Below are 72,089 nucleotides of genomic sequence, written 5' to 3'. Positions count from 1 at the left end.
CACTTTGCACGTGATGAGGTATATGGGGGAAATTATGCACCAGGCATCCAGGCTTCTGGGCTTTTTTGATGGCCACCCACCCCCTGTAAGACCCACGTTTCACCTCTCATCCCAGCACACATAACCCAAAGCAAAGGATCAAGAAACAACGCTTAACCTCACTGAGACCCATGCACTCTGATAATTTTTATTCTATGTCATTTTTTTTAAAAAATGCTGGTCTTCAAGCACTAAATTCATGTTGTAGGTCAGAGATCAGCAAACTTTTTAAGGAGCCACACAGTAAATATTTTAGGCTTCACTGTCCCATGGGCTCTGTCTCGACTTCTCAGATCTGCCCTGGTAGCGTGGAAGCCGCCAGAGTCAATGCAGAAACTGACAGCATGGCTACGTTTAATGAAACTTTGCTTAAAAGCCAGGCAGTGGGCCATGGTCTGCCGATGTGCCATGAGCCGTGCAGCCCAGTCCCCTTCAGAGCCAGGCGTTTCTGACCCATCTGCCGGGAGCGCTGGCACTGATGGCTCACGGCTGAGGCCAAGGCCTTCTCAGAACTTACTCCCTCATAAGGAAGCTGCCTCCAAGGTTAGATCCCTTCCTTGGGGGCAGCCCACATCTAGGGACAGTCCAGGGTGCCCGCCCATCACACCAGATTCAGGACAGCTCTAAGGGGTCATCCCAGCTCCAGGGCTCCTCCTGGGGTCATCCAAGGCCTTTGTGACCACAGCATCACAGCTTGTCTCCCCTCTGCCAGGCCTGTGCCCGCCACTAAGTTTGGGGTAATCTGTTATGCAATAACAGATAATGAATACGGACAGAAATACTCTTTTCCTCACTGCCAATCTGTAAGCAACCAGAACAGTGCCTGGTACACAATCATCATTTGAATTAATACTTGCTGAATGAACAAATGAATGAATGCATGAGTTAAACTATTGAAAATAACTAACTTGGAATATCGTATAATAATCTTCATGGTAATAGATACCACTTGTTGTGAGCCCACCACATGGCAGACGTTTACCCACAGTAGTTCATTAATTCTCACCAGCAATCCCCTGAGATTAAGAGCTACGGCCAGACCTAGTTTGCAGATGAGGCTCCCTCGCCCCTTGCCTGCAGCTCTCCCGTGCATGTGCAGCCCCTGTCCAGGCTGTGGGAGGGGCCCCAGCCATGGATCTTCATCTCCAAAGCCCTCAGCGCCCGCAACGCTGCAGAAGCATGATGGGTGTCTGCTCAACGGGATTGGAAGAGGGAGGGATGAAAGGGAGAAGCAGCACAGCAGAACGTGAGAAGTCAGCACTGCCCACGGAGACAGCGTGGCTCCAAGGGACAGTGCTGTTCAGTGGGGTCTCTCAGCCCTGGCACTGTTGACATTTGGACGGGATAATCATTTGTTCTGAGGGTCTATTCCATGGGTTGTAGGATAACTGGTGGCATCCTGCTGTCCCCCACATGCAAGCATCACATCCAAATTATAAACTGAATGTCTCCAGACATTGCCAAAAGTTCCCAGGACTTTCACCCCAGTTGGCAAAATGCCCCCAGTTGAGAACCCCTGCTTTGTCACTTACAAATATGCCATCAACGTGTTTTCAGGCCATCAACCATTCTTCTAAAATAGGGTTTTTCAATAGATGGCTAGATTGCATGTGATCAGCAGGCCATCTCTCACTAACCAAGTCTCCTCTGCTGGGTGTTCGAGCAGTTTCCAGCTTTACTCCGATTGTTTTCCAAGCCAAGTATCATCTGAGTTTTTGTCTACACTGTGGAAGATCAACTTTAGGGCTATGTTTGGTCCTAAGAAATAATTCCTTTCTTCTGCACTGCAGAAAGTTCCCGGGAAGTCTGGGTGGGCTGTGTCTTCTGGTGGGAGGAACTGCTTTCAAAGCCATGGCAGGTGTGGCCTTCACCTTGCTGAGCATTTCCTGTGGTGAGCCGAACAACAGACGCCATGCTCAGGCCTCGGTGGCATGACCTCTTCCCTCGCTGCTGGACGTCACCACAAGAAAGCTCAACTTGGCTTTTGCAGCCAAGTCATTCGGAGCTGATTCCAAACCTCTGAGGAAGCCAGTGTAGTAGAAGGCAGCCTCCAGTTCTGTCCCTGAAGAACTATAGAGGACTGTAGAGCTGGTTGGTGCATCAGGTGAAATGCCTCAAATGGGCTCCCTGGGGGTGCAGAGGAGACGAGGCTGGGCCTGGGCCAGGAAAACTGGGCTTCTGGTCCTGCTGTGCGACTCGGGCCCCTCACAGAACCTGCTTAAGCTTCAGCCCCCCCAGTGCATGTAATGAAAGTGATAAGAACTTCCCACTGGCCCAGGGACCTCAGCCTCTGAAGACGCTTTGCTCGCTGTCACCGCCGTACAGAAATGTAAACAGCTGGTAGGGTTATTACACCAAAGGGAAGGCTCTGTCAGTACAAAACTCTATCTTCAGTTAGATACCATTTCGTTCGAGATTCAGGGCAGGGAAGAGAAGCCACTCTGAAAAGCTAGGTAATCACAAGTGTCGGTGAGGACGTGAAGAAGCGGAGCCACCTGTCCTGCGGGTGGGACGGAAAATGATGCAGCTGCCAGGAACTGACGGCAGCTCCTCGGACACTTAAACCTGGAGCTGCCCCATGGTCCAGCAACTCTCCTACATGTGCACCCAAGAGGACTGAAATCATTTGTGCACACCAAAACTTGTGCACGAACACTCATGGCAGTGTATTCATGACAGCCAGACAGTGCTGCAGCCCAAACGCCCATCATCTGACAATGGACGAACACAATGTGGCCTGTCCGTGCGATGAGATGTTACTCAGCCACAGAAAGGAGTGAGGTTCTGACACACGCTGCAACACGGATGGACATCATGCTAAGTGAAAAAAGCCAGACACAAAAGGCCACATATAGCACTACATGGTTCCATTTAGTTGAAATATCCAGAATAAGCAAATCCATAGAGACATGAAGTGGATTAGTGTTTGAGTAGGGCTGGGGATGGGGGGCATAGGGAATGGCAGCAAAGGGTTGTGGGGTTTCTTTTTGAGGTGATGAAAATGCTCTAAAATTGACTTTGGTGATGGTTGCACATCTCTGTGAATAGACTGAAATCTACTAAATTGTATAATTTAAATAGGTGAATTATATTTCAGTACAGCTGTTTTTTTTTAAAAGACAGAAGTCACACTATTTTAAACAGAAAGGGATTTAGTATAAGAAACTAGGTGTTTGCAATTACTGGAAAGGCTGAGGAGCAGGCTTAGGCTAGACCCCAGTGCCAACCCACCGGGAAGCTGCCACCTGTGCCCCCATTGGGAGAAGTGGACAGCAGAGGGCAGACATGGGAGCAGTCAAGTTCACAAACACACCTCCACAGCTGCTCCTCAGGGTCGGGATGTGGTATAGGGAAGCTGCTGTCTCAATGGCCTCTTTGCAGCGGCAGAGCCAGGGACATGGTTGCAGACTGAGCTTGCCCGCAGGAGCAGCTTAAGAAGCGGAAGGTGGTCTCAGCCTCGTTCTCCTCTTCCAGATCGAACTGGTGGGGGTTCATCTAATCTTGAGCTGCAAGGGAGTCCAGAAGTATGGGTGGTAGCTTTCCTCCTTCACAGTAGGGAGGCCTCCTGGAAAGGGGCTGGAATGGGTGTGGATACCTGTTGACCATTCTTCCCAGGTACCATTTTCATGGATAAACTGAGACTGGGCGGTACAGTAGTGACTTTCTCAAGTCATCCCCAAGAGATGGGAGATTTCCCAGACCCACCGTCTACCCCATCCCCAGATCAAGCCCAGGCCCAGGAGGGTACCTGCCTGCCCCTCCAGCACTGCCACATGTGGACTGTGGTCACCTGCGTGCTCCCTATCTCCCCTCCAGGCTGATAGATCTGTGAGCCCGTCACGGCATCCACCCAGAGCCTGGACCAGAGTGGGGACTCAGGATATGGGAGACCCTGAACTATGTCTTCCCCTGAGTGGAGTCTAACCAATTCTCATACTTCCTACTGGGTGGGAAACCTCAGTGGGGGAGGGTGGGAGGGGACTGAGTCTGCACTTCTGAAAAAGTCCACTTCCTCATTCAATTATCAAAGCCAAACAAGCTATATTTTAAACCATGGTCTTTCTCACCTGTTAGACTGTAATTATATTATTAAAAGAATAATATTATTAAAAGAATTTTTAAAAATGTGGTCTCATCCATTTTGGTATGGGGCAGCCTAAGGAGTCAGATAATAAGCTCTTTGAGAATTTAGGGGAGTCAGATTCACCCAGCCGACATCAGACCCAGAAAGTTCTAGGCAGCCAGTAGGTGCTTTACTTTTCTCAATGCACAGACCATTTCTGAAGAGGCCAAGGCCACAGGCTTGACTGCGCCCTGGTTTCCATACTGGCAGGAACAACTGTACCATGCATGGGTCACTGCTGAACTTCCTCCTGTTTGCATGCTTCTGGGGATCCATTAAAATATGCACTCAGAATATTAAGCACATAAATGTCCCGCAGGGACCAAATCACAGTGAGACCACCCTCTGAGACACACTGCCAGAAAACCAGAAGACAGGGAGTGGTACAGCATTTTCTAGTCCTCTACTGGCCAAATGTGGTCCTTTTCAGGAACTTCAATTAACCTCTCTCAATCTATCTCCAGAATGGGTAGAAATGCAACCATCATGATTATGATACTAATAGGAGCAAGACTAGGACTAAGGACATTAACAGCAGCAATAACAATAAGAATTTTCACTAAGCACATATTATGTACGGGGAGTTTTCTCAATTCTCACAGCTAGCTCTCATTATGCTGCTTAAAACTGAGACAGAGAAAGTCACAAGGTCACCTAGCCCCATCTTGTCCCAGAGTTGGCATGCTTTACTGCTATTGTGCAGCTTAACCTCTCGGTGACTCGGTTTCCCCATTGGAAAACTTGACATAATTATTGTTTTTATGAAAATTAATGTGAGTTAGCATATGAAACACACATGGCAAATACTCAGTACCTGGTAGCTTTTACCATCATAATCATCATCATCATCCTTTATCCTCCTCAGTATTTCTTCATGGGATTGAATCTTAAAGTTGATTCTTAATGAAACAGCAACATGTAGCATAAAGAGCACTGGGCTTGCTGTCAGGCTGACCTGGGTCTGAAATCTGGCCCCTGCCACTCATGAGATGTTTTCCCTTGGGCAAGCTACACAAATGCTGAGTCTTACTTTCCTTCTTTGTGAAATGAAAATAACTGGCTCTGATTCCTAGAGTTGTTGTAAAGGTTAAATAAATACAGTGTGTAAAGTGTTTAGCATATAGCAGGAACAAAATAGATGGCAGCTGTGGTGATGGTGGTCATGGTGATTATGATGGGGATGGTGATGGTGGTGATGATGGTGATGGTGATGATGATGATGGCAATGATGGTGATGGTGGTGATGATGGTGGTGGTGATGGTGGTGATGATGGTGATGATGGTGGTGGTGATGGTGGTGGTGGTGGTGATGGTGATGGTGATGATGGCAATGATGGTGATGGTGGTGATGATGATGATGGTGGTGATGGTGATGATGGTGATGGTGATGATGATGGTGATGATGGTGGTGATGATGATGGTGATGATGATGGTGATGATGGTGATGGTGCTGGTGCTGGTGGTGATGGTGGTGGTGATGATGGTGGTGATGATGATGGTGGTGGTGGTGATGATGGTGATGATGGTGGTGATGGTGCTGATGGTGGTGGTGATGGTGATGGTGATGATGGTAGTGATGGTGATGATGGTGGTGATGGTGATGGTGATGATGGTGATGGTGATGATGGTGGTGGTGATGGTGATGGTGATGATGGTAGTGATGGTGATGATGGTGGTGATGGTGATGGTGATGATGGTGATGGTGATGATGGTGGTGGTGATGGTGATGGTGATGATGGTAGTGATGGTGATGATGGTGGTGATGGTGATGGTGATGATGGTGATGGTGATGATGGTGGTGGTGATGGTGATGGTGATGATGGTGGTGGTGATGATAATGTGATAACGATGGTGGTGATGATGGTAATTTCACACAGTCCAGCCACTCACTGAGCCCAAATATCTCTCTTCAGCAAGCCTGAGATAAAAATCACTCAACATTTGCCTAATATCTGCAAATGACTATACTATCATTTTGTAAAACTAAGGTATAAGACATAATAAACTTACTGCATTAATAATTGGCTGTAGTTAACATTCTTCATCTGGGGATTCTAGTAAGCATCAGCTCCTGGCCCTCCAACACTGCAGAAAGAGCAGAACAGCAGAATTGGGAGCTGGGACACTCACTCCATAGGAAACCTGATGATTCTTTTTTTTTTTTTTTGTCTTTTATCTTTTTCCGTGTCCGGCAACGGATCGCAACCCTCAGTGTTGCCCCCGTACGGGACCGGGGACCGGCAACGGGATTGCAACCCTCGGTGCTGCTCCCACGCCTCGCTCAGCCAGTGAGCGGGAACCGGTCTGTATGTGGGATCCGAACCCTCGGGCGGGAGCGCCGCCGCGCTTCCCAAGTGGCGCACCTATCCAGTGCGCCACCGGGCCGGCCCAAACCTGACGATTCTGAATCAACAAATAAGCTTAATGAATCCAACAATTTAACTACATTTGAAAAATGAAAAAAAGACTATTTTTTTAAGTTTCTGAGGGTAGTAAGCTCACGGGGCTTCCCCTTAAAGATTAAGTATTATCTTAAAAGTTTGATGTACTTTGCAAAAAAGCAGCAACCTTGAAGAAATTCTTGGGTGACATACAGAATAACATTATTTTTTATTTCTGATCTTTGGGTAAAGTAGGGATAATAATAATATATGTTTTGTACATGATTCACCTTGGTATTCCCTATGCCTAGCATGGTGAGTAACACACAGCAGGTGCTCAAAAAATAATGACTGTTAAATGAGAGAATGGACACGTGGATTCATAGAAGAAGGACATTCTTCTTCGTGTGACTGATTTAACATGACATTCACATCACCAGTTCCTTTTTTCACCAAATGTGATTCTGTATGGAAACTTGGTTTTGCCTATTTTTATCACTAATTTACCCAAAAAAGTCAATAATAAAATAATATTAATTTATATATTGTTTGTACTTATTTATTTATAAAGCATTTAGTACATGCTTAAGCACTTTGTCTCTAGTAAGACTTTAATGCACAGAACAACCTGGTCAGGTAAGTCCTGTGATTATTCCCATTTTACAAATGAGAAAATAAAACACTTAATTTGCTCCAGAGATATGATTGCATGAGACTGAAATTACATACATACAAGATTATTCATTGCAGCACTGTTTGTAATAGCAAAAGTTTGGAAACTAAATGTCCAACAAGCGGGTGCTGTTTAAGTAAATAAATTATGGTACATATTTGAATGGAATATAATTCAGTTGTTAAATGAGGCAGATATCTATATAATGATGTGGAAGTATCTCCAAGACATGCTAAGTGAAAAATAAAATAAGGCAGAGAACAGTACATATTGCATTTTATAATATATTTTCTTTTATATGTTTTGATTATACCTGGAAGGATATCCAAGAAAATAGCCATGGTGGGACCCTGTTAGAAGGGGAACCAAGAAGCTGGCTATTTTAGTCAGGAGAGGCTAGGGTACGCTACAGTAATAACCCCCAAAATCTAAGCAGCTTAAGCAACAAGAGGTTTCTTTTTCATCCACACAGATTATCATGGGACAACAGGCGTTCTCTGTTTATATTCACTCAAGAATCAAGGCTGATGGAGCATCCCACACTCAAACATTGATGATTGCCAGACCAGAGGGCAAGAAAAAGAGAGCTCTGTAGGTCTTGAGCTGACAATGAACTACTCCAGCCTACAACTAGCGTTTGCCCCTTCTGCTGACAGTCATTGGCCACCACTTGTCACAGGATCCCCTCCCCACAGGGAGCCCAGGAAATGCAAATCTATGGCTGCGTGGAAGGTAGAGAGCTGAACCTATGTGGTAAGCATCATTAATCACTCCCACCATGGGGACAGAAGTTGGAGAATTATTTTTCTCTATAAACCCTTTTAAACATTTGAATATCTTGTCTGGGCATTTATTACCTATTCACAAACTGAAATTTTTAAAAAGTAAGAAGTACCTCTACAAGAGTTAAGTAGCATATAAGCATGTTACTAGCTCCAGGTAACTTGTAGAGACCACAAATCCCACCAGGTGAGAGGACGGACAGACCACTGCAGGCCAGGGGGGTCAGGGAAAGCACAGCCCATTTAACTTTCCACGTGCATTTAAGGAGCACTACTGTGTGCCAGGGGGTGTGCTCTGCAATGGGAATGTGCATTAAATAAGAACTGGTCCCTTCCCTTGAGGAATTCATAGTCTACCAGAGGAAAGAGAATATGACTGGAAGTCAAGAGACTTGGGTTCAAATCCCATGTCTTCCTGGGTAACCTTGTTTTACCTCACCTGTAAAATGGGGCTCCAGATACGCACCATAGAAGGTCACAGGGAGGATTCGCTACAATGATGTGGCCAGGGCCTGAATGAACGTTGACTGAGCTAGAATCTGTTGGGCCCTTGAGGAACCTCCCATGTGGAGACACGATGCATCTTTCCTACCTTTCCTTGAGACGATTGCAATGTGACAAAGAGATACAGTTTTAGATGCCGCAACCTTCTCGTTTTTTCCTCCTTCCTCTTATTTCCTTTCTGCTAACGGACTGGCTCTCGGGGTTAATCAGACCACTTTTCATCCTGTTGAATTCACATTGTTTTTGATCTCCCCACTCTACAAATCCACACAAACTGTATTAGAAGTTATCTGTGGGGAATAATCTTCTTAGAATCTTATCAAAACTTTGAAAGCTGTAAGTCAGTTCAGATGGGGACATTTTAGGGCTGCAGAGGGGGAGGGGGAAAAAGAATGTCAGGATCTTGGGATTATCAAGATTTGGATTAGCGAGCAATTTCCTGAGTTCCCCGACTTCATAGATGAGGTCAGAAAGGTCCGTTCTGAATGGAACCCATTAATCTCCCCGTTGTTAGCGAGGAAGCATTGGAAAGCGCAGGTGTTAACAGTCTTGGTGTTATTTTTGGGAGAATGTGAAGTGAACACTCACAGGAAGTGTACTATTCCCTTGCCAGCATCCTGGAGAATTATTTTAGGCAGCAGAACTGAGGCTTGTGAGCAGAAGTCAGCTTTCATCACACCTTTAAGGCAAGGGGGTGCTTCACAGGCAAGAACTTTGCTGCAAAGTTTGGGAAAATTAAAATAATCAATGTGTCCTGCAACGATGTTCAAAAAGGCCACTTACAGACCACCCCAGGAAAGTAACAACAGCGCAATGGCCACGAGCCCCACCTGACTTGGAGAAATACAGTCTGTGGCCTAATCCTGCAGACTATAGGGGCTGATGCCTGTGCCACCAGCCAGTGGACAAACACAGCACACGTGAGCTTTAGCTTTCAAGTTGTCCCTTTAGACCAGGGGTCAGCAAACGTTTCTGTATAAGGCCAGCTAGGACATATTTTAGACTTTGCAAGCCATACAGTCTCTGCTGTTACTGCTCAGGTCTGCTGCTGTAGCACGAAATCCACCGTAGACAATCCACAAACAAATAGGCATGGATGCATCCCCAATAAAACTTTATCTATGGGTGCTGAAATTCAAACTTCACATCATTTTCATGTGTCATGAATTAATTCCTCTTTTCATTTGTTCAATCATTTCAAAATGCAAAAATCTATTTTTAGCTCTGGCGCTATATAAAAAAAGCTGATTTGACCACAGACTGCAGTGTGATGGCCCCTTCTCTAGATGACCTAATGTCCACACTGACACTATTTAAGGCCAATGTCCAGGTTTTCTCTGGCACTGGCCTTATGAGCAGGCTCTGAGATATGACCATGTGACAGAAAATGGGAAGGTCATCTTTTGTCCATCTCCAACCAGTCTTGTCCCCAAATGTGGGAGGAGCCCAGTGAATGAAGAACCTTCACTCCTCTGCACCACTGGAGCTTTGGCCCTGCACATTTTGGAGGGGTCACTTGCTCTGGTGGAGGCAGGGAGGGTGGGGTGGCCGATAATGCAGCAGGAGACCTGAGTCCTCTTTATGAGGTGCTGTGTTCACAAAGCCTCCTGCGAGAGGCAATGTGTGGCGAGCTGTGCATTTGTTTGTTGGGTGGATAGCTCTTGAGTGCCTCCTGCGTGCCAGGCCCTGTGCTGAGCACAAGCATGCAGCCGTGAGCAAGACAAGTTCCGTGAGTCTTACAGCCAGCATTCGTGCAAAATAAGTGAAAGGGCTGAATGTCACATCTGTGTTGACACACAATGGAACCGTGGCAGAAGGGGAGGCTCAATGCCAGGGCGGAGAAGACCCAGAGACCCTACGTACAGCCTCACGAAGGAGTTGAAAGAGTGGGCAGGAGCTGGGCTCTCCTGACGGTGGTTGGAAGTTTCCAGCCAAGTGTAACTGGATCCCTGACAGCCTGGAGGAGCGGCGGCTGACATCGGAGTCACAAGTGCATGCACACATACAAACATATGTGTGCAACACATGCATGCACAATTCTGCACACGTGAACACACGTGCCTGCACACACACGCACATGAATCACCTCATTATGTGCTCACAACCTATCTTGACCCATCTCCCACACCCCTTCACTCACCCACCTCAGCCACAGATGACACCCACCCATTCCCCATCACGACACCTACCCACCCAGGAAGGGGAGCCTGCACTTTCTGGGGCAGAGAGATCATCACTAGTCAGTGGTCTGGGAGGGACTTCTGACCAGGTGGGTCAGCAGGGAAAGGAAGGGCTGGAGGAATGGTGTGTACAGAGTAAGACACTGCGGCATCCGGGATGTGCCGGGGGCTGCATGCAGGCAGGTCTGCACAAGGGATGGAGCCGTCTGGGAGAATCCTGTATCCTCCCATGCAGGGACCCAGGCTCCAGATGTAGGAGCCAATGTTGCCATCGCTCCCCAGTGATCACCTTGGCCTTCTAGACTGTCCTTCACTCTGCAGCCACATGACCCTTCACAGTGTAAAGCTCATTTTGTCTCTCTCCTGCCTAAAACCTCTCCAGTGTTCCTCCCCCAGCTGCCTTGGGGACAAATCCAAACTTCTGGTTGGTACCCAGAGTACTGGGTGACCTGGCTCCACCCACTCCACCACCCCGACACCCCCAGATCCCCTCCCACTTCATTTTCCAGCCACACTGAGCCACCTGCCGTGCTGTTCACCTGCAGGCCCAACTCTAACCCAACCAAGGGGGAGGGGCTTCTGGCAAGCGTGGCTCCCTGCTGAGCCGGTCAACAATAGTACCTGCCAACACAGTCGGCCTCCTTGGAGGAGTCCACCTGCCTAAGGCAGTGTGAGGCCCAGGGTTCCGAGTTGGGTGGGCCAGATGGGATCAGATGGCCTGGGGGCAAGTTGTCACCCTTTGCTCAGGGAGGGTGATGTACCTCCCACTCCTCAGCTCCTTGACTGTGGAATGGGACACAATAGCCATTACCTCATAGGGTTGTTGTGGAGATTCAAATAACATATACAGAAAAAGCTCCTTGTAGCAACCTGGTAGGTGTCAATACTCACTAAAGGCCAGCTGGAATTGTGCTATTATGTGAGCACTTCATGCAGGAGGAAAGATAATGGTCCCACTTCCCAGGTGAGGACTGAGACTTAGAGAAGGGGAAGTTGCCACCTGGGTCACATGGCCAGCGTGGTGGAGCCAGCTGCTGGCTCATGTGGGCATTCTCCATCTCCCAGCCAGTGCCTCTTAAACCTTTGCTTGCGTGAAGTTTCTTGGGATAGACATTAGAACGCAGAGTCCTGGATCCCAAAGCTGCAGATGTGCTCATCTTAAAGAGGTGGCATATAACTCTGCATCATACCAAGCAGCCCAGGTGATTGGTGTGAGGGACCACTGCCCTTTGAGACGCGCAGACTTCTATTCCACCGCCTTTGATCTGCAGCTACGATTTGGATTTTCTGAAAGGGCAGACAAAAGGGACTGAGTGACTTGGCTTTGCTGAGACAGTTGGAGAAAGCAAGAAGTGGGGGTTCTGGAGTCAGGAGATGGAACTGTAGGGTGGACTCCATCACTTCCAGCCACCAATCCTCACTTGGCTTCTTCAGACCTCAGTGTCTTCATCTGTACAATGGGAGCAGTGGCTCCTGCATGGTCAGGAAACAGCACGCCACATGCCCACCACTAGCGGTCCTCATTACTAGAAAATGCACCACCTTCTCCCTGTCTACACCAGAGAAAACCTTCCCAAGGTGAGGGTGCGGGGTTTTCCATGAGGAGGATAATCCGGCATACCTGGAAACTCATCAGTCCCACCCAAGCCTGCTGGAACAACCAGCTTTCCCAATGGAAGAGGCTCTAATTACCTCGCACAAGGAGTCAAATGGAAGATACAATTACCAGCAACTCAAGTCATAAATACTTACATTCTCTTTTAACATTTTTACGATACTCCCTCTTTTCAGATGCAATAATTTACACTAATGTGTTCCTCCCACCATGCTTTCTGCTCATCTGACACCTGTTTAACCATCAGGACAGCAGGACGAGACTAAATCACATTATACTAATGATACGTATTTTCTTCTACCGTGTGCTAGATCAGCCTCACATGCAGATCCGATAGCCACAAACACCGAATGCTGCTCTTAGCGTTATCTTGATGAACTAGACATAAATCGTAACTCCAGCAAAGTGGAAAAGCACCAAAAATGCTATTGAGTTGGTCTGGTCGTTTTTTAAGGAGTTGGAATGGAGCAAATTTGTCTCCTTCCACTCACCCAGGGAGCCATGAATCAGTGTCTGGAGGACCTGCCACTGAACATTTAACACCAGAACTTTGGGAGGACCCAGGGTGAGAAATGCTGCTTATTTCCTAAGACTGCAGTGTATGGGAGAGGGCCCCAGATAAACTCTTGCTGAGATCTGAAGTCATTTAAAGAGACTTCCATTGCACAGGAAAATAAATGAATAAACGAGTAAATGGTGACTTAAACACACAAGATTTTATTCTTTAGTTTTAAGGAGGGGTAGTCCAGAGCTGGGATGGTGCTTCCATGAATATGACAGAGGCCCAGGCTCCTTTTATCTTCCCTACAATGTGGCTTATGATTCATGATGGCTGCCTGAGCTCCAGCCATCACAGCTGAGCTTCTGACAGCAGGATGAAAAAAGAAAAGAAAGGCCATGCTACTCCCTTTAAAAAAGAAAAAAGACTTTATTTTTTTAGGACAGTCTTAGATTTACAAAAAAATTGTGAATATAGTACAAAGAGTTTTCATATGCCCTATACCCATTTCCCCTATTATTAACATCTTACATTAGTACAGTTTATTGTTGTAATTAATATTGAACTAATCTTGATACATTATCATTAACTAAAATCCATACTTTATTTGGATTTTCCTAGTTTTTATCTAATGTGTTTTGTTGTTCTATAATTCCACATGACATTTAGTGGTTATGTCTCCTGAGGCTTCTCCTGGCTGTGACAATTCATCACCTGCCCTCTTAGTTTAAGGAGAATTCCCAGAGGTCACATGATACTTGTTCCTACTTCTCATTGGCCAGAGCTTAGTCACATGGCTGCACATAGCTGCAAGGGACTCTGGGAAGTGAGTATTCTGGGTCTCCATGTGCCCAGCTGAACTCTAAGGAAGAGGTGGGGAATGGTTACTGAGATATGCAACAGTCCCTCTGGCAGGAGGGTCTGGAGAGAGTCTGGTCAGCATTCTGCTTCAGGCCAACATATCCCTAATGGTGACGTTTGGTGGGGGCAAATGTAACTAGAAAATTAAGTGACTATCTCAAGATCACACAGTCTCCAGGGAGAGGGGACAGGTGTTATCTTTCCACTCCACCAGGCTCCCACGACTTTTCTCTTCCCCTTGTTTCTGAGCAGACCCCAGCTATCATCCTGCTCCCACCTCAAGCCTCAGTCCAGACATTCATCCTCCGAGAGGCTGCCCATGTTCCTGGGCTGGGTGGAGGCCCCTGTCCAGTCACTCTGGGCTGGATCAAAGCGACCAGCATATATGTTCTTCTGTGAGCGTCTGATGCATGTTTCCTCTGTGGCAGGCACTGTGCTAAGTGCTTCTGCACACTGTCTCTTGGGATTCTCAGAATAATCTTGAAGGGGGATTATTATTACTTTTCCAGCTTTATATAAGAGGAGACTGAGGCTTCCAAAAGGTGAATGGGCCCAAGGTCACAACCAGTGTGAGATAGAGCTGAGATTCCTATCAGGCCTGTCTCTAGAGCCCACACTCTTAAGCACCGTGTGACACAGCTGCTGAGCTTTGAGAGCACATCTTGTTCATGTGGGGACACTGGGAGTCTTCGTGTCTTAGTGGTGGCTCTCGCAGTTCTGGAGGCCCAAAGTCCAAAATCAAGGAATCAGCAAGGCAGGTCCCTTTTTGGGAACTTAGAGGGAGAGCCTGTGCCTTGCCTCTCTCCTGGCTGCTGGTTGTTGCTGGTAATTCTCAGTGTTCTTGGGCCTGTAGACACATCTCTCTAATCTCTGTCTCCATCCTCATTTGGGATTATTGCCTGAGCGTTTCTGTCCAAATTTCCTCCTTATAAGGACACCAGTCATTGGTCAGAGCCCACCCTAATCTAGTACAACCTCATCTTCACTTGATTACATCTGCTGTAATTGAGGACACCTTTTTTCCAAATAAAGTCACTTCTACAGGTATTGGGGGTTAGGATTTGAACACTTCTTTTTGGGGGACACAATCCAACCACAACAGAGACCTGGAAGGACAGCTTGCCCCTAAGCGTGGTGACTCGCAGTCTGCAGGCTTGCTCATTTGTTCACTTATTTTTACCTACTGTGTCACTTGCGGCACCAGCAAGAAACCCGTGGCCCTCTTAAATGGAGACTTGAAAAGAGTTTAATATGAGGGCGATTCACAAAGGACACTAGCAAGGGGTGGCTTGCCACCCCCCCAAACCACGTGAGCAGCAGGGAGTGGAGACCACCACTGGGACTGAGGGCCTTACCAGAACCCCAGACACTGAGAAGCCGAGGTTGGGGGAGCACCTGCCTGGCAGGAACTGTGGCCTTTCTCAGAGGGATGCAGCCGCCCTATGGGCTTGTGGCAAGGAGAGTAAACACCCCAACCTCTCCCCTCCGGCCTCCCATGCTTGTTGCATCTTTCACTGGCTAAACTCAACCAGCAGTGAGGGGGAAGGATTAGCAGGCCGCGGTCCCACGGGTCACAGCCTCTGGGGCACCACGGAAGAGGGAGGGGAGGCAGACACGAAGGCCGTCAGGGGTGCGTGGTGCATTGCCCCGTGCGAACCCCCCCACCAGCAGGGTGCAGACAGGGGTGCGAGCTCAGCCGGTCACCTGCGTGCGCCCAGGCAGTTCTGTCTCAGCTCCCAGGTCCAGGAAGCTGGGAGAAAGGAGGATCGTCTCTGGAGGTGGCAGCTCCACCCCGCCATACTCCCCAGGCCACCAGCGGCAGCAGTGGTGGGTGCTGGGGTTCACGGGTAGCCTCCAAGCAAGACTCTGGGGGTGCCAGCTGAGCCCCCCAGACTGATTTCCCAGACTCTTATTCCTGGGGTGTACAGCCTTCTGGAAATTCTGGAAGCCTTCTAACATCCCCTTCTGAACTCCTTTGCTGCTGGAAGCCATGGCCTGTCTCTGAGAGGGCCGGGGAGCCTGGGAGAGCCCCAGAACCGTAGCAGAGAGGGACAGGGCCAGTAGCAGGAGGAAATGCCCCAACGTCTCTCTCCTGCCACCCGCCAACCTCCTGTAGGCAGTAACCTCCTGTCAGCTGAACCCAACAGGAAGTCAGAGAGAGGACAAGGGAGCCAGGTGATACCATCTCTAGATGCCAGAGCTGGACAGAGAAGCCTGGAGATGGATCTGGCAGCAAAATGAAGAATGACCAGGCCACCAGGGAGGGCATGGGTGTGGATGGAGGGGCTGCTGGGGGGGCTGTGCACTGTCCAGATACTTTTCCTACACGACTTTATTGAATCTTGACCGTGGCCCTGTTGGGCAGCCTGTGGGTGCACTGATGGCTGTGACCCACGGCCTGACTCCGAGCAGCTACTGCATTAGAGCTCACAATGACCCTGGTCACACACAAGGTATGTGTGTTGTTGCCATTTCAAGAAGGAGAAAACAGGCTCAAAGAGATGAAGCTTATGTCTGTAGTGTGCATCAGTCAGCCCAGGCCAGCTGCTGGAACAAACAGCCCTGGAATTTCAGGAGCAGAACATGCTGCACGGTCCTGTCTCATGGAACAATCCAGTGCAGGACGGTGAGGTGGGTGGTGGGCACCACATAGTCATCCTGGAACCCAGGACCCGTCTCTCTGGTCTTGGAGTCTCCTGTGGATCTCAGTGTGTAGCTGTGCACAGAGAAGAGAGATCCTGGAAGATGGCGGGAGAGATTTCGGGGGCAGACAGCCCTCCTTCCCATCTTTGCGGCCAGAACTCAGCCCCAGCCCGCCTGACTGCTGGGCAGCAAGTGAAGGCAGCCGTGTGCGGGGAGGACATGGAGGCATGGCTGTGGGGAGCAGGCACCTCTGCAGGGCGCCCCCAAGTGGACCTGGACAGGAGACAGACAGAACCGCGCGGGCACGGGTCAGGGATGCTAGTGCAGCAGGGAGGGGGCAGGGGCCAATCCTGCTGACCTCGTAAGCCTTGACCAGGGTTTTGGAAGCCACTGAAGGAAATGATGTGTGCTGATGAATCGACTTGCCCAGCGTCACTTAGCTGTGGCCCCCAAGTGGACCCATTTAGATCCCAGAGTCATGCTGTCCCTCGCACCCCATGATCATGACAGCATTCTCAGCATGGCTGCACCCTCCCTTACCTTCCAGGCTTTGCATCTGCCTTCCCCTGAGCTGGGGAGGATGTTTTGAGACTCTGGGATTCAGAGGGCTCTGGGCTGGGGTCAGCAGAGCTGTCTACCACCCTGCGTGAGTCTAGCGCCCGGTTTCTATGAGACGCCTGGGAACATACCGCAGGCAAGTCGCCACAGAGCTGGCTGTGAGACAGGCAGCCTTACAAATTGCTGTGTTAAACCTAAAAGCTTCAGCAATCCCAGGGATTATGAGCAGCCCCAGCAAGCCTTGTTAGAACGGGCGTCCGGGGGACGCGCAGGGTATTTACATTTGTTGAAGGGCTCATTCTGGTGAAGGATGACAGGGCCTCGGCCTCGGAGGATCGTGTGTGCTCGGCTTTTTACTTCCAGCAAACACTCAGACTCTGCAGAGGTCAGATACAGTGCAAGGCAGAAATCATGCTCTGCTCCAGCAACGATGTTGCTGGAAGCTCATCAGGTGCTGGGCACCAAGTTGTCTCCAATTTTGGTTTCTGGGAGCTAGGCAAAAACGACACCTGTGTCAGACACCTTTTCTGTGCTACTCACATCCTCTTGGTCTCACCTGTCCTCAGGGTCTTTGGTCCTTGTTCAGACACCACCATTGCAGCCAGCACTTCATGGTTCCAGTGGAAGCCTGTAGGTGCCTTGCCAGGTGTCCATGCCATGCCTGGTCCACCTTCCACTCTGGGGATTTCCTGTGGCCTTGGGGGCCACAGATGCTGTAGGACTCGCCCTGTGTGCGTCTGTGCACAACGGGAAAGAGGTCATGCATCTTGGGATGAGGAGCGGGAGCTGGTGGATAAATTTCCCTCCTTTTTCAACTTGGATGGACTGGACTGAGAAGCAATTTGTTTATATGGGCTTTTGGAAGAGTCCCTTAAAATCGAGCAATCGATTTCTCTTAATACCAAGTGGTGGCCAGTTCAGTATGGGACCCTTCTACTGTCCCTCCTGTCCCCCACGTCTGCTCCCTGGACTGCACCCCATAGTACAGAGGCAGCTTATTAGCTTTTGCAGGTTCTGCTTTCTGGAGCATGCACCTTTAAACACACACACACACACACACATATTGAAATGGTGATTGTTTGATCCTTTCTAAAACCTAAGTTGAGGGATCTCCCTTTACTTTCCACAAAATGACCAGCAGCAGCAGCTTCATTTTCATAGCTGTGACCACCCTTGGTGGAGCTCAACTGTTCCTGATGTCATTTCTCTTTTCCTCCAGGGTACACTTTCAAGCCTCTCTAGTAGTCGGGGCAACCAAGTGACTGAGTTGTGGCCAATAGAAGGTGACAAAAGTGATGCAGACCACTTCCAGGCCTGATCCATCATACCCTTCCCCATCACCTGCTGAGTGAAGAGGTCTCCAAGCACCTAGGAGGAGGAGAGCCCCCCAGGAGAACCACCCAACCAGGAAAATCAGTGCTGGACTGTGTGTGAGCAAGAAATACGTTCCCATGTGTCGAGTCTCTAAAGCATGGCTCATGACCGCCCTCATGAATATGACCTATCAGCCTTCGCATTAAGTGCATTTCTATGCACTACCCCATTTTCATTTCTACAGAGAAAGCACAGTTATTACTGCAACTGAACTGGTGCAGAAATTAAGGCTCAAAGAGATAAGAGCACTTAAAAGTTCACCCAGTTAGCAAATGGGGGTGGGGGTGGCTCTCTAGAATTTTAGAGCTAACAAAAACTCTTGCCATCATGAAGCATAAAGCATGCCCACCTCTACCTGAGAGACAAAGAGACTGAGGTTCAGAGAGGACCAGTGACTAATTGAGGTATCACTCTGTTCACTAGAGTTCTGGTGGGCAGCTCTCCAATCTCCTGTGCCCTTCCTAAGGCATCATGGACTGACAGGTGTCTTCATAGTCCTAGGCTGTTTATTCCAGAGGGAAGCAAATGATCCATTCAATGAAAGCAGTGATCAAAGAGGTAAATCAGTCATTGCCAGTTATTTGCTGTTGAGTCTAAGGGACATCGGGCACAGAAGCAATAATGTTGCAGCAAAGGGGATAGCCAGAGTTGGAACCAGCTCCTCTACTAACTGGCTTTGTAACTTGGGTCAAGTTACTTAACCTCTCTGTGCCTCAAGGCCCTCATTTGTAAAATGAGGCTAGCAATGTAACCCACCCAATAAAATTGTTGGGTAGATTCTAACAAAATTGTTGCATGAGCTACCCCATGTAGCCAACACATGGTAAGCACTTAAATGCTGGCTATTATTTTTGTTTGAATTCACTGTGTGGCCAGTTGCAACGCTACCAGAATTTACCAGTTCACCCTATCCCTATTCAGTCTCTTTTTCTTTGTCCCTCCAGAGTATTTATCTCACTTCCCAGCTTCAAAAACCCATGACCACACACTGACTCCCCACCTCCTCATTAAACCAGGCTTTCAGGAAAAGATCTAATATCAGTCAGATAATGTAAACCACCAAGACGCCTTGCCCAGGGTGATGTGCCTGTTCAGCTGGAGCTTTCTGTGTAGGTGCAAGCAACACGGCTTCCTGGGACGGGGATTTGGGGTCTGAGCTGACAGGCAGGAGGCAGATGCAAGGGCAGAGAACTTCTCCTGAAATGTCCAGGTAGACATCCTCTTCCTCTCTCTGTCTGGATGCCCTGCACGATGATCCTATCAGGCACTTGGGTCTGAGTCACCAGACAGCAGGGGCAGCTCAGCCTTCTCTCTGAGCAAAACTGAAAGCCCACAGCACCCACCCCAGCTTAGCTCTGTGGCTTTCTGTTTTGCTCATTCCCAAAACAAGGTTCTCAGGAAGATGGAGGCCTGGTGCACTGTTATTCCTGGGAAGGGTGGGGTGAGAGCATTTATCTTTGAAGCACCAGAGAAACTTTTCCAGAGAAGGATGTGGAATGTAAGAAGCGGGGGAGAGTGCAAAACATTTTACCTAAAAGTGCAGCAGGCCTCCAGGGTGAGCATGACTGTGGGGCCTAGGAGCCTTCCACCTCCTCCACAGCAGCCTTCCGCCTACCCATAGCCCATCATTCTTCCGTCTGTCCTTCCTCCTGTCCTTCTGTCCACCCATCCATCCATATGTGCATACATACATGTATACATCCTTCCTTCCTTCTAGCCATCCTTTCATCCATCCATCCACCCACCCACCCATCCATCCATCCATCCTTCCTTCCTTCCTCACACCCATCCATCCTTCCTTCCATTCATCCATTCATCCACCCATCTACTCATTATTGACTACATAATTACTAAAGGATTAACTACGGGCCAAGCACTGTGCTAAGCACTGGGAACATGGTATTGAGCAGGACAGACATTGATAGCCTCCCTATGCCTTCAAGCTCATTGCCTAATGGAGAGTATTTACAAGGATAATGATTCAGCTGCTATCTTGGTCTAGGCTCCCTCAAAAGCAGACCCTGAGGCAAGGAATGCAAACAGGGTACTTGGAAGAGGATCCCAGGAAACCCCCATAGGGGGTCAGAGAAGTGAGACAGGGAAGGGAAGGCAGCCAATAAAAGTGCATTATTAGGGCTGGCAGGTCAGCTCAGCTGGTTGGAGCAAGGTGTGGATAACACCAGGGCCCAGGGTTCCATTCTTGTACCAGCCACCCACCCCCTCCACAAAAAAGGTGCATTATGGAGCAGTTTGCACCGTTGTGGGTAACTGGGCTTCACCCTGCTGGAAACCTCTAGGAGGCTTGTAGAACATGCCTCAGAGTCATCCCAACCGAAGGATGGGAGAGGTCGAGTAGCTATCCTCTGACTCTGGTCTGCCAATGGCTGAGGTCTGCTTCGGTGGTACCTGAGCATCCCTGGGGTCCAGGGGAGCAGAACCAGCCCCCTACTCAAATGAGCTGCACATGGGATGGGGTAGGGGCAACACACAGGAGAAAAAGAGTGAGTGAGCATCCTGACATATTACACACCTATCTACACCTGTTTACGTCTGTGTAAGTGTAAAAGTATTCTGACAGGGTGAGTGAACACTGACAATAAAGGACAGCGAGGTTACTCTGTGGGAGCTCAACAGCATCCTCAGTGCCAGCCGAAAGCAGCGGGGAGACCCACCAGAGCACAGGACAAAACGACATGCCCTCCCAGTAACGAGAAAGCGTCTGGGAATTACCCTGAGAAAGAACGTGCAGAGCTTTTATGGACAAACCGAACACTTGATTAAGAGGTGAAAGAAGGCCTGGACAAACAAAAGCGGTCCTGCTGGTGGGTGGGACACTGCACGGCCACAGCTGCTGCCACCTTCAGTCACCTGCACATTCCAGGCAGCGGCAGCCTGATCCCCAGCAGAGCCGTGAAGACCACAGGAGGCTGACCTGCTAATGTCCATGAGGACGAAAAACTTCTACAAGCAGCTCAGACAATTCTGGAAAAGTGCAAAGTGGAATCGTTACCTTCTAGTCCATTAGGGTGTTCTACACTGTCATCCGATACACATCCATTTTACACACTTTTCTGTATGTTTTTATGTAAACATCTAGATCTTAATGTAATAGTTCAAAGCCTCAAATAGTTCATCAAGTTGTGTTCACTCAATTTCCCGAACACTTCCCATTGCTTGACATTTCAATTGTTTCCAGTTTTTTATCATATTTTTTTAAAAACCCCATGGGAGAAATATCTTGCTATCAGAAACAGCTGTCATCCTCTGAGTACTGGCTTTGCTTTTATTTTATGGGCACTGTCAATTTCAGTATCATCTTATGTCCCTCCAGCGCTGGGGGATGAGAGAACTCAGAGCCAAATCTGTGCCCACTCCAGGACCCTGAGCCAGGCATGTCTTATCGCGGTTTCACTGCAGGTACTTTTATTTCTCTGCCCTCATCTATTGACCGTAGCTTAATTTTAACCAAATGGAATAATAGTGAGGAGGTTTGCATGGGGGCTGAGAACTTTGCACCACTCCCATCACCCTCACTGCAAGCCCGGAGGTGGCTAATGGTGTCACCCTTGCTTCATACAGACAAAAAAATCAAAGCTCAGAGAGGTTGAGACCCCCTGAAGTCACACAGTGAGCATGTGACAGCTGGGCTTTGAACCCAGTCTGTGTGACTCCAAATACGTGCCCTTTCTTGCACACACCAAGTGCAGTGCCCAAACCTTTGCAAGCCAGCCTGCACGCCTTTGGAAGTGGGAGAAGCAAAGCCCGCGCAAACCACAGCGTCAGCCCTGCACGACTGATGCCATGACGGGCTCCCTGGCACAGGATTCTAACTTGGCAGCATCCCTGAGGGGAGGAATCGCTAGGTCAAAAATGTCCAGTGCCACTTTCCTTTTGCCCCATCTGTGATCCCAAGTCAGTGTAAAGAAGGTATCATGGTTGCATCCTCTAGGAGGGCAGAGACAAGAGGCTAGAGATGACATGGCTGCAGAAGGCATGGTGGCCCAGGGCTGTGACCATCCCACCCTGGTGTGGTGGAGCACATCCTCCATTCACTGCCTTTCTGCAAGGAGGAGGCAGCTGACCCAAGTGCAGCAGCAACACCTGACCTAGGTGTGCTACCTGGAGGACTCCCTGAGCCCCTGAGGTGCACTGCCGTGTGCCTCTTCATTCGAAAATATGCCCAATATGCCCCGTGCCTCTTTATGTGCTGGGCACTGTTCCAGGAAGAGCTGTAAACGGAGGGGCCCAGATCCCTTCTAGTGGAGAGACAGACAACAAGCAAAACAAAGAAGTAAAATACAACGTATGGTGGATGTTGGTAAGGGACTTAGGGAAAATGTAAAACAGGCAAAGGGAGCAGAGAGTTGGGGATAGAGAGAGGCAGGCACACGATTTTTAAATAAGAACATCAGGAATGCCTTGCTGAGAAGGTCTCGTTTGAGGTAAAAGTTGGAGGAGATGACGGGGGAAGCCAAGTGGATGAGGAAGTGTGTTCCAGGCAGGCACAGCGCAGGTGCAAAGGTGGCTCCTGAGGCAGGAGCATGGTGGGAGGTTTGGAAGTACTGCAAGGAGGTCAGGTAGCTGGAGAGGAGCCCGCATGGGAGGAGGAGGATGAGGAGAGAGGCAGAGAGACAGCAGGAGACGAGATGGGAGACGGCCTTGGTGGCCATTGTTCCGAGGGAGGCCCCTAGCCCGGGAGGGAGAGTGTGTTTCACAGGGTCTCTTCAGCTGTTGGGGGAGAACAGACTCAGGGAGGAGGGGGGGAGGGGAGGCCAGGGTGGGCCCAGGAGACCTCTTAGGAGGCTGTGATGACAATCCAGGCGAGAGATGATAGTGGCATGGGCCAGGGCGGGTATGATGGGCTGCACGGTGCCTCCCCCCACACCAAATTCATATGTTGAAGCCCTAACCCTCACTAAGAATATGACCATATTTGGAGATAGGGCCTTTAAAGAGGTAATTAAAGTAAAATGAGGTCATGTATGTGGGCCCTAATCCAGTAAGACCAGTGTCTTTGTAAGAGGAGGAGATTAGGACACAGACACACAGAGACAAGACCATGTGAGAACAGAAGAAGACGGCCTTCTGCAAGCCAAGGAGAGAGGCCTGGGGAGAAACCTACCCTGCCCACACCTGGATCTCGGACTTCCAGCCTCCAGAACTGGGAGAAAATACACTTCTGTTGTTTAACAGACTTGTGACGGCAGCCCTGGTGGATTCATACAGAGGGAGATGGGAGGAGGTGAGATGTGAATGTATTTTGAAGGTGGCCCCAACAGGATTTGGTATTGGACTGGATTTGGGGTATTGGGTGAATATTCTAGAAAAGCCCTAATGCTCAGATTATGTGGACACATGTTGTCCAGCAATACAATGACCCCACCCCTGGGTTTTCACCCCAAGAACATAATCCAGAAGTGGGAGTATGCAGAAGGGTACTTCCTGCAGTGAGGTTGCAGCAAGAGAAAATGGTGGGCCCCAAATGCCCGGCACAGGGACGGCGAGGAAATCCTGATGCTCCACCCGCAGGCGGTCACACCAGGATTAAATGCTGTGATCGATAAGACCAAGTGGGTAGTTGTAAAAGAGCCACCTGACCCATCAAAGGGAAAACTGGGCTCATAAATATCTACAGGACAGTGGAAACCACATGTAAACGTGGACATGGTCTCTTCACAGCAGAAACAGTGAAAACGTGCATGCCAAAGATTCGGGTGCACTTTTTCCAGAGTCTCTTGATCTGCTCTTTTTACTTAAAGACAACACACACTTGCTGCCCACCTCCCACATGGTAGAATGCTTGGCAGTTGCGTGTTCTCTCCACACTGTTAGGAGCCCTCTTCTCTCTACCAAAATCGGTCTACCTTCTGCAATTACAAAGGCTTTCCTTCCTCTTCCACTGGGAGAGTGCATCGGAATCAACTGCTAAGAAATTTGCTCAGAAGAGGGTCTGTTGCTGGGCTCAGCTCTCGGCTTCCATAGCAGACAATAAGCCAGATCAATCCCCACAAATGATAGATTCTGTCAAGGCCCCCAGGAGGCCCCAGGTTCATCCCGGAATTCTGCTTCTTAAAAAGAATCCTGGGGCCAGTGTGGGCTGGCTTGAGCTCTGGCAGGGGAGCTGGCGGTCTGGGGTGTGTCCCAGCCCAGCCACCCACACACTGTGTGACGTCGGGGAACTAATTTTCCTGCCTGGGACTAAGCTTACGTGGCCACTGGATGAGGAGGCTTGACACAGATGAAGTCTCAGTCTCCCTGAACCTCCCTGAATGCAGTCAATGGGTTTTTCTACCTCAGCAACACTGACATGTCAGATGGGCTCATTCTTTGTTATGGAGAATGTCCTATATGTCGTAGGAAGTTGAGCAGCATCCCTGGCCTTTACCCACCAGATGCCAGTTGCACACAAGTTGTGACAATCAACAATGTCTCCAGGTGTTGCTGAATCCAGACAGCACCCCTAGTGGTGCTCCTGGAAGGTGGGCTCAGCAGAGCCTGGAGAGTGCCAGACACTGAGAGCAAAAACCAGCTGCCAGCCGGGGCTTGCTGTGCTCTCGTCACCAGAGGCCTGCCTGGGCTGGTAGAGCAGGTTGCCGACTGTGCAAACGATGAGTGCTTGACCCATGCACCGATTGAGGCCCCACAGACAGGAGAAGGCATGTGCCCATTTGCAGAGGAGCCATCTGGGCATTCCTGGATGGAGGTAACTGGGAACTCGTCCTTCTGAATGCAGTGGCACTAAGGCAGGTCTGGTAGGGCACAGAGAGGGGAGCAAAGGTGCGACCCTGAAGGAGCTTGGGAGGCCAGCCAGCTTGTGCAGGGCTGCTGGGCTCCCGCGGGCAGGGTGGGCGCATTCCCTTCCATCTGTCACTTTGAGCTCTTCTCAGTGGAGCTTTGAGTGTGACTTGTCTGGGTATGATTTTCTTCCGAGGGGCCTCCGAGGGCCTGTGTCAGGATTTCACAGCCATCGCCCAGGGCTGCAGGCCTAACCCCATGGCTGAGATGATTCAAGGCCCAGCAACCCCCTTATCACTAGTCAGGGGTAGGGCAGGAGGCTGCTGAGAGGCTGGGAGGACCAGCTCAGCCACAGCAGGGCCAGCCTTGCAAACGCGAGGCTTGCCCGGCTAAAGCCACTAGAAGTCACAGGGTTCCCACAACAGACCCTGATCTTGATCCAGGCAGCTCACAGTCCTTTGAAAACCGCCAACTTTTACCTGGGAAACAAGCTACTTCTCAGAATACATCTTCCAGTTGGGTGAAAGCCCCTTAGAATCCAGCAACCACTTCCCCTCCCCCCCAAATGGTGAGAACACACCACCAGGAGACCTGAAACCATCTGAATTAAGGCTGAGCCTGTTGTAAACAAATCCACATTGAGACAGAAATGGCCCAGATCAGCCACTGCCACGCCCAGCCGAGCCCAGAGCAGTCTGATTCAGAGCCACAAAAAGATGAGGCTCACTTTCAAACCCCTTTCTTTGGGTCGAAAAGTTAGTGATGGGATTTTTTTAGTGAGTAACACATCCCTACCAAGTCAACGCATGGTGGAATTTAAGGTTACAAGCATACTTAATTGTTTGCTTTGGAGCTTAAAAAAGAAACAAGTAATTTATTCATTGAACAATATTGTTTGTTGAGTGCACACCTGTGATCCAGGCCGGCTCCGGGGAAGAGAGCTGCTGGCCTGGGGAAGGACGTTCAGGGTTGGATGGACAAAGGACATGTGAGCAGATGAATGTGTGGATGTGGCAGATGACCAGAACACTGAGAGAAAGATGACACTGGGTGGGCAGGGAAGGCCCAAGGTGACATCTGAGCAAGGCCCAAAAGCAGGACAGAGGGGCAGGAACACAGAGGTGGGAAACAGTGTCTGGGGAACAGGACAGAACCTGGGGTGGCTGGTGACACAGGAGCAAGGGGAGAATGATGCCCCCAAGGTCAAGGAAGTAGCTGGGAGAAGGGGCACCCAGGCACACTCAGAGCTGCACGCTTGCTCACACTAACATTCCCACACACTCGTACTCACACACGTACACACACGCTTGCATGCCTGCACAAGCACGCACATGTACTTGCACACTCACACACATCTGCACAGTCTCACACCACACACCCGTACTCGCACACTCACAGGCATATTTGCACACTCACAAACTTGTACTCACTCACAGACACACTTACACACCTCACACCCACGCACTTGTATTCACACACTCACAGACACACATCTGCACACATTGCTCCCACACACTCATGCTCACAGACTCACAGACACACTCGCACACCCTCACAATCATATGCTTGTACCTGCACACTCACAGCCGCATGCTTGCACACTCTCACAACCCCACACTTGTACTTGCACACTCACACACACACTTGGTCATATTCACACACATTTGCACTCACTTTCATGTACTCACATGCTCATGTGCTCGCACACATTCACATACACACATTCATGTGCACTGTCTCACCTGCACACACCTTCCACACACACACACACACACACACCTTCTCTGGGAGCATATTTTCAACTCATTTTCCATCCTTCTGGTCCAGAGATTCAGGTTTGACCTAGGTATACAGTAGGTGCTCAGTGGACAACAGCGTTGGCATCTCCATCCACTCTTCCCTGGCATGAGAAGTGACGGGTATGGGACACCCACGCAGGTGGACTTGCCAAGGCACAGGGAGGTGGTTCCTTCCCAGGACACGGCAGCCTTGGCCCCTGCCCTTGTTGCTGGGACAATAAGTGCCCCGTAGACATGGGCACGTGCGGGCCAGCACCGTCCACACAGACTGGACGTGCGGGGAGGGGCCAGAGGTCCATAGACCACAGGGGCTCCTGGCAGAGGAGGGAAGCTGGGAAAGTGGGAATGGAAAGGGGACAGTGGCTGGGCGGACACCTGGCCCGGTGCAGGACAGAGCAGATCCCGTCCTGCCAGCGCCTTTGAGAATGAGAGAACATAACGGAGTCCCTTCAGGCCTCATTTACTGAATGGTCCTCCCAGGGCTGTAGAACTACGGAGACGAACGAGATACGATTCTTCCACCCCAAAAGCTAACGATCACTGGGGACCTGCTTGCCGGGATGGGCTGCTGACCTTGGGGTCCTCGTTCTTTAGCAGATGGAAGTGATACCACCCTGTCCCCAGCAGAATCCCGGACGGCTTATCTCAGGGCTCCTAACGGGAAAGGGAGGTATTTACGAGGGCAAAGTCCAGCTGTTGGCTGCCAGCCAGCTCACATCCTTTGCAGAAGGCGAGGAGATTTTTTCAGACTTCCACGTTCTATTGAGCTGCAGAAATGCATTTCTGACACAGGAAAAAAAAAAAAAACAAGTAAAAATAATTATTTTAATAATTAGGTTAGTATGGTTTAAATTAGAAGATGTGGACATCGTCTCACTTGAACTCCTCACAGAAGCAAAACAAATTATTTTTCCTGGACAGATATGAGTCTGACCATACAGATTTGTGGGCCTTTTACACCTGTTAAATCAGCAGCTGTTTCAGACAACAAAATACCCAGATCTGGCAACGTCATGGTGAATCTGGTAGGCTGCCACATCGCCAGTGTGGGGGGCATAAATTCTTACAGTCCTTTGGGAAATGACTTAAAATATATATTAAAAACCACTTTAAAAAAGTCACATACCTTGATTTGGTAAAATCTTGCTCCTAGAAATATACCAGAAGGAAATGAACAAACGGGGAAAAAGTTCTATGCATGAAAATGTTCACACTGATGGTTTTAGAATAGAGGAAAAAGAGAAGCCTAAAACCAGCAGCAGAAGAAGCTATGTCCTGGACTTGATGAAATATTATCATTTGCCTTTAAAATAGAAAATAAAAGAACCATGCCATGCATATAATTTAGTAAGTGGCAAAAGCATATTTCACTAGAACAGTAAAAAATTCTCAGGACAGGCACAAAGAATGTAAGGAGATGTAGAAAAGTTCCGTGTAAGAGGTTGTCAGTAGAGGTACACAGCTGTGAGTCAACTATCACTTTCAAATTCAGTGGCTATGAACGGAGTGTAAGGTCATTTAAGTGATTTAAGACAATGAATGAATTAAAGCTAACTAGCAGGGTCAAGTGGATGGGTAGAGGATGGTTGTACGAATGGCCCCCTCAGCCTCCAGGTGCCCACAAGCTTGCTGAGTCCAATAGACCAGCAGGAATTCGCTCCCTGAGCGCTTGCTGCACATTCAGCATCAGGTTTGCCCGAGCACTGCTGCAGCATCTACGTGCATGGCTCGGTAGTCAGACCATGGCTCTGAACTTGGGTAGGCTTGCACTCAGCCCAGCTCAGCCACTTCCTAGCTAACGATCAAGAAAGGAGGTACCCATCTTGGCTAGCTTCCATCTCCTTGCCTGGCACCTCTCTCTCCTGGGTACATGTGTCCAGAACAGATAAAGTTCCTGTTGAGTGACAGCTAATTCCATGACCCAAATGCACATCACGTATGACTTGAGACCTTCCCAGTAAAGGACAGTTATCAACTTCCAACCTTAACACTTTACTGTACTTTTGGGGAAACAAACAAACATTAAAAAAAGCCCTTTGGGGGGGGAGAGGAAGATATAACAACTACAATTTTTTTGAAGTTCTTACAACAAGCAAATGGAAAGGACATGCTTGGGTGGGAGGGGGGAGAGGGAGGAGGGAGGGAGGTTTCGGTGATGGGACATAATAATCAACTACATTGTATATTGACAAAATAAAAATTAAAAAGAAAAAAAAAAAGCCCTTTCACTTTGGATGGCGGGTATCACTTGCCTGAAAGCAGGGGGCTGGCTGTCAGGACCCCTCAAGTCTCCTAAAAGTCCACAGTCCTACAGTCACTGCTCTTTGCTCCCACGGAGGCTCTGCCTGGTGGGGGGATGCTCCTGATTTCCAGGCTGAGTTGACTTTAGCTTTTTCATCAATGTGAGATGCCTTTAACATCGATTCCATTGTATGTCTCCCTCGAATGCAAAGGCGTGTGGCCTTTCTTCTTCTTTTTTAACAATTCACACACATTGTTTGGCTTTCAATCCTCCATTCCCCCAAATCTCATGTTGGGTGCCCATAAAAATGCATAGGCACTAACCTTCCTGCCTTTCCGGCACTGGCTCACTCAGGAAATGCATCACTGTGTGGCTTTTGCTCCTGTTCCCAGGCACGCAGTGGAAGCTCACGTTGTTTCTGAGTTTGTGGCCCCCAGCTCACTGCTGCCCAGACCTTTATTCTCTGGGGATGGGCTTTGAACTGTAGGGCTGTCCAGGGAATTATCAGAGCCTAATGGTAGCTAATCATCCATTACCAGGAGAAAGTGCACATGTTCTGCAAGAGGCTGGATGTGCACGGGGCAACTGTGCTCTTCCAGCCCCTGCAACGAATTCTCATGCTCCCAACACCCTGTGTGAAAACCTGCAACAAATAGAGTAGTTTCCATGTCATGCAGTTAATCCAGACTGACCTGCCACAGTTGAGGTCCCTTGTCTGTTGTGTAGTGCTACTCTAGTCATTCAACTACTCACCTCTGCCACTGCAGTGCAAAAGCAGTTGTAGACCATATGTAAATGAATGGGCATAACTGTGTTTCAATAAATCTTTATTTACAGAAACAGGGGGTGGGCCGGATTTGGCCCGGGAGCCAGAGTTTGCCAGTCCTGGTCTAGACTGAAGTTTGCTCTGGTCAGAATTTGCATCAGCTTCCACAACTCACTCTGTGTGACTCTGAACATGATTCAACCTCTCAGAAGCTGTTTCCTCTTCTGCAAAATACTTTAGGTGTAGTGAGCTATACCATGTCTGTCACAACTACTCCTTCTCTGCTATTGTGGAGTTGGAATAACAACCCTCTTTATCACCAGGATGGGAGAAGATGCGAGCAAAAAGGTGATGCAGGCTGAAAACTGGGCAGGACGAGGATTTAGAGATTCAGATGTTGCTATAAAAATCCCGGAATGCACATTCGAGTTGTCACCTCCAGCGACTCATCCCGGATCCTCAGGCCCCTCATTTAAAACAGGAATAATATTGACCACACGGTGCTGCGGCAAGGGTTGAGTGAGAATGCACAGCACCGGGTTAGTGGGGTCGATTCCCTAAGACCACCCACTCAGATCGCTGCAGATGCCCTGTTCCGAGGAGCAGCTGAGCAACTGGAAAATCCAATGGGAACGTGCAGCCGCCAACTTGCTAAGTGGGGTCAGGGGTGGGCTTGGACTCTCTGGGCAGCCCCTGCAGGCAGATCTAGAATCTTTGAGGACTCAGCCTCCCTCGATCTCATTTCCTCAGGTCTAGGATGCGTACTGATCACTTTAACATGTTTGGGATTCTAGTGCCTCTTCCCATCAGCACAAGCATTTAATGCAATTGTGTTTCTCTCCTCCACTGTGAAAGTAGTTGTCGCACCGATGGAAGAATAATCCCAAATCTGCACAGGGACATCATGCTCCAGGTGGCCTCGCGTGGGGGCCACAGCCCCTCTGCGCTGCCCTCTCAGTGGTCACACTGAGGGCTGGGGCCACGGCAGGGCTGAGTGACCAGCAGTATGGGGCCTCACACCCAGGCCACTTCCTTCATGGGGCGGGCGCTTCCTTGCTGTGAGCACCGACGTGCCCCTCCCAGGGTGAGGAAGACGGGGTGCCAACCCCCGCGTGGACAATGTCACATTCCTTTAAAACAAGCCAGTTGTTTTACGGCCCTGCTTTGGAGGACTTCAAAAACATAAAGGCTCCAAAATCAAAGGTTTCCTGTTATAAATTCACTTCTACACCACAGGTACTCAGTGGGTGGGGGAGGGAAAAAACTAAGATTCATTGAAAATAGGTTGAAAATGCTCTAAAAATATTCTGCTTGTGGGAGAAGAACTGGCCAGTCCTGGAGGGAGAACTGTTTGCCTAAGATTTTTTTAACGCATTTTACACATCCAGATGCTAATATTTTTGTTGTTCTAAAATCTTTGGTTACTTAAAACAATATATATATATTTTTTTTATTTGAGGATTTGTTGAGAACTCAGTTCATGAAAAGGAATTTAAAGCTTAGACTGCATCTTCCTAATCAGATCTCCTCATCTTAAGGAGAGTAGACCGAGGCCTGAGGTGCTGGAGGGCTGGCCACAGTCACCAGCTGGGAACAGACAAAACCAGGCAAGCTCAGATCCTCCCTGAAGGTTCCAGAAAGCGAAGACAGACTCATGGTCACACAGGACAGCCCTGACTACAGAAGTGATGCATGTTCACTTGAGAAAATTTGGAAAAGTCCTAAGAGCCCCAAAAAGAAAACTGAAACTGCCTGGGACCCTAACATCCACAGACCACCCTTTGGGGTTGGGTTTCCAGTGTTTTCTGGGACTGGATTGGCCTAGAGAATGATATGGAACTGGATACAGAGGTCATAGAAGCTGCTTAAGCCCCACCCAGCTCAGGCCCTGAATCTCTCTGCTTCTCCCTAAGGGCTCTCTCCTCATCAGGGGAGGCTGCTCGGTCCATGAGCAGCACAGCCCAGAAGAGGCAGAGATCACACGCCCCTGGAGGTGGGGGCAGCCCTCATTCTGTGGGCGAGGAACACCTGCAGCAATTCCTGCCAACCGCCCCCCACAAATCCTCTTGCCCTCACCTCTTCTGGGAACCCCGGACCACTCTCCAAGTTCAGCGCCTGCCTGCCGTGGCCCGTGGGCTTTCTCTGCCACCCAGCCCATCATGCCCACCCGTGTGCCATACCCGAAGGAGTGGGGGACTAACCTCCAGCAGCAGCCCTCAAACACTGATCGATGGGACCCCAATTTCCCCCACAGGTGGGACAACTCAGAGGTGCATATTCTAATAGGCTTCCGGAATTTCCCAGCAGGATCAAATCCCAGGTGCCACAGATGTCTTGCTTGTGACAGACCCTGTGTGGCTGCCAGCTCCACCCTGTCTCACACTCCAGCCCCAGACCAGCATTTTCTGGACCGTCTCCTAAATACTCCCCTTGCATCTCAGGGCTGGCTTCCAGGGTTACCCCAAACTAAGACAACTAACACCCTCAGTGAGGCAAGGCCAACGCCCATGCCCCGGAGTCCCCCCTACTGAGTCCCAGGTGGAGCTCAGTCCCAGGTGCCCACCCTCTCTGTAGCTCTCCTGATGCAGCTTGTTCCCTGCTCCTGCCTCACTTTCTCCTTTGGGTCTCCTGGGATTGCCCCCCAATAACTCCCTGCACCGTGTCCTTGTTGTGGGATCACTTTGGGGGAAACCCAGACTCAGAAGGATGCGGGTATAAATAGAACTAGGTGAATATAGATATGAATATAGATACAGATATCGATGGATATAGGTATAGATATAGGTACAAGGGCACTTCAAGAGATTCATGGAAAAATGGAATTGAAAGATAAAACAAATCTCTCCATGAACTTTTTGAAATGCCCTCGTACAGATATATGTATACACACAGACAGACGGATGTGACTATAGGTACAGGGATAGCAGGATCATATAGCCAGCGATGGAGATGCAGATGTGGATTTGGATAGGGGCAAAGAGAGCTGGTCGGTTAGCTCAGTGGGTTAGAGCTCAGCCTTGTGACACCAAGGTCAAGGGTTCACATCCCCATACCGGCCAGCTGCCAAAAAAGAAAAAGAAAAGAAAATGGATAGGGATCGCAACACAGACCTTGCGGTACCTGCTGGTGTGGTGGTGACAATTGTTTTTAGCTGATGTTCATCCTAATGGGTCCATTCCACACCTGTTGCTAAATACTTTTAATCGCACCCTGGGATGTGTGTATCAAGAGATACATAGATGAGAACTGTCGGTGTCTGGAGCCCCGGTGTCTAGGAAGGACCCCAGCCCTCTACTTCCAGGCTGTGTGACCTCAAGAGTCTCTCAGTCTCTCTTCCTCAGCATATACCCCGTAAAATGGCTTGAGGACCTCACAGGGCCTTCTTGTGGATTTAAGGACTTAATACACGCAAAAACTTGGGGCCTGATTGATAGCAAGCACTCAATAAAACTATTATTATTATTGCCATTATTATTATTGTTATTACTATGTAATTGTGATAAATGCAGTCCTCACCGGCTTAGTGAACAAACCAGCCAACTCCAAGAACAAACAAAAGTAAGAAGTCTCCTCTGGAATATGGAAGAAATGCCCGTTTTACAGATAGAGCTCCTGAGACCCTGTGAGGGACGCAGCACACCCAGAATCCGAGGACAAGAGCCCATCTTGGCGGGGTGAGGGCTTCACGCCGCACTGCATCCTGCTCCCTGACGGACTTGCGCAGTGGTGGACCCTCTTCCTGCCTCTCAGCCTCTATCCCCATTCTATTGCTGGCTCCTGCAACTCAGCCACAGCCAGGACTGCTTGGATGTCTCCTGGGCAAAGGACACAGCTCAGCTGGGACCTCTATATTGAGTGTGCCCAGAGGCAGCTGGACTGGTGAACTTATGGCCTGGTGGTTCTGTGGAAAGAGAATGCGTCTCAGCAGCAACCATGCCTGATTTGCCCCTGTGGTGGTTTTAAAATGTGATTCCATAATTCTTTGACACCCCTCCCACTGAGATTCAGAGTCTGTGCCACTCCCCATCAGTCTGGGTGGGCTTGCAACTGCTTCACCCAATAGAATGCAGCGGAAGTTGTGCTGTGTGACTTCTAAGCCATGCAGCTTCCACCTGGTCCCCTGGGGAAGCCAGATGCCCCATGAGGTGACCGACCACCCCGAGACCACCAGGCAGCAAGGCCACGTTGGGTGCTCTGGTAGAAATTCCCGCTCATCCCCAGCAGGCACCAGCTGCACAAGTGAAGCCAGCCTGGACCCTCCAGCCCAGCCCATCTGCCCCCTGAGTACCTCTGAGTGACCTCAGTAGATGCCACAAGGAATAGAAGAACCACCAGCTGAGCTCTGCCCAAATTCTTGACCACAGAAACCATGAACAGAATAAAATGGTGGCTGCTTCATGTGGTGGTTTGTGATGCAGCACTGGTAATTGGAGCACTCCTTTATCTGCCCCTACCAAAATGCCCTAAGAAGGGGCAACCTCAGTTGCCAGGGAAATCTCATTACATCATCTCCCTGCTCACAACCCCCCCACTGCCCTCAGCGGAAGGTCTAGGCGCCACACTAGGGCCTAAAAGGCTCTGAGTGACCTGGGCCCCGCCTGTCTGCTGGCCTGAGCTATTGCAATGTGCCTCTGACATGCAGTGCTGCACTCATCCACTCCTCTAGTGTCCACCAAATGCCTGCTACGTGCCAGCCACTCTGTGTCACCCTGGGATACGATCCAAGGAGACCAGGCTCTGTCCCTGCCTCCGTGGAGCTCAAGCTCTAGCAAGGGAGAAGGACACTGGTCCAAACAACTCCACAAGGTGATGCAGCACTGCAGCAGGGAGCAGAGGTGCATGATGCTATGAGGATGTGTGACTGGAGGTGCTGGCCCTGCCTGGCAGGCCAGGGAAGGCTTTACAGAGGAGCTGATGCCTGAAGGAAGAGGAGGAGTGAAGTAAGAGGCAAAGGCAGAAAGAACACAGTAGGCAGGTCAAGGAGCCTGCTTGTGCAAAGTGGGAAGCAGAGGCCGAGCAAGCAGCACACGTGTGAAGAGGGAAGACAGTCAATGTGTCTGAGTGTAGAGAGGGAGAGGAGAAGTGGAGAATAAGGTGGCAAGGGTGGAAGTTCCAGTTTGCCCAGGGCATGTTTATATTTGCTCCCCATAATAGGAAGTCTGGGAACAGATGGCTGCTGGCGTTGGTCCAGTGGCTTGGTGGTGTCAGAATCCACATGTTGAACATTTTTCTGCCTTTCCCTCATGGTTGCAAAATGGCTGCCACTGCTCCAGACAGAACTTCTGCATTCCAGAAAGGGCAAAAAGGACAGCACCCAGCAATCAGTCTGTCTGTCTCTCTCTTTCTCTCTCATTATAAAAATGGAAGCTTTTCTACAACTCTCCCTAGAATACACCTCTTTGGTCTCAATGGCGAGAACTCAGAGCTAGGGTATGTGGCCCTTCTAGATACAGGAATGCTGGGAGAGTGAACTAACCCTTCCAGCCTTGAGAGTGGAGGTAGCACAGAGGACAGGTCTTGGGAGTGAGAGATGGGTTAGGAGGCCAGCAACGTATCCCGGACCATTACTTAGAAGGATGGCAAAGCCTCGGTTTGGTTTCCAAAAAAAATCTCTGAACTGTGAGCAGCTCCCTGGTACAGCCAGGATTTCTGTCCCCCCAGTCTTGGCCCAGGCTGTTCTCTACCCTGGAATATTCTTCCCCTCCATTCATGTTTGGCTAACGTCTTCAAGTCTCAGCTCACACAAGCTCTCTTGGGAAGCTTCCGCACTCGATAGTCTGGCCAGGTGCTTTCTGTGCCCCTCTTTGCCCTGTGTGTCATCTCCGTAATGGCCCTGGTCACCCTGAATTGTGACTGCCTAGTGACCATGTGTCCCTTGGTTCCTACATCCTTGCCAACACTTAGTATACTTGATAAGATTTTTTATTGCAGCCATCCTGGCACGTGTGCACTAGTATCTCATTGTGGTCTTAATTTGCATTTCTCAACATGAGGCAGGCTTTTTGTCTTGGTTACTCCCATATTCAACTCACAATGACATAGGCACAAGAAAAACATCAGGTGAGCTCTTGGCTGCAGCACGAATCTCTTAAAGAGCTCTTCTTTCCCATCCTCGGTGCTCAGCAACTGAGATTTTGCTCTGATGAACATGGTTTGAGTAGAGTGTATACAATTTCAAGGAATATTACATCAATAATCAGTTGAATTTACCTACCAGGGTGTTAGCCTGTGTTTACCTGATGCCAAAATCCAGATTAAACCTGAACATTTCCATCAACCCTCTTCTTTTCCAAAGGGCCAGATGTTTGGCATCAGGTAGCCAAAACATCTGCTTGCTGAGCTGAATTTTTCGGTTGTCATGCTCAGGTTTCATGTCATGGGGACTTGAGCTTGGGGTGGACATGTCACACCTCACACTTGCACAGGGAAAAGCTGTCCCCATGGGAGCATCAATCCCACTCGATCATCAAACATCGATTAGTCTAGAAAACACAGCAGACGGCAACAAGTCTCAAACAAGAACCTCCACAGTCACATCAAACAACCTTTCATATATCTTTTAGGGATTGTGAACGATTACAGAATTAAACTAACAGTCTGACACATGATCAAAGTAAGCAACATACAAAGGGAGCCCCGACCACAGCCAGACCAGCAGGCAGCGTGTGCATGTGGTTTCATTACACAGTCGGAGCTGCAGCAAATACATGGAGTTTTGGAATGATTCGCTTTACAGCTCCCTTAAGTAACATTATCTTGTTAAAGACGTTAACCTCAGGCCTTCGCTGTTACATATTTGCTTTTATTGTTCTCATCCTGGGGAGCGACCTGTAGGAGAGACACTCCTCAGTGAAAAAGGGGTCAAGGGTCATGAAAACATTGATTTTCAAGGTGGCTGAATGGCCGTCTGGGGAGCACGCTCCAATTATGGAAAACAGGCATCACTTTGCAGGGCCTCCTTCTTAATTAAAAAAAATTAGGAAATCCCAAACATTAATAACCATTTTATAGTTTCGCTCAGCGTGATAACAGCCTCAAGGAAATGCCTCCTCTGGTTGCTTTCCTTGGAAGAAAACTGCAGTTAGATGTTCTCTTCCAGTGAGGCTGTCTGGGCAGCATGTCCTGGGGGTCTGATCCGCAGAGCTGCTGGTCTCTCACCCTGCCTCCTGCACCCCACGCCCCCACTTCCCAGGCAAAGGCTGCGTTCCCTGATGCCAAAATCAGTTTGAAAGTGAATTTCCATTTTCTTATATGATTTTTTGGGGGAGGGGGGTTTCTCCCCAGACAAAGCATGGGTTTAGGGTTTTAGCAGGTCCCCATTTAGAATTTTCTCATCTGTAAAGTGAGTGATTCCAGGAGATTGGGGAGAAGATTCTAGATCACAGAGTGAAGAGGCCATCATCTTCACCTATAGCCAATATTTTGGCTCCTCTAATTGGGGACCTCATTTGTTCTGGATTTCATTCATTCCTTTCTTGATTTTATGATAAAAATTAGCACTGGGTATCATTTATGAGGGCCCCAGGCCCCTTGCACCCAATTTACTCTCATCTTCACAGCCCTGCTGGTAGGTGCCATGACCCCCATAAGGAAATTGAGAGGTTAGGCGGCTTATCCAGAGTCCCTGAGTTGGCAAGACGCAGAGATGGAACTTGTTGGTTGTCTGCCCCATCCCAAACCCACGTTCTTTCCACACACCACACTGCTCTCCACTTGCTTATTCCAATGAGCTCTTTGCAAACCCTCTTTATTTTGTGCTCAAGTTGTCAGCAAGCCTCTGGGGACCACATATGAATGATCCGGCGAGGCATGGTTGGTGATAGGACCAGGGCCCATGATGCTATGGGGTCTTGGCCAAATGGGGCAGATATGCTTTGCCTGCCCTGTTCTAATTAAGTGGGACATTTTGTGAGTTCATGTCCAGTCACTTCTATGCTCTTCCATGAAATCACCTTTAAAGCATTAAGACAGACTGTTTAGTGCTCTCGGATATAACTAATTCCAAACAGTGACAGGGTAAATCCTCTCCCTTTCTCATAAATGCTAGCCTCATGCACGAACAATTTGAGAGAACAAATATGCGCAAATTAATCCTAGGGAAGAGTCTTTCTCAAGAAGTCTTTGCAGAATCGAGCTCCCTCATCCTTCTTCCCCTCCCTCCTCCTTCCTTCCTTTCCAGGCATCCGGATTGCTGGCTCGGCTTCCCAGGTAATTGGAGTATTCCGCCTTGGAACATCGTCGGGGTCTTATTGGCCAAAAAAGCCTCTAAGGCACCAAAACCCTAGTTATGAAAGATTTTTCAAAACCCCGTCGATCCTGCTCAGATCCTGTGAGTGTAAATTTGTTCAGCTTTTCTGGAAGTCGATTTAGCAATATCTACCCAAATTGCAAGTATGAATAAACAGGGACTTGGCTTCTCTGCTGGTAGGGATTTACAGAAAGGAAATAATTAAGGATGTGTGCAAAGAGGTTTAACTCTAAGATGTTTGCTGCGGTGATGTTTATCTAGATACCCAACACTAAAGGACTGAGTAAATATGGCCCTAGCTCCTAGGCAGGACCGAAAATGCAGGGGGGATTCCATGTAATGAAATGGAAACACATTCCTGCTCTATTATTACATTAAACATTACCAAAGCTACAGTCAGCTTCCCCTCTTTGTCAGTATGCATGTGTGTGCATGTGTGTGGGTCTAAGGGTAAGAATACAGATTCTTCAGTCAGCCTAGCTGAGTTCAAATCCCAGCTCTAATCAAACACAAGGACCATAAGATCATCTCTATAGACACTGAAAAAGCATGTGACAAAACTCAACACTCATTCATGATAAAGACTCTCTACAAGTTAGGTATAGACAGAAGGTATCGCAACATAATTAAAGCTATATATGATAAACCCACTGCCAATATCATCCTGAATGGGGAAGAGCTGAAAGCTTTTCCCTTAAGAACAGGAACTAGACAAGGATGCCCACTGTCACCACTCCTATTCAACATAGTGATGGAAGTACTAGCCAGAGCAATCAGAGAAGATAAGGAAATAAAGGGCATCCAGATTGGAAAAGATGAAGTCAAACTGTACCTGTCTGCACATGACATGATCCTATATATTGAACAGCCTAAACCCTCTACAAAAAAACTTTTGGAGTTGATAAATGATTTCAGCAAAGTTGTAGGATACAAAATCAACGCACAAGAATCAGTAGCATTTCTATTCTCTGATAGTTAACATGCAGAAAGGGAAATCGAGAAAGCTTGCCCATTTACAATAGCCACCAAAAAATAAAATACTTAGGAATAGAGTTAAGCAAGTATGTGAAAAATCTCTATAATGGGAACTACAAACCACTGTTGAGAGAAATTAAAGAGGACATAAGAAGATGGGAAGATATCCCATGCCCTTGGATTGAAAGAATCAACATTGTGAAACTGTCCATACTATCCAAAGTGATATACAAATTCAATGCAATTACCATCAAAATTCCAATGACATTTTTCTCAGAAATGGAAAAAACTATCCAGACATTTACATGGAATAACAAAAGACCACACATAGCCAAAGCAACCCTGAGCAAAAAAAATATAAAGCTGGAGGCATAACACTACCTGACTTTAAACTATACTACAAAGCTATAATAACCAAAACAGCATGGTACTGGCATAAAAACAGACACACTGATCAATGGAATAGAATAGAGAATCCGGAAATCAACCCACACACCTACAGCCATCTGATCTTTGATAAAGGTACCAAGCCTATACACTGGGGAAGAAACTGCCCCTTCAGCAAATAGTGCTGGGATAACTGGATATCCATATTCAGGAGTATGAAACTAACCCCATACCTCTCACCATATACCAAAATCAATTCAAAATGGATTAAAGAATTAAATATACATCCTGAAACAATAAAACTTCTTAAAGAAAACAGGAGAAACACTCCAGGAAGTGGGACTGGCACAGACTTCATGAATATGACCCGCAAATCACAGGCAACCAAAGGAAAAATAAACAAATGGGATTATATCAAACTAAAAAGCTTCTGCACAGCAAAAGAAACAATTAACAGAGTGAAAAGACAACCAACAGAGTGGGAGAAAATATTTGCAAAATACACATCTGACAAAGGATTAATATCCAGAATATACAAGGAACTGAAACAACTTTACAAGAAAAAAACAAGTAACCCAATTAAAAAATGGGCAAAGGAGCTAAACAGGCATTTCTCAAAGGAAGATATACGAATGGCCAACAGACACATGAAAAAATGCTCAACATCATTCAGCATTCAGGAAATGCAAATCAAAACCACACTGAGATACCATCTCACCCCAGTTAGGATGGCTAATATCTAAAAGTCTGTGAACGATACATGCTGGCGAGGTTGCAGAGAAAAAGGAACTCTCATACACTGTTGGTGGGACTGCAAAATGGTGCAGCCTCTATGGAAAATGGTATGGAGGCTCCTCAAACAATTGCAGATAGATCTGCCATATGACTCAGCTATCCCACTGCTGGGAATATACCCAGAGGAACGGAAATCATCAAGTCGAAGGCATACCTGTTCCCCTATGTTCATCGCAGCACTCTTTACAATAGCTAAGAGTTGGAACCAGCCCAAAATGTCCATCATTGGATGAGTGGATACGGAAAATGTGGTATATCTACACAATGGAATACTACTCTGCTATAAAAAAGAATGAAATACTGCCATTTGCAATGACATGGATGGACCTAGAGAAAATTATGTTAAGTGAAACGAGTCAGGCACAGAAAGAGAAATACCACATGTTCACATTTATTTGAGGGAGCTAAAAATAAATAAATAAACACAATTAAACTGGGAGGGGGAGAGAGAAGAAGACACAACAATCACAATTCCTTGAAGTTGTTATGACAAGCAAACAGATATGAGGTTGTTGGGAGGGAGGGGGAGAGGGAGGGGGGGAGGAGGTTTCGGTAATGGACCACAATAATCAACCACATTGTATATTAATAAAATAAAAAATAAATAAATTCTTTCTTACATTAAAAAAAAAATCCCAGCTCTACCCCTTAAGAACTATGTAACTTTGAACAAATGTAACTATTTTACTTCAGCTCAGTTCAATAAAATGGGGATTAAAATACTGCAAACCTGATAGAATTGTGTAAGGATAAAATGAGATAATATATGTGATGCTCTAAGGAGAGTAAAAACTTAAAAAATGCATCAAAGAATGTTTTTAAAGACACATCAAATGAAGAACATTTGGGCATCCGTAAAGGTATCTCTGAATGGTGGGATTTCCCACAACCTGCTTTTCTTTTTGCTTATCCAATTTTGCTCATTTGTCCACTGTGAACACACAACATAGATGTAGATGAACACGAAAACATTCATACTAGATAACAAGAGAATAAACACTCATATCCCTCTGACACATCCAGCTCCATGAGTGGAGTTACTAAGCTCAACCAGCCAGGATGAGAATGTGGCTGTCAGTCCAGGCTGAGGCCAGCAGGAGGTGCGGACGGCAGGTGTAAAGGCAGGCACCTCGTGCAGCAGGGGAGACAGCGGAGTGGCACCAGCTTGCTGAGCCTTGGGGTTAGCGCCAGGCTAGAGCAGAAAGCAGGGCAGGCAAGAAGTGAAGGGGGCATGTGGGCAGCCTCTTTTGCGGGCTGGGCATTTTCCTGGTCCATCCGAGCCCAGCAGTGCCTTGAATGTGATGTCAGAGTAAAGTCACCTGCCCAGGGCCCCATGCTGGTAAGTAGCAGAGCCAGGGTCAAGCCCAATGGTATGAATCTGCATCCTCTATCCTAGTAGCCCCTATGCTGCACTGCCAGCCAATAAAACACAAGAGCTCAGAGCATGGGTTCTGGATTCTGAGGTGTCCCAGTGTGGGTCAGACTCTGCCACTTTCCAGTTATGTGACACTGGGCAAGTGTTCTAACCTCTCTGAGCCTTTGCTTCCTCATCTGAAAAATGGGGGGAAATAGTAACAGCAACCTCACAGAGTTGATGTGCGGATGAAATAAATAAATGAGGCTGAGCAACAGAGAAAAATGCCAAGAGCCCCTGCCCCACAGGGCGTAGCATGCCAGACCAGTGGTAATCACAGGCTCACCTAAATCAATGTGACATTCAAACTGTCATCTGCTTAACAAATACTCATGTTTAACAAATCATCATTCCTGGTGCTAGGTATACAGCTGCAAATAAGAGAATCAAAAACCCCTGCCTCAGTGCTGATGGTTCATGAAGTTTTCTGTTTGTAGGTTCTACATCCATAAAGTTTACTTAAAAAAAAAAATCCTCTGTGCCTTTCAAAATGTTGACACTTGGTACTTCTGCATGAAGAGTACGTGAGTACTCACAGCACTACACTTTCAGCTGCAGGTTTGGAACTTTTCAAAACAAGACAGGGAGGGTATAGAGTCCCTGCCCTCGTGAAACCTTAATTCTAGCGGGGGACAGGCAGTGAAAGAAAGAGGAAAGTGAGATAGGATGTCGGTTGCTGGGAACTACAATTAGGTCAGGAAGGAAGACAGCAGGTGCCAGAGAGGTGGTTAATCTACACAGGGTTGTGGGTTGGTGACAGCCTCACAGAGAAGGTGGCATCTGAGCGAGGACTGTGGTGTTCTTTCCTGGCTCCCCCAGCCCAGTGCCCCATGAGGCAGCACCCTGTGGACTGTGTGCAGGCCCCCGCCCCAGCCTTCCTGGGGGACTCAGCCAGTGGAATTGGAGTGGACAGGTAGCTGGGAAGCCGTGTGTCTCTGGAGGTGACTGTGCCACCATGAGTTCTGGTTCTTAGGACCACAGCCTCCTCCCCTCTCCCCAACAGCCTCAGAGGTGGAAGCAGCTCCCCACTGTTGCTAGTCCCCAAGGGTCCCACTGTCCATTACTCTCGTTCCCCTCTCTTCATTCAAATATCAAGAGTGAATTCCATCTCCATCTGGGACCCTGACTGAAAAAGACTTGAAGGAGGGAAGGGAGCCACCCCACAGATGTGTGGAGGAAGAGCATTCTGGGCACCTGGTAGCACGTGAAAAGGCCCTGGGGCAGGCAAGTGCGCATGTGTTTGAGGAACAGCATGGAGGCTGGTGCAGGGGAGTGGCTCCACCCAGACAGTAGGGAGCCAGGGAGGGGTTTCATGTAGAGCAGTGACAGGACAGAAGGGGAGTTAGAGAGAGATGGCAGTCTGGGGCAGGAAGATGTTAGCAGCAATAATGCCCACTTACCGCCATTGGCCAAACTCATCAGGGAGAAGAGCCAGAAGAATGGGAGGGAAGGGCCAGATCCACAGCACTGTGTGCAGGGAAAGCTGCGCAAATGTGCTAGTGCATGTGAAGATGCAAAGCAGACTGCGCCATAGGTCAGCAGAGCCTGGGGCTTGGGGAGACAGCCTGGGCTTGAATCTTGGCTCTGCCTGCTGGTAGCTGTGTGATGGTGGGTTGAGTACTTCCTGGGGCTGCTGTAACAAAGTGCCACAGACTTGGGGGCTTAAAACAACAGGAAGTTACTCTCTCCCGGCTCTGGAGGCTGGAAGTCTGAAATCCAGGTGTCAACAGGGCTGGTTCCTGCTGGAGGCTCTGAGGGAGAGCCTGATCCTTGCTCTCTCCAGCTTCTGGTGCTGCCCGTGTGTTGGTGTTCCGGCTTGCAGACACATCACTCCAGGCTCTGCCTTCTGTCACATGGCGTTTTCTGTGCCTCTTCACAGGCCTTGTTATAAGGACTCCAGGCATTGCATGAGGGTCGACCCTAACCCAGTGTGACCTCATCCTAACTAATCGCATCTGCAGGGACCCTATTCCTAAATAAGGTCACACCCACAGGATTAGGACCTCGACCTAAACTTTGGGGGGAACACAATGGTCTCCTAATAACTCCCAAGTAACCAGCATGCTCCAACCCTTGTCTCAGGATCTAGTGCTGCAGGACCTAAACTAAAACATTACTCCTCCTTTTCACATTAGAAGCACCAACTGTTTATGTACAAAAAACCGGGAGAAGCACAAAAGAGCTGCATGTTGATATTAAAACCCACCCACATGGTGGCTTCGGAGTCTGCACAAAGTGCATCCTTCCCCTCAGGCACCGGGAAGGCTCTTGAGGTCCCCACCGGGGTGCAGAGCTCTCCCATGCAAACTCTAAGCCGAGCCCGTCGCGACACACCACCACTGCTCCCGCGGCCTGCACAGCCTGCTTCCAATGCAGAACATGCTGCAGGCGAGCGCCGCAGAGCCGAGCGCCGCAGAGCCGAGCGCCGAGCAGGGCACACTGGAGCAGACCGCTGCTGTAATCACAGGTGGAAAGCATCGCTAACACAGCTTTTCAAAGACGTCAAATATACACCAATCAGGCAAAAACAACAGCAACAGAAATCACACACACAACGAGATTTGCCCTCACAAGCTAGCAAAGGCTGCCCTGCCGACGTCCTGGAGAAGAGCTGCTCAGTGGAACGACATTTGCTGCTCACCCTTGGCAGAGACCTACTTCTCGGTGTCTTCCTGAGCAGACCAGAGTGAACCTCATGCACTTGCAAAGGCGAGGGGCAAACACATTTTTGCTCCTCTGAGAAATGGTGTGTACCTGATCATTGTTTCCTGGGTTAGGGACAGATTGACTTTACTGTGAGCCTGAAAAATAGCACTGCCACATCACTGGGAAGAATGATATTGGAGTTAACACCACTGCCAACAACAGAAACTGAAGACCAGCAGCCCGTGCTTTCCGCAGACATGAAGCAGAGCACAGGTTTCTCAGCACCGAGAGCTTCGTCACTGACAGAGCTCAGAATGGAAGGAAAGATGCCTTTCCAGCAGAGTCTCCATGGGGAGGGGAAACAAAGCCCCCTCAGCTAATGGGTAATAAGCACCTACTCTGTGCTAAGGGGCTTTGGGAAATGCAAAAAGCAAGTTGCACATAGCTCCTACGCCTATAAGAGTAGGTGTTTAATGTCTATTAATGATTTACTTATATGAATAAGTATACAAACAGATAAATGATTTGTTTATATTTACTTAGTGGTATTAAACATATAGATGTTTATACGATATTTCTTGAATACATTAATCGATGGATGGAATGAGAGAGCTATGCTTTACATACTGATGTCCCACGCCTCGCTGCTCAGAGTGTGTGCACACACAGGAGCACTGCCTGGAAGCCTGTCAGACGTGTACATCCATGGGCCCCACCCCAGACCATCTGTGGGCAGTGAAAGATAGCCACAAGTTCTTTGATGCTTCTGCCATGAAGAGGTGGAGATTGTATCCCCGTTCCTGAAATCTGGACAGACTCTCTGACCCCTTGATCAACAGACATTCTATTGGAAGTGACACATGCCAGATTTCAGGGCAGCTCCACCTCCTGTCTACTGGAACACTTGCTCTTGGAACCCAGCTGCCATGCTGGGAGGAAGTCCAAGCAGCCTTGTGGAGAGGCCACATGAAAAGAAATGGACAGCTCCTGTTGACAGCTCCTGCTCAGTTTCCCACACACAGCCAGCTCCAACCAGCCCCTCGGTGGCTGTGCCATCTTTGAAGTGGATCCTCCAGCCCCAGTGCAGCTCCTCCAGCTGACACCACATGGGGCAGAGAGGAGCCTTCCCCACCAAACCTGCACGAATTGCAAATGTATACAAAACAAATGACTGATGTAATCTTCAGCCACTAAAATTTTGAGTGGTTTGTCACACAGCGACAGAAAACTGGCATGCTTACTGAAACCAAATCTCTGGTGGCAGATGCCGAGAAATTGCATTTTTAACAAGCTCTTCAGGCGACTCTGTTGCCCACCAAAGTCTGAGAAGTCATGCCTTGGAGAATCTCCTAATATATAGAAGTCTGTGCATGTGAGTTCCTGGTGGGAAGGAAATGTACCACGTTCACCATGTGCTGGTGTGGATCAACCACCAGGAGACACTGGTAAGCAAGCAAGGTGCAGAACAGCGTTCATGATGCACTCCTGCTGCTGCACAGAGTGAGTGCATGCTTGCTTGTACATTCATCAAATGTTTCTAGAGAGCCAAGAAACGGTAACGGTGATTGCTCAGGGGAGAGTGACCCACAGGATCTCCGAGGGGAGGGAGCCACATAAACTTTCATACTCTTGGAAAAACCATGCACATATACTTTTTTCCAGTTTATCTTTAATTGTTTAAGGGTGGGGGAAGCTCTGAGGTTTGTACCCCTGGGCTCTGGTCCTGGATGTCCTGATTAGGGAGTGACTCACAGCCATCACTTCAGCTGGCCAAACTTCAGTTTCCTCATCCGTCAGATGAGCATAAAGATCACCTACCTCACTGGGCAGTTGCAAAGATTAGGTGAGCTAAGGCAGGAAAAATGCTCAGAACAGTGCCCAACTTTAGGAAAGCCTGGGATGAAGGACTGCTGGTGACCGCACCAGGCTCTCTGTGCTCTGAGATGTCTCAGTGAGTGCTGGCCCACATCGTGCGCCATTTTCCTCTACTTGAGATAGGCTGACACTGCGATCTGAACCTGCACCCAGCTCAGTGCCTCAGCCTGGCTCAGCCACCCTCCCCTTCCCTCTCATCTCTACCTCCCAGCTGTAGAAAAGGGAGGGAAGGAGGACAGCACCCCCCTCCCCGTGTGCCCAGAGGAACTGCAGGATGGCAGGGGAGATGACCACAGACACGAAGCCTTTTCCAGCCCAGACTCAGGGGCTGCAGTGTCTGGTGACACATTGGGGAGCCAGCTCCCGGGGGCTGGCCGGAGAAGCTTGTTACACGTGTCATGTTGGGTTGATGGGGAAGGGCACTGCATTCCAAACATGTGGCTCCAAGTGAACTTCTAGATCCTGCACATCATGACGAAGCAGGCTCCAGCAGCCCTGGCTCCAGCCCAGCAGACAGAGGCCCACAGTTTGGAGTTGGGTCGGACATTAGAGCTTATGGAGCTGGCACTTGGTGGGTAGGGAGACTCAAAGAGGAGGGAAGGTGCCCAGAAGCTCGGCAGTGCAGTCGTTAGGAGCCCTCTCAGCCCCACCTGTACAGCAGCTCCTCTGTAACCTGAGAAGAACAGTCATCCCTTCCTTAGAGGGTGGGCATGAGGCTTACAGATCGAGGGCTTTCTACAACAGTTGTTGGCCATAGAAGTTCTCCATAAATGTGAGTTATTACTATTTCCTCCAGGTTACCGGGAAAGATGGAACTAGCACCCAGCTCTCTGCACTTTCTGCACAGTGCTCTTGCTCCCACAGGCCGTGCCTGAGATACCAGGCCAGGTCTTCACTGCAGCCGGGGGTAGTGGCGGGGCTGGTTCCTGGGATCTAACTGTCCTAGGAGAAGGCCCTCATTCTTGCTTCATCAGCACTTATGACACGTTCCTTGTGTCCTGTGTGCCTCATGGAGGCTGGGGACATGAGAGAGAACAGCCCATCCTAGCCAGCGCTTCCAGTGGGGCCACTGTCCAGCAATAAGAACTACTGGGGCAACTCTACTGGGGTTGAACAGCAGAAACATGGTGGAGCAAGCCAGGAAGGCTTCCTGGAGGAAGGGACATCTGAGCCCAAGCCCTTAAGGAGCCTGGGAGTCAGCTGGAGAAACACGAGGCCTCACAATCCCAGGAGAACAAAAAGTAATCCCCGACGCTTCACTCTGACATGTTTTGCCCATCATGTTGAATACGCTCTGGTATGGGGAGGAGGACATTCTCCAGCTGGAGCCTCTCCTTGTGCCCTGGTGAGTCAAGGATCCCCAGAACTGGCTCTGGGTGGTGATTCATCAGTCTCGTAACAAACAGCTCCAGGGAGGTGCTGACAAAAGGAGCTGCCCCAAATGACCAAAAGTTAGTGGCGTTCCAAGCCAGCTACCAAAGTGTCAGGGTGGGGGTGAGGATGGGGTGGGGGTGGGAAGTGATGCAGATGAAGTGGCAGGGATGCTGGGAGAGGCAATGGGGTTTGACGACACAGCTGGGTTTGGGTCTTACTTCCTCTCACTGAGCAGCCTTGGGCAACAGACTTAATTTCTCTGAGCCTCTGATTCTCCCATTAAAATGAAGACAAGATTAGTAACCAGCGTGATGGCAAGAACCAAGGAAAACATTGATAGTAGAAGTAGTGTGCATGACAGAAAACCCCAACGATAGTAGTCTGAGCGATGTAGAAGCATCTCTCTCCCATAATAACTTGGAGATGGGCGGTTCAGGGCTGGCCGATCCTCTGCTCCACGGAGCCCTCAGGGATCCAGGCTCCTTCCCACTGACCACTCTGTGTACTCTGCTCTCCAGGATGGCAGCCTGGTCTCCAGCCACCCTGTGAACACCAGGGTAACAGGAAGAAGGAAGAGACTGACAGGCAGAGTCCTCAGAAAGCAGACTCTGAGACAGAATTGCTTATGGAAGTTGGTGAAGGAGGACATGGGGCCAGGCAGAGGGAAGAGACGGGCTGATGCCACCACAACAGAGACCTCAGCCCATCCTTGGGGAGCTCTGGAGTTGGGACAGCCCGTGGGGTTGTCCTGAGCTGTGGCCAAGAGACCATCCAGTGGATGGATTAGTTGTTCTACATGGCTGCCCTTGGGAAGGGGGCACATCCTCGATGGAGGTAGGTCCCTCCAGCTCTGCGATATCCACAGAGGAACTCAGCAGTGAGCCCTCGCCCACCACTGCCCCAGCCCCCGGAGAGGAATGCCTCATCCTCAAGGAAGCCCCTGCCAGCCCCCTCAGGACTCTGTCACAGGGACATAACTAGCTGCCAAGGAAGCCGGATAAAGTTGTCTTTATTCTCAGCAATCATGTGCCAGCTAGACCTAGGGACAGGAAGAGGGTTCTACTGCAGTGAAAGACAGAATGGATGCGGGGTGACCAGCAGACTGCCCATGACATGTGGCTTGAGCAGGCTCTGCCAATGCCAATGCTGGCAAGCAGCTCAAGGGTGGTGCAATTAGTGGAAGAAACAGTTGAAAAGCACTCAATCCACAAGGCTCCTGCGAGAGGCCCGCCCCGCAGATGGGAAATCACAGGGACGGCAATAAATGGACCCTGGGGCAGGCTAGAATCTGGAGTGTTCCCCCAAAGTTCGTGATCCAGGGTCTTCTGCAAGTCTGGAGCTCTGTGAGATGGTGCATTTCCAGCACCAGGAGAAACTTTGAAGAACGGTTGGCCTGTGAACCCTGTCTTGTTGGATGAACAGTTTTCTATGGTGGGAGGCATTCCAGGCTGAGGGCACAGCAGAAGCAAGGGTTGGCAGGGGGCCTGAGTGAGGTCCTGGTGACAGGGGTCACCAGGTGTGTGGCTGGATTGCTGGGTAAATGGTGACACCTTGGGGAACACTGGAAAGGCCAGTGGGAGTTTACAACCCTCAGGTTGCTAACCTTGCAGGGTGGAGCAAGACACCCACTGGCTTTGGAGTTGGACACTGTGGGTTATGGATCCAGCTCCTTCACTTCCTAGCCATGCGCTCCTGGTAAGTGGCTCACCCTCTGAGTCTCAGCTTCCTCCTGTAAAAAAGGGGACAAGAACAGCACCAGCCCCTTCAGATGGTAAAGAGGCGTAAATGAGACTGTGTTTGCAAAGCTTGCGTGACTGTGACTGGCAGGTGGAGAGCTCTCCCTGAATAACAGCAAGCACTATGTTTACCCCTTCATTTGAAAGTCCTATATGAATGTGTAATAAACCACCCCAAAACGTAGTATTTTAAAACAGCAATCATTTTTTAGCTCACTAATCTGTATTTGGGGCAGGGCTCAGCAAGAAGGCTCATCTCTACTCTGATAGGGTCAGCTGGGGTAGCATGACCTGGAGAAAGAGGTCCACTCCCACGACAGTGCAGGGCACAGCTGGCCAGCTGGTGCAGGCCGTCAGCTGGTAGTGCAGCCCAGGGGAAGGTGGGAGCCATGGTTCCTCTCCACATGGGTCTCTCCATGTGGGTTCCAAGAATGAGTGTCTCAGGAGGCTCAGGCAGGAGCTGCGTGTCCTCTTAGGACCAGCTCTGGGAAGTTGCACAGTATCACTTTTGCTGTGTTCACAGGCCCACTGAGATTCAAGCAGAGAGGAACACAGAGTCCCTCCTCTGGACAAGATGCTGTCAGAACAGCCTGTGGGTTGAGAGATCTTGTCACAGCTGTTTTAGAAAGTACGATCTGCCAAATACTAATACAGAATCTGAAAATGAGACGCTGAAAATGAGAGAGGGATGTCTGGACAAACCATGCTGTCCTTCCTTCTTTCTGGCCTGGCACCCTGTAAGCCAGAGGTTAAGATCATCCTCAAACTCCCAAGCCCATGCCCCAATCTGGTGAATGTAGAGGACAGAATACCACCCCAAGTGAGGTTAAGCCACACGTACCAAATTGTTAGTGGGCACAGGTTGCCAACCAGCCTAGACCTTCTGCAAATAATTCCACAGATCATCTGAACACATGGGTTGCCCCCCTTACATTTCCAAAATGGCTTATCTTATAAGCCAAATACACCAAAACCCAAAGAAGGAAGACCAGCTTTTTAAAATACACATTCCTGGATGCAAAATTGCCCTAAAGGTCATTAAGGGCAGCATACAGCAGGAAGACAAGTACTAACAAGGGGTGAATTGCTCTTAAACATTTTTTTCTGGATGGATCTCCTGCTTTCCTATTTACCATAATCAGAAATACATGCAGGCCCCTTAAGTTGAGTGTGGGACACTCATGGGCCTGTCACCCATGCCAAATGCAGACTTTTAAAGAGAGAGGACACTGAGAGTAATTTCAAAATAGCCACGAGGGCCAGGCAGCCACCTCGGGGGCCCAGGGTCATGTGCTTGTTTTGACTGGTGCAGGGGACAGGGTGCCCTCCCTCCCACGTGGCCTGGTCTGCTACACCCCAGGAAGTGTTCGCTAGTCTTCCTGCTTCATAAAAGCCCTGTCATCGTGAACTTGATCATGAGTCAACCAAGGGCTCCATTCCTCCTGCGCTCCCTCCATGCGGCCCCCTGAGCAGGTGTTCGCTGAGCCTGAGGTCGCTTTGCTTACATAACCCTTGTTCCATTTGGACGGATGAAAAATCTCCCTAGGGTTTATTGTAAACAGGCTTATGTTCACCCAAACACAGAGACGAAAGGTCAACGAATTATTCATGCACCTCTTTCCACCCACCTTCGCTCTCTCCATCCCCCACCAGCTGCAGACACATACCCCCATCCCGGCAACTGGGCGGTGGCCAGAGCTTGTGTCCAACCTCTCTACCAGGCGACTGGGGGTGCAGGGCCTGGTGGCGGGGGTCCAGGACCAACTTGGCAGCCCTGCTGCTGTTACGTGCCTTGCTCTGGCAACCATTCCCACTGGGTCTCAAAGAGGAGGCGAGAGGGGTGGGGGTGGGGAGCAGAAGAAATTTCTTGACAAGCCGCCATGAGTAGAAGCTTGCTCATGGAAAGACCATCTTTTATGATGACAGAAATGCAGCCAGGAACTCATGGTGAGGGGCCCATGTGTTTCAGGCAAAGGAGGGAGGGCCCATTCGGCTGAGATCCCGATAACAATGTCCCTGCCTCCTTGAGGATGCCTGCGTGTGCAGGGCATTTTACACATATTATCCGACTTGAGATGGCATCATCAGGCCCATTTTATAGACGACAGGCTGAGAGCGGGCTCAGCAACGTAGACTAGTCTCGTTCCACTGGCGGTCAGCTGGGGCAGCTGGACCGGAAGCTGGAGCACTCCCTTCCAAGATGGTGTGGCACCTGCCTGGTGTGCTGGTGCTGGCTGTCAGCTGGGAGCCCCACCTAGGTGAAAACTGGGATCCCTGGTTAGGTTCTCAGCCAGGGCCTCCTGTGGCTCCCCATATGTAAATGTGGAGGGGTGGGAGTTTGTTTGAGTGGGGGCCCCTACTTAGATACACTATATACCTGTATGCATAGTGAATCTATGCCTGGTCCCAAACACCATTAGAAAGACTGGTGGGTAACCACTAGCAGGGTGGCTCTCAGGGTCTGGACCCCAGACCTACAGCAACAGAGTCACCTGGGAACTTGTTAGAAAATCAAATTCTCAGACAACTCCCCAGACCTCATGCAATTCCAAGGGTGAGGGGCAGGGTAGGGTGTGGGCAGGCCCAGACTTCTGTGTCTTAACATGTCCTCTGAAGCTGCCAATGTGGCCTCAAGTTTGAGGTCCGCTGCCCTAGGCCAATATCTGTCAGCTCCTACCCTGCAGATGCAGGGGCCAGAAGCATCAATTCACTGAGGATTGGGCCACTTTTCCCACAAAGCGGCTCCGGGTAACAACCAAGGGACTGGAGGGGTGAGCTCACTACCTCCTCCTTCCTTCATCATGTGGGTCTTTGGAATTTAGTTTGGTTTCTGCCCAGATCCAGAAAGAAGTCAGGCCATGTTCTAAGGCTTCTTATGGGCTTTGGCTAAACCGAGAGGAAAGTGTGGATGGGGCTCATGTGTGGGCCCTGAAGGCATAGGGCTGACTGGGGCTAATGCTTGGACAGCCAGCCCTGGTGGGAGCAGCCACAGTGGCTACAGTGGGCAAGTCCAGACCAATAAGGACAGCTTAGGGGGCTTAGAGGAGGCAGAGGTACATTCTCAGGAGGACTGCAAACTCTGCTTACCACTGGGCAGCTTTGGACAACTTAAATGTCCCTAAGCCACGGTGTCCCCACCTATGAAATGGGTGACCCAGCTTTTGTTAGACACGGAGAGCACTTTATGCAGAACACATTTGCAATAAATGTATCTATTGTGTGTTATTTATCTTTATTTTATTGCCTTTTGGTGTGCAGACCCCCTGACCTCCCACTGGCTTTGGAGACAGGGCCTGGTGAAGCCCTGCCTGCATGGTGAAGACATGGAGAATGTGGGGACAGGAGGAGGCAGCAGCTATTTTGGGGGCATATCTCAGGGGCCAGAGGTGTGCCCTGCATTCCCTCATCTAGCCCTCATCATTAGTTACCCGTTTTATAGTGCAGGTGGCCATATACCTGGGACTTGTCTTAGATGGGGCTGGACCCCAACTCACACAAGGTGTCCTGCCTCTTTGTCCCTACAAACACTGTAATTCAGGGACCCAGAGTTCACTGGCACAGACCAACCTGGGCCAGCCCTGCTTACAGAAGCGAGAAGAAGGGGTGCCAGCCACTGACACAGGCTAAAGAGGGTAGAGAGATGAGAAACCACCCAGGGAATGAACAAGCTCCACCTCTTGCCATCTACTTAGACAGGAACCAGACAGGCCACACCCTCTCCTCAGCCTCAGTTTCCCCACCTGTTGATGGAATTCATGAGCTGTGTCTGTCGAACCCTAGCATGTAACCCAGTGGCTGAGTTGTTTGGATTCAGACAGCACTTGGTTAGTCCAGGCTCCACCCCTCACCAGCTCTGTGACTTGGGAAAAGTTACTCAAGTCTGTGAGCCTCCATTTTCCTTGTCCATGTGGTGGGAATAGTGGTATCGCTCCCTTGGAGAGAGAGGAACTGTGCCACATGCATGGCCCTAAAAAGTTACTCCAACAACAGTGGCAGCTAATTTTTCACAATGATGATGATGATGGTCATAATGATGATGATAGTGATGGTGACGTTGCTGGTGGCAGTGATGGTGGTGATGATGGTGATGGTGCTGATGGCAGTGGTGATGGCAATGGTGGTGGTGATAGTGATGATTATGGGGTGATGATGATGGTGATGCAGATGGTGGTGATAGTGATGATGGTGATGGTGGTGATGGTGATGATGGTGATGGTGATGGTGGTGATGGTGATGGTGGTGACGGTGATGGTGGTGATGGTGATGGTGGTGATGGTGATGATGGTGATGGTGGTGACGGTGATGGTGGTGATGGTGATGATGGTGATGGTGATGACTGTAATAGTGATGATGGTGATGTAGATGGTGGTGATAGTGATGATGATGTTGGTGGTAATGGTGGTGATAGCTGTGATGGCAATGATGATAATGATGATGGTGGTGATGGCAATGATGGTGGTGATAGTGATGACAGTGATGATTATAGGGGTTATGATGATAGTGATGATGGTGATGGTGGTGATGTTGATGGTAGTGATGATGGTTGTGATGGTGATGGTGATGGTGGTGATGGTGATGGTGGTGATGATGGTGGTGGTGATGGTGACAATAATGGTGATGGTGATGATGATGGTGATGATGGTGATGGTGGTGATGATGGTGGTGGTGATGGTGACAATAATGGTGATGGTGATGATGATGGTGATGATGGTGATGGTGGTGATGATGGTGATGATGGTGATGGTGATGATGGTGATGGTGATGGTAGTGATGATGGTTATGATGGTGATAGTGATGGTGATGGTGATGGTGGTGATGGTGATGGTGGTGGTGATGGTGACAATAATGGTGATGGTGATGATGATGGTGATGATGGTGATGGTGGTGATGATGGTGATGATGGTGATGGTGATGGTGGTGATGGTGATGGTGGTGGTGATGGTGACAATAATGGTGATGGTGATGATGATGGTGATGATGGTGATGGTGATGGTAATGATGGTGATGATGGTGATGTTGATGGTGGTGATGGTGGTGATGGTGGTTGGCCTCACTCCCATCATGGAATGTACAGGCCCTGAGAAGCTGGACTCCCACCTTGCACTCAGTCTCATCACAGGGTGAACCTCCCTCCTTACCTGCCTATCAAAGTGAAGGGTAGCAATACTTTTTATCTCTCTCCCATCGTCTTAGATGCCCAGTCACACCAGGTCCCAAGAGCTTCTCTGACCTGGCTCCCACCCCAGCACTTTTACTCCATACTCTCCTCCTCTACCCCAACTTACTTCCTGGGATGGCTGGTCACTTGGAATGTGCCTGAGCTGGGGTGACCTGGGTCTTTTCTCAACCTACATAACAGCTTCAGTAAACACAGGAAATGTGGTTTTGTTTCCAGTCATGACTGCACAAGACTCTGACAGATGGGACATGCTGCTTCCAGATAAATGCCCCGATCCAGTCTCAAAGCTGACTTCCCTGAATTTTACATGCAGATGGGACCCCTGAGGCCATCCCAGGTCCAAATCCCAGCTCCCCAGGAGGAAATCTCACACTCTTGGTGGGGGGTGGGGGTGGGAATCATGTCACACTCTGAGGTCACAGATGTCACACAAATGATGGTGGCATCACCCATTTCCATTTTTAACCTTTTGGAAGTGCCAGATTGCTATGAGGGGGACAGCCCCAGACACTGGAAAATCCTAGCACTGCTGGTTGAAGCTGCATGGCCTTGAATGAGTTGCTGTGCCTCACCTTCCTCACCTGCCCAGAGAACATCATCATAGTACTTGTCTAGGAGAGTTGTTGTGGAAATCAAATGAGGAGCATATGGTGACTTCTGAAGAGGATACACTGGGTAAATGCTTTTCTCACAGATGGAGGCATGAATGGGTGGGTGGGTGGGTAGAGGGATGAGTGGGTGGGTGAGTGGAGGGATGGAGGGATAGATGTGTGGGTGGGTGGATGAAGGGATGGGTAGGTGGGTGGGTGGATAAGTGGGTGAGTGGAGGGAGGGAGGGATAGATGTGTGGGTGGGTGGATGAAGGGATGGGTAGGTGGGTGGGTGGATAAGTGGGTGAGTGGATGGAGGGAGGGATAGGTGCGTGGGTGGGTGAAGGGAGGGATAGTTGGGTAGGTAGGTGGGTGGAGGGATGGATGGAGGGATGGATAGCTAGGTGGGTGTGCAGGTAGATGGAGGGATGGGTAGGTGGGTTGGTGATTCAGCCTTTGCTCTTAACAAGTTCAGACTTTTGTGGAAACAGGCATTGGGCCCCAGAGATGAAGCCTGATGTCTGTAAAAAATAGTAATAATAATAAAATAAAAAATAAAAGAACAAACATAGATTGAGGGGTGGACAGAGAGATGGAAACTTGGACAGATACCTGATAAAGGGCACACACTGCTGCAGGACTGCTCTACATGGCTAAATTCACTTTATATTTAAGACAACTCTAGGCAGCACTATGGCTATCATTCCCATTTAACAGATGGGGAAACTGAGGCATGTTGAAAGTTTTTTTTTTTCTTTTAAGTAATTTGTCCAGGGATGCTCAGCAGGTCTGCGAGAGCTTGGATTTGAACCTAGGCAGTCTTCCTCATCCTCCATGTGCTGAGTTTTGCCCAGTATTTGAGGTGACCTCAATTCCCTCACTTCCCCAGCTACAGCTGAGCAGTGCATGCTGTCTGGCCAGCGCCTTGCCCAGGTTCAGTCAGAAGCAGCACCCCGAGTGACCACAGCCCACTCCAGAGCATGAGTATCCCACACTCTGGCCCCAGACTCACCATGAAACTGACCCGCATGCCCCACCCAGAAAGCTGAGCCCCCAGAAGACGATGCAGAGGCTGCCCTCCAAGTGGCCTGAGCCCAGAGGCAAGGGCCCAGCAGGCCAGAGAGCTGCAACCGCCCTGACGAACCTCATGGCAGCACAGACGTCAAAGAGGTTTCCTTTGCAGGCCACGAGGGGAACACATGAATGTGGGAGGTGAGTCACCCTGAGAAACCCATAACAATAATAATAATGCCAGGCATGAACTCTGGGCTCTGCCAAGCCAAACAAACAGCTGGTGGTGGTGTGTGTGTGGGGGGCTGTTATTTCATTTATGGGTCTCTTAGGCAGTTTATGAGGCTGCGTGGTCTGCATCGTAAGTGGGCAGTATGGCCAATTCTATTATATCTGGGCCCATTCCAGGCCTCAGTGGTTTGGAGGAAAAACCAACCATACTGAATAATGGTGCCTCGCCCTGTGTCCCCAGATACAACTTTCTTCGATGACTCTAAATCTACCCACTTTTGACATGGCTGTCTGCCCAAAGGCTGTTGCTTGGCTATTGCCAACCATCCTTCCCTTCACTCATCCTTGGTAAGCTCAACTCAGTTCATCTTCTCTGCATGGATGGGTAGGGGTGGTGGATCATTGCTCAGCAAAAACCCTCCAGCTCAAACTCCCTTAATCCCAGCTGCACATCAGAATATCCGGAAGCTCCAAGAGCTACAGATACCCAACGTTGCCCCAGAAATTCAGATTCAGTGGCCCTGGGGTGGGTGCCCTAGAATTGGTATCTTAAAATAACCCCCCTCCCAGGTGTTAGTAAAAGGAGCCAGGGGTGAGACAGGTGGCTGGTTCTAATCTGCGGGCATCAGAATCACCTGGTGGCGGTGGCCACTGAACATTCCTAGCTGTGGGTGCTTCTGATTCAGTAGGTCTGGGAGGGGTCCTGAGAGTGTGTGATTTTTAAGAGCAGCTTCTTATGCAGGTGGCAAGGAGCAGCATTTGGGAAACACTGCTTGACCAGGGTGTCCCTCGCCCCAGCAGTGCAAATGTCCTCTGCAAAGGAGGGGACACAGTCTGGTACCAGCCTCCCTTGCTCTCACCCTAGGCTTCCCTCTCCGCAACCATCCTTAGAAGAGCATTCCCAAAGTGAGGTCCCCGGCCCGCAGCATCTGCAACACCTGGGAATTTGTTAGAAATGCACATTCTTGGGCCCCACCTAGACCTACCAATCAGAAACTTTGGGAGTAGACCCAGCAGTCTGTTTTAACAAGCCCTCTAGCATAGCCAGATGTCTGGGTCCAGGTGAGAACCACTAACTCAGAAGAAGGAGGTAGACCAAGACTGGGAATTTTCTGAAGACTCATCCTCCCCTCAGCTGTGTGATCTTGGATAAGACACTTAGCATCTCCAACCTCATTTCTGTTAACAGAACATCTGTCCTTCTGTGTACAGCCCATTAGAACTGGGCATTTTCACCAGTTTGACTTCAGATTTAAGAAGCTCAAATCCAAGGACGTAGGCAGGACAAGTTTCACCACTTACCCAGAAACCGAGGAAACTGAGGCTCAAGGAGCAGAAGGTGGCTGGCCTGGCCCAGAGGACTGACACTGGGCAGGCCATGGTCTGCTGCCCACCAGGTCTAGGACACCCTTCCCCACTCCGCAGGGTCAACCGCGGTCATTCCCAAGTGCACTGCTGGCCTCCCAGGACCTCCGCCGGCCGCACAGCACGACTCCCAAGGCCCCGGGTTTCATGCAGAGATGTTCGTGGTCCCCTAAATCCCACAGCCAGCGCCCTGTAGCCGGAGCGGGGGCGTATGCCTGGGAGGCAGGGGGCGTGGCCTTCACGGTTTTCTCTCTAAAAGGTTCACAGAGTCAAAAGGGGGACAGGTGGCCTTTGGAATGCGGCCCAGGTTCTCTTTGCGAGCGCGTGTGCCCTTTGGTCCGCGGCGGGGGCTTTCTAACCTGGGCTGGGTGCGCGGTGGTGGGTCCCTACACCGGCCCCTGGAGCGGGATTCGGAGCAAGGTCACCGCGGGAGGAGGGAGGGGCCGTGGCGGAGAGGCCACCAACCCAGCCCCGCAGGCACGCACGGAAGCTCTTTCTTCTAACCTGCACTAGAGGCCCCAGCTCGTGCAGCCGGGCAGGGCAGGGAACGGAGGAGTCTCCACGTGGCTCCGAGCGTGGGGTGTCTCCGGGTAACAACCGACGAGCTTGACGGGGATGGGCATGCATTACCCCAAACTTCTCCCCTGCCCTGGCTGGGACTAGGGTGAGGAAAGAGAGGCATTTGCCTTGGGCACAAAATTTAAAAGGACACCCAAAAACTCAGTCTTCAAGATAAGATCTTAATGATGTGATAGTTTTTAAAAATCAATCAAAACTGGGCTGGCCAATTAGCTCACTGGGTTGGAGCCTGGTACTGATCACACCAAGATCAAGGGTTCAGATCCCTGTACCAGCCAGTCACCAAAAAAAAAAAAAAAAAAAAAGCTTAATACAAAGAAATTCATGATGAACAAAATATCAAAACTTTAAATAAGGGCAGGGTCTGACCCTGGCCATGTGTAAACCTGCCTCCTTGGCCAGTCCCTAGTACTGGCCCTGGTTGCAATAAAACTTTATTTACAAAAACGGGCTGACCAGCAGCAGGCACTAGTCTGCCAGGGTTTTTTTTTTTTTTAACATTATACTAAAATATTAATATAAAAATAATATTTTTAACATACTAAAATATTAGCTCTAAAGTATTAGTAAAAATAATATTTTATTATGAAGACTTATCAAGATTTTTGGCACTATGTTAAAATTTGGACCTAGTCCTGTATGTCCCACACACTTCAATGAACTTGCCTTGGCCTGAAACATCCCACAGTGAGATGAGCCCCCCTGGACTAGGTCCCCAGGCGCTGGGTCAGCAGCACAGGGAGTCCTGCTGCCCATGCGGCTCCCATGGGTTCACCCTCACTCAGTGAGGCTGTGTATTTGCAGAGAACATTCTTCAGTCCATTGCTGCTGACAGGGCAGAGCCTTTGCCAGGGGTATTTGCATCAAAGTCTTTTCAACTTTAATGGTGTATGACATTTTTGAGACAAAATACGGTTCGGCTAATCATATTTTAATAGCTCTACCTTTATAAGCAGCCTGAGTCTGAGTATATACAGTAATATTTTAATTTCTTAGCTCTGATGAGCATCATTCCAACCAGGTATTCAATTTCTCCATTTATAAATTTCGCTCCCAGATGTTGGATGCCAGGGAACTCTACAGAACAACTATACAAATATAATATTTAATATTGGATGTCAGTTTGGGTGTTCCACTCAATTTCCTGGAGAGAGATTGAAACTTCTCTTATTTGGGCAGAATATCCAATCAGTTCCTGGCCTGGATTGCCATATAATACCACATAACTAAGTTCTCTAATTTCTGAAATGCAAATTTGGAGCAGATGTAGGAAAAGTGTGTCATTTATTTCCAAATGCAACAGTTATCAGGCCAAGAAACCAGGAGGGATAATTAGCAAGAGGCTAAGTTCATGAGCCTGCCCCCCCTAAAACAGGAGACTTGCTGGGGGACCCACCCTGTCCCTGAAAGAGAAGGGCGGTGGGCTTGGTGTCTTGTACCAGCTACTGCTGGGAGAGGCTAAATCGGACATGTGGGCCTGGAGCAGCTTTTGCATGCGACTTAGAATTTAAAAAATGTTAATATCAGGATGTTACAGCAGGAAGGTGGACAGCATGCAGTCCCACTTCTCATTTTAAACACGAAGCTCAGAGAATGTCTGCAGTCACTGGTCATCACTCATCCCGCTGCAACCCAGGGTTATTCATTTCCTCAGTCCAGCTGTCTCTCTGTTTTGGGAGGTCACTTGGTTCAAAGGAATTTCTGTTCTTTGTGATGCCTTCTTGGTGACTTTAATGCCTGCAGTTAGCTGAGGAAGAGCCCCCAGGGCACAGAGCCCAGCACAAACAATGCCACAGGGAGCCGATGCCTCTGGGGACCAGGACCAGCCTCCACGTGGGCTGAGGTTGAGATGTTCCAGGGCTAGAGGGCATCTTTTCCAAAATGTCACTCATCAACTTGTTGGTATTGCAGCTTCTCCATCCTGCAGAGGAGTGAGTGATCCGTGGGAGGGCCTTCGGAGGAGTCCCTCTGCTGCTATAAGGAGAGTGAAGGAGATAATAAAACAAGGTTCCTGGAGCCTCCCAACAGCAAAGGGGTAAAGTTCCAATGTCCCATACTGTATACTGTTCTTGGTCCCGGCACGACTGAGGCAAGAGAACCACTTGTGCAAAGCAGGCCCCCTAAGGGGACATGACAAGGGAATCAGTGACATGGAAATCAGGAGGTCTTGGGTCTAGTCCCAGGTTTTCTGGGAGCTTGGGCAACTCATGCCCCTTCTGAACCTCAGTTTCCAATCTGACAAAGGCAGAGGTTGGACATAGGAGCTCCAAGTCCCTTCCAGCTCCCAGGAGCTTTCTCTCCCCACCACCCCAGCTGAGGATGGAGCATGGAGCAAGGGCCCCTCATCATTTTCTTGCCAGGAAAGAAAGGAACATGAGTCCTTAGCGTGTCGAGGCCCCAAGTACAGCTTAAGGAGCCGCAGCTGCAATGCCATATGGGAGAAGTGTGTGGGTGGCTCCCGCCCTTCCTGCCTCCCTCACTCTCGGTCTGGCCAAGTTCAGGAGCATCCTCCCTCTCCCCCTGCAAGGGTATCGGGTCTCCTGCCTCTCTTCTCCCGTTGTCCCTTTCTTCCCGTCTTTCCAGATACCAAGCAGCTTAACCTCCGCGCCCACGGGCCTTGCAGTAGGAAGCAAACCGCCTGAAGTCTCCCCGATGTCTGGGGGGTCTGCTGCTAATTGGATTGTAAAAGATGATCCTGCCGCACAGCTGTCTGCAAAGCCAGGCCCCAGTGACACGGGGTAAATGAAATGCAGACTGCTGACACTCTGGGCAAGGCCCAGACTGCAGTAGTCAGAGAGGGCAACAGGACACGTGCATGGGAAAGGCAAGGACCAGATAGGGGCAGTGATCACCTGGAGTCCCCATTTGCTACCGAGCTAATCCCTTTTCCCCCCCACCCCCCGTAGGCCTCCTCAAGCCCCCTGATGCTGGGCTTCCCTGAAATCAAGGCTGCCGGAGCCCTCCCTTCCCCACTCCAATGGGGATGCAGCTCCCGGGGTGCTCAGCAGCTAAGCCGGCATCCACAAGGCCCACTGAGCTCAGCCCCATGTCTGAATCCCTCTGACTGCCCATCCATTCATTCATTCACTTATTTACTGCAAATCTCTAATGATTCGGGCACTGTGCCAGCACTGGGGATTTCAGATGGTCTGTCTGCTATGCCCTGCATGGGAATAGAGCCCCATGTTTAGGTGGGTATGTAGCCACCCAGAATTAAAACTGCATTTCCCAGCCTCCCTTGCTGATAGCTGTGGTCATGTGATCACATTCTGGCTAAAAAAATTAATCAGAATGTAGTTGACCCTTCCTTTAAAAAATCAACCCACCTACCAATCCACCAACCACACTGCTGCCCCAAGCCGCCTGCCCTTTCCACTCAACGATCCTCCCTCCTGCTGGTTAGAATATAGATGTGATGGCTGATGCTGAAGTGTCTACCATGAACCAAGGTGCATTGGGGCAGAGGTGCATGTGATGGAGCCGTGAGAGAGAAGAAGCTGTCTCCAAGGACATGGGGAGGGGAGGCGCCACACCCCCAGCCCACCTTCTTCCAGACTTTGGTGTGAAAGAGAAAGAAAAAAATCTACCTTCTGTAAGCTGGTTTCCGTTGTTTCCAGATGGAGATAATCAAGACCTACACAACACGTAATGACACTACACCCTCGTGCAGGAGGTGCTGGCTGCACAGAGACCCAAGCCCGGTCTCGGGGTGGTCACAGGAGGCTTTCCGAGGGGGTTGTGTCTTGGCTGCAACCTGCAGGGTGTGTAGTCCAAGGGAAGGCAGGAGGCGGGTGCATTTCAGGGAGAGCTCGTGCAAAGGGTGGGAGGAAGTTCGCTATGCTGGAGACACACTGGACTCTTCAGGGTGTGCGGGGGACTCCTGCTCTGCAACTATAAAATACAAGTCAGACCTTAGCAGATGCTGTCTGTGATTCAAAGGAGAGGCTAATGACATATCAAAACTCAAGGTCGGGGCCAGCCCGGTGGCGCACTGGATAAGTGCGCCGCTTGGGAAGTGCGGCGGCGCCCGAGGGTTCGGATCCCACATGCAGACCGGTTCCCGCTCACTGGCTGAGCGAGGCGCGGGAGCAGCACCGAGGGTTGCAGTCCCGTTGCCGGTCCCCGGTCCCGTACGGGGGCAACACTGAGGGTTGTGATCCGTTGCCAGGACACGGAAAAAGACAAAAGACAAAAAAAAAAAACCTCAAGGTCATTTTGCTATCAGGCTGCAAAGATACACTTCTGATTTTAAAGACTAGTAAAACCCAGGTTATAGGCTCCTTGCAAATCTGCACATGCAGAAATTTACAATTGTTATGTTAGCCTGGGGAAGAGGCTTCTCAGCTCAGTTCCGGGCTTGTTGACTCTGTCCTATCTCCCTAACCTGGTGATTTACTTGTTCCTCAGCCGAATGGTCAAGCCCCCTCCTCTCCTTAGATTCCTCTCCTTAGATTTTCCTTCTCTCCTGAATACCAGCAAGTCCTCAAAGCACTGGGGAAAGCACGGGGCCAGAATGGAGCCATCCCAGTGACGTCCAGGTCATGCTCACCAGGGAAGTCCTGGCCAGACACCAAAGGAGCTCCAGCAACTTCTCATTCTCATTTTGTGCCTGGCTCTGGGGAATCATTTTATCAGATTAGCGTGGATACAAATAAATGAATCAATTGCATCGGGGGTCCCATTTTTCACCCTGAATCAACACATCTCTGTTTTTATTTCTGTGTAAACAACATATGTTTCCAGAACTGCTGGAGTTTGTAGTCATAAATGCATCCATCAAGAGCTTACGTTTCTAACTTATTATTCCCATGTAGTCCTTCATTTGGCGAGATCAAGCTGTCTTTTGATTGCTCGCTCTCTCTTCCAAGGCAACTGTACCTCAGGCAAGGCTGAGTCAGTGAAAATGATTACATCTGGGGCGTGAGGGGCAACTATGACCTGCTGATGTTTCTTGATCAGTGTGCTGGTTACAGAGCTGTGTCCAGTGGGTGACCGTCAATAAAGCTGTTTCTTTATATTTGTGCACTTTTCCATTTGAGTGTTGTATTCCAATAAAGACTTTATTACATTAAAACAATGAGATACCAGTACACACCTCCTGGATGGCTAAAATCCAAAACACTGACAATACCAAGTGTTGACGAGAACGTGGAGCAACAGGAACTCTCATCTGTTGCTGGTGGAAATACAAAATGGTACAGCCAGTTTGGAAGACAGTTTGGCAGTTTCTTATAAAACTAAACATACTCTTACCATATGATCCAGTAATCTTGCTCGTTGGTATTTACCCAAATGAGCTGAAAACTCACATCTAGACAGAAACTTGCACATGATGTTTATAGCAACTTTGTACATAATTGCCAAAACTTGGAAGCACCAAAGATGCCCTTCATTAGGTGAATGGATATACTGTAGGACATCCAGACAGTGGAATATTATTCTGTGATAAAAAGAAATGAGATACCCCCCCAAAAAATTAATGTAATTTTAAAAATTGGAAAAGGACCTGAATAAACATTCCCCCCCCCAAAAAAAAAGAAATACAAATGCTCAACATCTCTAATCATCAGGGAAAAGCAAATCAAAACCACAAGGAGGTATCATTTCATCCCAGTTTAATGGCTATTATTAAAAATACAAAAAAATAACAAATGCTGGCAAGAATGAGGAGAAAAAGGAACTCTTATACACTGTTGGTTTACTGTCATTATGGAAAATAGTATGCGGTTCCTCAAAAATCTAAAAATAGAACTACCATGTGGTCCAGCAATCCCACTGCTGGGTATTTATTCAAAGGAAAGAAAATGGTATAATGAGGAGATATCTGCACTCCCATATTTATTGCAGCACTATTCACCATAGCCAAGATATGGAATCAACCCAGGTGTCCACCAGCAGACAAACAGATAAAGAAAATATGGTATGTATATACACAGTGAAATACTATTCAGCCATAAAAAAGAATGAAATCCTGTCACTGAAAGCAATATGAATGAGCCTAGAAATCATGATGTTAAGTGAAATAAGTCAGGCACAGAAAAATAAATACCACATATTCTTATTCATATATGGAAGCTAAAAAAATTGATCTCATAGAAGTAGAGACTAGAATAGTGGTTACTAGAGGCTGGGAAGGGGGAATGGGAAGAAGTGAGAGGGGTTGGCTAATGGATACAATCTTATAGCTAGACAGGAAGAATAAGTTCTAGTGTTCTATAGTACTGCTAGGTGTCTATATATGTTTTTAAATTTATTTATTGAATCAAAATTGATTATACATATTTTGGGGGTTGAACATTGAGGTGTGTTGATCAAATCAATATTACTAGCATATATATTGTTACAAATCGTAATTATTCTTTATGCCCCTTGTCCAATCTCTCCCCATCACCCCTCTAATTACCCTAGATTTCTTCTCTTCCTCAGAAAGAATAATGGTTACTCTGTTGATTTGTTGCCTAGATGATCTGTCCAATGCTGAGAGGTGTGATCAGGTCCCCCAATATTATCATAGAGCAGATGTTTCTTCTGTCACTCTGAAATGGGCTTTGTGGAAAGACACATCCTCTTCTTTTCTTTGTCTCTGCTGGTGACTCTCCTTGTGCCAATGCACTCCAGTGGCTGGCAGACCATCTGCGTGGTGGTTGTGGCATCTAGCCACTTTCACAGCAGCCATGGTTATTGTAGTGGCTGTGGTGGGCCACCAAAAGGAGGTGATGCTTTTGACCTGCTCCTTGGTGCTGGCAGTGTGTCTGGTTGTGGGTTATGTCTGGTCCCCTTCGCCATGCCTCTGGTCCCTGGGTGGGCCCTGAGGTGCTGGCTCCATGTGCCTGGTTGTGGGAGGAGGGTCTAATCCCCTTCTCCATGTCTCGGGTCACCGGGCAGGCCTCAAGGTGCTGGCATGGTGTGCCTGGTTGCAGGAGGGTGGTCTGGACCCTTTCTCCATACCCCAGGTCCCTAGGTGGGCCCCAAGGAACTGGCATGGCATGCCTGGTTGTGGGAGGAGGGTCCGGTCCCCTTCTCCATGTCTCAGGTCCCAGGGCCTACCCTGAGGTACTGACACAGCATGCCTGGTTATGGGATGGTGGTCCAGTCCCCGTCTCCATGTCCCAGGTCCCAGGGCATGCCCTGAGGTGCTGGCACAGCATGCCTGGTTGAGGGAGGGCGGTCCGGTCCCCTTCTCCCTGCCTCTGGACCTTGGGCACTCCCCGAGGCACTGACACAGTGTGCCTGGTTGTTGAAGGATGGTCCGGTCCCCTTCTCCATGTCCTGGGTTCCAGGGCAGGGCCTGAGGTGCTGATGTGGCATGCCTGCTTGTGGGAGGAGGGTCTAGTCCCCTTATCCATGCCTCAGGTCCCCGGGTGGGCCCTGAGATGCTGGCGTGGTGTGCCTGATTGTGGGAAGAGAGTCTGGTCCCCAGTTCCATGCCTTGGGTCCCTGGGTGGGCCCTGAGGCACTGGCGTGGTGTGTCTGGTTATGGGAGGGGTGTCTGGTCCCCTTCTCCATGCCTAGGGTCCCTGGGCAGGCCCCAAGGTGCTGGCACAGTTTGCATGAAAGTGGGAGTGGGGTCCAGTCCCCTGCTCCATGCCTCCAGTTCCCAGGCAGGACCCAAGGTGCTGGTGGTGTGCCTGGGCCAGAACTATTTTTTTGTCCTTTGCTTACTTCTAACACAGGGGAACTTCCTGTGGGAACTAGTACTTGAGCTGTGTTGTTGAGCTAAATTGCTGCTTTGCTGCTATTTCCCTAGGGAAGACTTTTTGTACAGCTCAGGGTTTAATAGTTGACCTTACAGGTACTTCCAGCTCTCCGGAGATCTGGTGGATCTGTGTTCTGTAGAATCTCTGATCTGGGCTTGAGTTTTTTCATCAAACTGCACCCCATGCAATTCTGCATTCCTGACCAGTCTCCTCTGAGTGGTCCTGTGCTGACTAGGGGGCAGATTGGCTGTCCTTGCTGTATCCCAGTGTTCCACTGGTGGGTACGTCTCCCCCACCACCTGTGCTTCAAACACTTCCCATGGGACGGGCCCTGTGCTGGTCCCTTGTGGTGACTCACCGGCCTCTGAGTGGCCCCCTTTTTTCATTAGTTCTGGCTCCTAGCTCCTGCATGGGTCCATAGGAACCCTATTAGTGGTGTGGCTGTCCTGGGGGCCACCAAGACCCTCTTCTCTCCTGCTGCCTCCAAGCAACTCCATCTGAAGGGCACAACTGCAGCTTCTGTCAGCTCCTGCTCAATGTGCTCAGCAGCTCCAGCCTTAAAGCAGCCATGGCCTGAAATGCTCAGAGCAGTTTTTTCTTTCTCTCATCATGGTTTCTCCCGCCTTCATGAACTCCATAGGTCGCTCCTCCTCTTCCCCTGAGCTCCAGCGGCCCCAGCTTGGCTGTTGTTACATTTTTATAGTTGTAAGTTGGTTGATTTGTGGGAGAGAGTGACACTGGGAACCATCTATTCTGCCATCTTGACTGGACTCTAGGTGTCTATAATTAACCATAATGTATTATATAATTTCAACTGGCTAGAAGAGAGAAGTTCAAATGTTCTCAACACAATGAGAAATGTTTGTGATGATAGGTATTCTAATTACTCCAATTTGAACATCACACATTGTACACATGTATAAAAATATTACTCTGTACCCCATGAATATGTACAGTAAAGTAATAAGTAAATAAACAAACAAAAAGAAATGAGCTATCGAGCCATGAAAAGACATGGAGGGCCACCCAGAAGCAGACAGGACAGCATGCCCGGGGTCCTAGGCAATGAGCTGAGGGCAGTACCTCCTGCTCAAAAGAAGACAAGAGAGCATGCCAAAAACACCCCTTCCATGTGGGTTGCCCACCACAGCCATGGCTGCCAAAAAATCAGCTTGATGTCACAGCAGCAGACACAGCCACTGTGCAGGCAGCCCACCAGACACTTGACTACATTGACATAGGAATGTCACCAGCAGAGACCAGAAAAAGAAGAGGATGTCTCTCTTCTTAAAGCCCACTCCAGAGTAATAGAAGAAGCAACTGCTCTACCAGATGACCAGATATCAACATAGAGATATTAGAAAAACAAAAACACAAGAAAATATGACACCACCAAAAGAATACAGTAATTCTCAAATACCAGACTCTATAGAGCAGGGAACCCTTGAAATGACTGAAAAGGAATTCCAAGAAATGATCTGGAGGAAACTCACTGAGATACAAGAAGACTCAGTTAGACAACATAATGAAACAAGAAAAATATATCCAGGATATGAAGGAGAAAATTTACAAAGAGATTAATACCTTTAAAAGGAATGTAGCAGAATTCATGGAACTGAAAGATTCATTCAATGAAATAAAAAAACATAACTGATAGCCTAAGCAGCAGGCTAGAACAAGCAGAAGAAAGAATTTTTGATCTTGAAGATAGTCTTTTTGAAATAACCCAGGAAGACAAAGAAAAGGCAAAAGAATATGTGGAAAATCTAAGAGAACTAGCAAATAACCTTCAGCACACAAACATTCAAATCATGGGTGTTCCAGAAGGGGAGGAGAAAGGAAAAGGCATAGAAACTTATTCAATAAAATAACAACAGAAAACTTCCTGGTTATAGGGAGAGACATGGACCTTCAGATCCAGGAGGCTAAAAGAACCCCAAACTGATTCAACCCAAGAGATCCTCTCCAAGACACATTATAGTCAAACTTTTAAAGCTCAGTGACAAAGAGGGAATCTTAAAAGAAGCAAGAGAAAAGCATCAAGTCACCTATAATGGAGCCCTTATCAGACTAACAGCAGACTTCTCAACAGAAACTCTACAGGCCAGAAGAAAATGGGATGATATATTCAAAATACTAAAAGAAAAAAACTGCCAGCCAAGAATCCCATACCCAGCAAAGCTATCCTTCAGACATGAGGGAAAAATGGTGCATTTTCCAGACAAACAAAAGCTGTGGGAGTTCACCACCACACACCCAGCCCAACAAGAAATCCTCCAGGAAGTCCCCCATCTGGAATCTGAAAGATGGTAATCATTACCACGAATACACAAGAAAGAACAAAACCCACTGGTAGAACAAAAATGCAAATGAGAAAGAAACTAAATCTTACCACCACAAAAAGCCATGGTGACAATGTAATAATGCTCCTGCTTTATTTCTGATTTTTGTAATTTCAGTCTTCTCTCTTTTTTTCTTGGTCACTCTAGATAAAGGTTTGTGAATTTTGTTGATCTTTTTAAAGAATCAACTTTTGGTTTTGTTGATTTTCTCTATTGTTTTTTTAACTCGCTATTTCATATTCTGTTGTTATCTTTGTTATTTCCTACTTATTTTGCTTTTGCTTTAGTTTGCTCTACTTTTTCTATTTTCTTAAGGTAGACGTTTACATTACTGGTTTGAGATTTTTCTTATATTTAATGTAGGTGTTTACAAGTGTAAATTTTCCTCTAAGCACTGAATGAGCCCTGCATCCTATAAATTTTGTTATGTTGCGCTTTGATCTTTATCTCAAAGTACTCTCTAATTTCCCTGTGATTTTTCTTTTTACCCATTGTTTATTTAGGAGAGTGTTGTTTAATTTCCACACATTTGTGAGTTTTCTAAATTTCCTTCTGTGATTGTGGTCAGAGTGCATATTTTCTATGATATTATTAGTCTTTTTTTTTTTTAAAAAAAAGAGAAAGTAAAAACTTAAACAAAAAAGTTCATGGAAAGAGTTCTGTTATCTTTCAATTCTATTTTTCCACAAACTTTTTGAAGTGTCCTTGTGTTTATACTCTATTTTATTGATTTTTTATGCAATTTATATTGCTAAACTTAGTTATTTAATTTCTGTTCTTGATTTGTTTTTGTTAAGTGGGTTTGTTGATTTGCTTAGAAATTAATTTGCCTTTGAAAAGTTTATTCATCCTCCTCTGTTCAAGTTAACTTGATATTTGCATGCTTTTGGAGGACTTTAGATAGCTATTTCAAATCGTTGTAGAGATTATAAAATAAAATATGTAAATTTTAGTAAGTTTTACATCTCCAGTTTTTGTGAAAATTTGAAGCCCTACTTTTCTACAGAGTATTTTGTTATTCATCTGTTATTCAGTTTATGTATTTGTTATTTGAACAAATAAATGTATATATTCTTATAAAAAAAACTAAATAAAATAAAATTGGGATAAAGATGACAAAGGAAAAAATAAAAAAAGTGGAGGAAACTTACGCATATTTCTGTGAAAGAGGCCAATCTGAAACTGCCACAGACTGTATGCTTCCAACCCTATGACTTTCTTGAAAAGGCTGCACTATGGAGACAGTAAAAGATCAGTGGTTGTCAGGGACCGGAGGAAAGGAGGGTTGAACAGGCTGAGCAGAGGATGTTCATGACAGTGAAACGGTTCTGTATGTTACCGTAATAGTGGATCCGCATCATTATCCGTTAGTGCAACCCCATAGAATGGCTGACACCAAAAGTGAACCTTAATGTAAACTATAAATTTTAGTTAATAAAAATGTATCAATATTGTCTCATCAACTGTAACAAAAACACACAAGATATAAATAATAGGGACAACTGGAAGGGTGGGGGAAATGGGTGTACCCTCATCAACTGTAACAAAAACACACAAGATATAAATAATAGGGACAACTGGAAGGGTGGGGGTATGGGGGTACGTGGAAGCTCTTTGTACTTTCCAATCAATTTTTTTGTAAACCTAAAATTACTCTAGAAAGAATCAAACCTTAATGTAAACTATAAATTTTAGTTAATAAAAATGTATCAATATTGTCTCATCAACTGTAACAAAAACACACAAGATATAAATAATAGGGACAACTGGAAGGGTGGGGGAAATGGGTGTACCTGGAAGCTCTTTGTACTTTCCAATCAATTTTTTTGTAAACCTAAAATTACTCTAGAAAGAATCAAGTGTATTAGTCAAAGAAAAAATTTTCCTAGAAGAGTGATTGACAGCACCAACCAGTGGCCCTCAACGTGTCTGCGACGCTGGTTCTGTCCGTGGGGAGGGTCCACCCTGCGGGGCAAGGCCCCCAGCCACAGAGTGAAACAGCCTCTGGTTTCTGTGGCCACCGCTGGGTCCACCTCTGTCTCGGGACACTCCAAGGCACTCTGGGAAGCGAGAGCCCAGCACAGCCCAGAACGTGGGCACAGACGGGGAAGCAACCTGGTCTTCGGGTGAATGCAACTGAAGTGTGTATTGGCCAAGAGAAGAACATTGCCTGCTTTATTCCAGGAAGGACAATCGCAGCTCATGGCAATATTTTTTTTTCCTGTGGTAAAATATATACGTAACATAAAATTTACCATTTTAACAATTTTTCAGTGTACAATTCAGTGACATTAATTACATTCATGGTGTGGTGCAACTATCACCGCCATCTAGTTCCAAAACTCTTCATCACCCCAAACAGAAACTCTGTAACCATTAAACACTAACTCCCCACTCCCTCCTTTCCAAGCCCCTGGGAACCCTCACTCTGCTTTCCATCTCCATGGGTTGGACTACTCCTGATACCTCACGTAAGCGGAATCATACAGTGCTTGTCCTCTTGTTTCTGGTTTCCTTCACTTAGCATGATGTTTTCCAGTCTGTCCGTGTTGTAGTGTGTATCAGAACTTCATTCCTTTTTATGACTGAATAATATTCTGTTGTGTGGATGGACCACAACTCAACTATCCACTCATCCATTGATAGACATTTTGGGTTATTTTCACATTTTGGATACCGTATATAATGCTGCTGTGAACGTTCGTGTACAAGTTTTTGTGTGGATGTATGTTTTCAGTTCTCTTGGGTAGATACCTAGAAGTGGAATTGCTGGGCCATGTGGTAATTGTATGTTTAAAGTTTGCAGCATTTACAAAACTTCATAAATCAGGAAAGGAGTTAGCATGCCAACATTAAAGAGCCCTCCTTTCAGTGATGGTGACATTAGCATAAGATGGAGCCAGAGCTCCCTGAGGGCTCACTCTCCGAGCAGGGAGCGGACCAAGGTTTCTACATTTAGAATTCCATTTAACGTTCACACCGATGCCATGAGGTAGATGATCTGTTATCTCCATTTTACAGATGGGAAAACTGTTCCAATGCTACTATCGGAGGTAGAATCCAGCCCACTCTGACTCCAAAATCCATGCTTTTACGCAATGTGCTAGAATTCTCCATAGCTTTGTGGATTTAAAAATGTGGATGACAATGGCTAGTGGGTAGTGAGCACCTAGTGTTTGCTAAGTCACTAATCCTCGCAGCCAGTGAGGACGTGGAGCTGTGGATTCCCACACTCAGTGGTCTGTGAAATGCATTTGGAACACATAGCATGGGAGATAATGCAGAGAGGATGATGCTGTCTGACTCGTCTGAAGACACAGTCAACGTAGCAGGAGCTGTCTGACCCCGGGGCGACTCTTCTTAGTAAAGACAGGATTCGACGCTGTCAATAGCAAGACTGCCTGGCTGTGCTCAGGCCACCTTGGAGCCATTTTCCTTTCTGTAGATTATTAAATTACATGCATGTTTAACTAAAAATGATTATCTCCTCACTGGTTTCAGAGAACATAGTTAGGGGAGCTATTTCAATTCTCTTGTAGTTTTTAAACTAAAAATCAAAACATCATTTTTAATGCTCAGGTTGATCCTTCCACAGGAATACATACTGGTGTGTTACAATCATTTCTCGACCATTTGAGCTTTAGATGTACTTGTAGGTATGTTTATTTGGTTTTTGGCTGCATTTTTCACTTAAAAATCAGGATCACATGTCTAATCTCAAAGGGTAGGATAATCCCAGCTGGCATGTGAATTTGGCAAACATTCGAATTGGTTTAACATCCACAAATGGCTTCCATGGGAGGATTCGCAATTTTATACTTTGCAAAAGATAGCTTTTTGTTGCATTCCCCCATATTGTTAGGAACAAACT

The sequence above is a fragment of the Galeopterus variegatus genome, unplaced genomic scaffold, assembly GCF_000696425.1.
Source record: "Galeopterus variegatus unplaced genomic scaffold, G_variegatus-3.0.2 Scaffold550, whole genome shotgun sequence".
Taxonomy (NCBI): domain Eukaryota; kingdom Metazoa; phylum Chordata; class Mammalia; order Dermoptera; family Cynocephalidae; genus Galeopterus; species Galeopterus variegatus.
This window is presented reverse-complemented; position numbering follows the sequence as displayed.